The 72,089-nt window shown below is 32.8% G+C and overlaps 2 protein-coding genes and 1 pseudogene across 2 annotated transcripts; all 3 read left to right on the top strand.

The window, feature by feature from the left end:
* Positions 1-37,459: 37,459 nt before the first annotated feature.
* On the top strand, positions 37,460-40,029 carry LOC125826247 (uncharacterized). Its single transcript, XM_049505566.1, has 8 exons — positions 37,460-37,567; positions 37,670-37,762; positions 37,846-38,034; positions 38,131-38,286; positions 38,375-38,428; positions 38,510-38,644; positions 38,718-39,072; positions 39,740-40,029. Exons 1-8 carry the CDS (start codon positions 37,460-37,462, stop codon positions 40,027-40,029), a joined length of 1,380 nt encoding a protein of 459 aa, XP_049361523.1.
* A 106-nt stretch (positions 40,030-40,135) lies between these two features.
* LOC125826246 (FT-interacting protein 7-like) lies at positions 40,136-40,991 on the top strand (annotated as a pseudogene).
* A 7,145-nt stretch (positions 40,992-48,136) lies between these two features.
* On the top strand, positions 48,137-65,911 carry LOC125826245 (uncharacterized; the record flags this gene model as incomplete). The annotated part of the gene is given in 15 exon segments (XM_049505564.1): positions 48,137-48,194; positions 48,239-48,317; positions 48,788-49,103; positions 49,158-49,225; positions 49,313-50,277; positions 50,280-50,672; positions 50,757-51,520; positions 51,571-51,856; positions 51,859-51,974; positions 52,020-52,467; positions 52,470-53,137; positions 53,237-53,398; positions 54,018-54,071; positions 65,184-65,265; positions 65,325-65,911. Coding segments are annotated over 15 exon segments (5,046 nt in total), but the record flags the coding sequence as incomplete, so codon positions are not given.
* Between the last annotated feature and the right edge of the window lie 6,178 nt (positions 65,912-72,089).

Here is a 72,089-nt window from a genome sequence, read left to right as displayed (position 1 = left end):
TTAAAGAAGATAAATTACTCATTTCAAATTAACTTGAAAAGACAGATGAATATGCAAAAGTTTTAGTTTGATGAAGCATGGGGTCTACTGTCTACATGATATAATTTGTCTTGGAAATAGGAGTATAACATAAGCATAAACAATTAAAAGCACCATTTTACCCTCTTACAAAATTTTGAAAAGCAAATCATGAAAATACAGGTGATTCCTTAAAGTTATTATACATTAACTCCATAAAAAAAATTGCTCTAAACTGATGTCAAACGACAAAAACACCCTTAAACGACCCTAAGCAAAGAAAATGAACTAATAATTAGTAGTAATAATTTGCAAAACTACCCCATACTAGCCCACGCTCCTCAATGGAGTCTCTTATTTTTTGAAGAATTGGCCAATTTTTTTGTGGAAATAACCCAGAAAGCATTTTATTTTATTTTTAAAAAAGGAGAAGGTGTCAAATCTAAGCAAATTTGTATGTACTTTATCAAAAATTCACCTAATAATGTAGAAACAACATTTTCAGCTGAAGAAGAACAAAGAAAATGCGCAAGAACTTTTGGAATCTTAGAGCAACTTACTCGATTGAAAAGGAGTAGCACGCCTCACTTGTTGGAAAGACAACAAAAATCTAAAGAAAATAAATTAAATGAAACACTACAAATGCCCCTATTACCCCAAGCTGATCAATTTTTAGTTCAATGAAATAATTGATTGAAATACCAAAAATGGCCCTAATGTGAAAATAAATTCACAAGAGAAGACCGCAGTCAGGAACTACAAAGACAAACCTCGAACTAAACCCTTTTTCTAATAGTGTGTTTCATTTTTTTTGTCTTGTGTGTCTGGGTATGTGATTGTTTGGGTGTAGTAGTAGGAAGGAAAAAAATGTTTGAATGTTGTTGTGCGTATGGGGTATGAAGAAAACAAAAGCTTATGCAAAATGTGAGTTTTTTTAATTCTCCCTCTGTCCGTGTGTTATGTATTTGTGTGTGTGCTTTTTTTTTTCTTTTTTTTTTGCTATAGTCTTATTTTTAATTTTACTACAAAGGAAAATAGCAAATATCTTTAACAACCCAAGTAATGATATTTTTGTTACTGCTCTACACAATCTATTTAGTAATTGAGTCCTGCTCTTCTTTGAAAGAAAGATTGGTCACATTTGATGTTTTACAAATTCTCCTAACAAGTAAATTTGAGTCTAGAAATTTCATGACACCTAACTTCAAATGTACAAAAAAAAACATAGATAATACTAGTAAATCATTAGTAAATTAGATGATAGACATGATTTCAGTGAAATTCACACAAGCAATGGATTAAATATGTAAAAATTAGGCAAATCACATAGTATAAGAAGGAAATTACTTCCTATCCCTACTCTTTCATTAATTATCAAAAATCCCTTTTTTAGTGTCTTTCGGATACATAATATAGCAGCGCGGATACTTTAATTAATAAAGGGCGGATACTTAAATTATTAAGTTGTTGGCACGGATACTTTAATTAATAACGGGCGGATACTTAAATTAACGGGCGGATGCATAATATAGCAGTGCGGATACTTTAATTAATAACGGGCGGATACTTAAACTAATAAAGTATCCGGTTAAGTTGAATTGGGGGAAAATAAGGGATTTTTGTATTTTAGTAAAAGAGTAGGGAAATATTGAGAATAGGTAAAGTAATGTTGTGTACTTAAGTAATTTGTCCATTAAATATAGTGCAAATGGTCTCTAAGCCCACCCCGACATTCATTCCTTTCATGGTTGCCAGCTTCTGTAAATCAGTTTGGGCTTCCGGCCCACTTTCTTTGCTCGTTATAGGCCCACTCTTTTTCTAGTCGCTTTGTCTAATGAGGCCCAACACATGATGCATCGGATAAAAAGTGGTGTGCATTATTTGTAGAGAAAGTTTTATAAAAGGAATCCAAATGTTGTTGAAATTTCTGTTATGAGATTAATTAGGCATCCAAATGTTGAACTTTATGAAGTAACGGCTAGCAAAACAAAAAATTATTTTGCAATGAAATATGTTAGAGGTGGTGAATTATTCAATAAGGTTGCTAAACGGAATCAGCAGCACGAAAATACTTTCAATAATTAATCGCGACTGTTGATTTTTGTCATAGTCAAGGGGTATATTATAGAGATCTGAAAATCGAAAATATACTAATGGATGAAACCTGAAACCTTGGGTTGAGTGCTCTTTTCGATATGAAAACACAAGATGGCCTCCTCCACACGACGTGTAGAACTCCAGCATATGTCGCACCAAAGGTCATAAAGAAAAAGAGAATATGATAGCGAGAAGACGGATATTTTATCATGTGACGTGATTTTGTTTGTCTTGTTAGCTGGTTATCTTTCATTCCATGATACAAATTTAATGGAAATGTATAGGAAAATTAGTAAAGGGGTATTTGAATGTTCTGAATATTTCCCTTATGATATACCATTTAACACACATATACAAACGGATATATATATATATTTTTATTTTATTTTATTTTTTAATTATTTTTATTATACTTCAACTACAAATTACTTATGTAAACATCAATCATTTATATACATATAAAATTGTCATGTACAAATAACTATTCATTTACATACGGACCATTTTCGTATCATATTGAACTCATTAGAAATTGAAATAAAACACCAATTAACTAACAAACATGTCAAATACAAATGTATACAATTGTAGTCAGAAACATAGAAATTTCGTAATGAATAAAATGTATTGTTTATCTATAGTGTAATGTGGCCTTTTGTTTGATGAAAGAAAGTTATTTTATCTTTCTTTTGTGAAAGATTTGGAAGCCACAAACGTGGAAATTTGGTAGCCATATTTGTCAAAGATTTGGCAACTATATTTGTCAAAGATTTGGAAGCCACCATATTTGATATATTCACATTGAGATGTTGAATATTTTGCATCTTTCAAAGACATCATCCATCAACAAGCCTATTTTTTTCTTTATAAATAGGGAGCTTAGACATTAGTTGAAACACACCTTGAAGCATATGAAAATATTTCACTGTTTTCTTTCTTTGTCTTTCCATTAAGAGTAATTTTATAAGAGAGTTTGTGTTGGGAAACACTTGTGTGAACCCTTTGTTGGAGTGATCTTGTGAGGTTATTCTCTTTGGGTATTTGGGATTAATTAGAGTATTTACTCTAATTATATACTCTCTTTTGTACTCTTGTTGATATAGTGATATTGCTCCTCTCCGCTTGTGGACATAGGTCTATTGACCGAACCACGTTAAATTTGTGTCTTTTTTAATTGTTTTACTTTCTTTATTATCAACTTACTATTGTCTTTGTTATTGTCATTACAACATTGTTTGGCTAAATTCCGCACTACCCGAGTTCTCGATCCTAACAAATTGGTATCAGAGCCGGATCTAATCGGGTTAATTTCAGTAGCCAAAAATGACAGTAACAAAGACTTATGATGAAAAATTTAACCGAAGTGCAAACTTCGAGATGTGGCAATTAAAGATGGAGGCTATACTAATTCAAGATGGCCTAGATATGGCACTAGAAGGAAAGGAGAAGAAGCCAGAAAATATGACGGACATGGAGTTTGCCGTCATAGACAAAAAGGCAAAATCAGGTATCATTTTAAATCTCTCAAATGAGGTTTTACGTGAAGTATCTGCAGAATCCACAGCCAAAGGCATGTGGGAAAAACTAAAAACCTTGTATATGAAAGGACAGTGGAAAACCGACTATACCTAAAGCAAAAGCTTTACACATTTCGTATGGTTGAAGGTACTTCTATACTCTCACATCTTGATGCATTTGATTCAATTCTTATGGATTTGAGTAATATTGATGCTAAAGTTAATGATGAGGATCAAGCCGTCTTACTACTTATTTTCATACCCCAATCATTTAAGCATATTAGAGATACTATGCTTTATGGAAAGGATAATATCTCTTACAGGGAAATTAAATCTATCTTAAAATCAAAAGAACAGATAGATAGAGATATTACTGGAGAAAGTAGTGTAACCCATGGGGAAGGTTTATTTGTAAGAGGTAGATCTAATAAGAAAGAATCAAGTAGTGAGAGGTCTAAATCAAGGCCAAAGTCCAGATATAAAAATGTGGTGTGCAAATATTATCATAAGAAAGGTCATATTATTTCTGAATGCTATAAGTTGAAAAACAAAGAAAAGCATAAGGAAAACAAACATGAGCATCAAAATACTGACCCCACTGAAGCAAGTGTAGATGTTGATGAGTCTGATGGAACAATATTTTTAGCTACTAGTAATAATTTTAAATCTAACGATGAGTGGATTTTGGATTCGGGTTGTTCTTATCATATGTGTCCCAATAAGGATTTATTTGCCACATACGAATCTGTTGGAGGTGGAGTTGTCTTGATGGGTGTTAGGATCAAGAACTCGGGTAGTGCGGAATTTAGCCAAACAATGTTATAATGACAATAACAAAGACAATAGTAAGTTGATAATAACGAAAGTAAAAACAATTAAAGAAGACACAAATTTAACGTGGTTCGGTCAATAGACCTACGTCCACAAGCGGAGAGGAGCAATATCACTATATCAACAAGAGTACAAAAGAGAGTATAGAATTAGAGTAAATACTCTAATTAATCCCAAATACCCAAAGAGAATAACATCACAAGATCACTCCAACAAAGGGTTCACTCAAGTGTTTCCCAACACAAACTCTCTTATAAAATTACTCTTAATGGAAAGACAAAGAAAGAAAACAATGAAATATTTTCATATGCTTCAAGGTGTGTTTCAACTAATGTCTAAGCTCCCTATTTATAGAGAAAAAATAGGCTTGTGGATGTCATGGATGATGTCTTTGGAAGATGCAAAATATTCAACATCTCAATGTGAATATATCAAATATGGTGGCTTCTAAATCTTTGACAAATATAGTTGCCAAATCTTTGACAAATATGGCTACCAAATTTCCACATTTGTGGCTTCCAAATCTTTCACAAAAAAAAGATAAAATAACTTTCTTCCATCAAACAAAAGGCCACATTACAAATCTCCACATTGACCTGAGTTTGGTGAAAATAGTAAATTGGCTCCATTTTCTCCGCGGGATCCCATTTGGGCTAAATTATTCTTCATAAATGCCAATCAAGTTCAAATAAAGCTTGAACTTGCTGACTGGAAGAGACTTCGTGAACATGTCGGCAGGGTTGTCTCTTGTGTTAATCTTCCTAACAAAGACCTTTCCTTCGGCAATGGTTTCCCGAATGAAGTGGTACTTGATATCAATATGCTTCGTTCTCTCATGATACATTTGATCTTTAGTCAAGTGAATGGCATTTTGACTATCACAGAAAATGATAATACCACCTTGGTGTAAGCTAAGTTCAGCAAATAGACCCTTCAACCATAAGGCTTCTTTGATCGCCTCGGTCACTGCCATATATTCTGCTTCGGTAGTAGATAAAGCTACTACATGTTGTAATGTAGCTTTCCAGCTGATAGCACAACCACCAATGCAAAAAAACATAGCCTGTTAGTGATCTTTTTTTGTCAAGATCACCTGCATAATCAGAGTCTACAAAACCAACCAAAGTGTTAGGATTTCTCCCAAACTCCAAACATGTGTTTGAAGTGCCTCGCAAGTATCTGAGGATCCATTTCACAGCCTGCCAATGTACTTTACCAGGGCAAGCCATATACCGACTTACCACACTTACTACTTGTGAAATGTTTGGACGTGTACATACCATTGCATACATAATACTGCCAACAGCACTGGAATATGGTACCTGTGCCATATATCTCTCTTCTTCCTCTGTCTGCGGCGATTGGGCAGCTGATAACTTAAAATGAGCAGCAAGAAGAGTACTCACTGGTTTAGCATCTTTCATGCCAAACCTCTCCAAGACCTTCTCCAAGTACTTCTTCTGGGTCAGGAATAACCTTTTGGTTCCTCGATCTCTTTTGATCTCCATGCCAAGGATTTTCTTAGCTGCTCCTAAATCTTTCATTTCAAATTCACTTTTCAGCTGACTTTTCAAACTGTGAATTTCTGTCAAATCCTTAGCAGCAATGAGCATGTCATCAACATATAACAATAAGTAAAAAAAATGAACCATCATTTAACTTTCGGAAGTAAACACAACTATCATACATGCTCCTCGAATAACCATGACCCAACATAAAGGAATCAAACCTCTTATATCATTGTCTTGGAGATTGTTTTAATCCGTACAAGGATTTCTTCAACAAGCAAACATGATCTTCTTTTACTTCAATTTCGAATCCTTCAGGTTGATGCATGTATATTTGTTCCTCAAATTCGCCATGTAAGAAAGTTGTCTTAACATCAAGCTGTTCTAATTCCAAATTATACATGGCAATTAAGGCAAGCAAGACACGAATAGAGCTATGTTTAACTACAGGTGAGAAAATATCATTAAAATCAACTCCTTGTACCTGACTATAGCCCTTTGCAACTAATCGTGCTTTATACCTCGCATCTTCAACTCCTGGAATTCCATCTTTTTTCTTGAAGACCCATTTGCAACCAACAATTCTTTTACCTGATGGCGGCTTCACAAGAGACCAAGTACCATTCTTGTGGAGAGATTCAATTTCTTCATTCATTCCAACCAGCCACTTGGCCGAATCAACATTAGAAACAACTTCTGAATAATTGGATGGTTCTCCAATTTCTTCAGTTTCCTGTGCAACTGAAAAAGCAAATGCAACATAATCTCCATACCTTTCAGGTTTTTGAATTTGTCTCTTTGGTCGGTGTATGGCTATAGAATACTCATTTGGTATAACTTTAGAAGTCATAACTTCTGGAGCTTCAACTTCAGGAGTTTCAACTGTATTTTGCTCCAGGGTTGATGAGTTCGGCTTTGAAGGAATGTCAAGTTCAACCTCCACCTTCTCATGTATTTCCTGCTCCTTATTTGTATTACTATAACTAGAAGACTCTTTTCTTGGGTGTAACATAGAGGATTCATCAAAGGTTACATCTCTGCTAATTATGAATTTGGTGACTTATGATCAGGATACTAGAGTTTGTATCCTTTCACCCCAAATGTGTATCCAAGGAAAATGCACCTTTTTGCCCTTGGTTCTAATTACCATCATTCACATGCATGTACGCGAGACAACCAAAGATTTTTTAAATCAGAATAATAGCAGGAGTACCTGACCACATTTCCTCCGGAGTCTTAAAGTTCAAGGGTGCAGAAGGAGCACGGTTGACAATGTAACAAGTTGTAGAGATAGCTTCTACCCAAAAAACATTAGTCAACCCAGCATTTGAAATCATGCAACGAGCTCTTTCCAAAAGAGTTCTATTCATCCTTTCTGCAACACCGTTTTGTTGAGAGGTCATCCTCACAGTGCGATGTCGAGCAATTCCTTCATTTTTGCAAAATTCATTGAACTCATCATTACAAAATTCCAAGCCATTATCCGTTCTAAGCCGCTTGCCATGTTTTCCTGTTTGCTTCTCAATCAAAACTTTCCATTGTTTGAAAGTTAAGAAAACATCACTTTTAATTTCAAGAAATAAACCCAAACCTTTCTTGAATAATCATCAATGAAAGTTAATGTTTTATTAGGAAAATATATTTTTGACTGGTTTAGAGTCGCCACTTAATTTTAAAGCAAAATTAAGAAAACTTTTGTTTTCAAAAGACTAAAACGGTAAATCTATTGAAAACTATTAAGGGGGTTCGAGGTTCCTATTAATATTCTAGGAAGGTTTTTAAGGCACCTAGAATATCCGCTAATGCAGTTATCCGATAATTAATTATTTGGCTAATTGATTTTAAAATAAAGCACGCATACTTAAATTAATTAAGAAGTAAACAGTTTAATACTTTAAAAGATCTTAAAGGAGAAAATGGATATTAAAAATATTATTTAAGTACAACATTTTGCAATTTTTCTTGAAAAAAGTCTAGTAGAAAAATGTTTGCTTAATTTTAAATAGTTGATTCAAAATGGTTATCTTTTGGGGAGTTGAATTTTTAGAATCTTAAGATTAATAGCAGATAATAACGGGTAAGCAAACACAACAGAGAAATGAGGAAAAGAGATAGTTGGACCCAAATCTGGTTACTGTCCGCCTGGACCAGTATTCGGGCCCATTTTCAGTTTGGGCCTTTGGCCCATTTGATTCATCTGCACCTGTCCTAAACTAACATAAAAAAAAAAATATTATTTGGGCCTTAGGCCCAATTTTACCTGTCCTAAATTCTAGCAAGATAATTGATAATAAGACGACGAGGGCTTAAGCCCAAAATAACAAAATACAACTTCTTTAAAAATAAATGTGGGCCTTTGGCCCGATCTTTCAATTCTCCTCCGCTTTCGCATTCTACCAACTTCAAGACCTGTTCATCGATTCTATAGCTCAAAAATGGGGCTAACTCGATAGGAAACCAAGTCGGATATGTAGGAGTGGTGTACAAAATAGACTCGGGTAAATGTCACATGCATAAAGAAAGGGATGGTAAGAATTAGTCAAAGGCAAATGGCATGGAACAAATAATAAATTAATGAAAGAACTTTGTCAAAAATTCATATAATGAAAATAAAATAATCGATATGCCGAGGATAGCTAAGGAAAATAGAACAAATTCCAAGGTGAATGACTATTTTTAGCAAATTCTCACGGCGTATGACTATTTTAGCAAATTCGAACATAATTAAATAAAGCACTTTGATTCTTCTTCCAAAAGACTACGAGAATTGACTCCAAACAGGACAAGCTCTAATTGGTAGCTTGACTTATAATTGAAAGCTTGATTAATTTGGAAAGAAATATTCCTACAATTAATTCTCTTTGAAAGTGTTCATATTTGTTTGTAAGGGATGAATTAGTAAGATTATCTTTTTTATTCGTGATTTCTTAAGCACCGTGCAAAACGAAAAGTGATCAACTAATATAAGACTGAGGGAGTATTAGTTATGATATTATTTAATCTTTTATGTGATACACAACAAACTATAGCATTAGCAAGACAGAGGCAACTATCACGTGATAAACATAATTAAAGACAAAATTGTTATCAATGCACCCAATCAAATAATTTCAAACATAACTAACTTCAGTATTACCAATACACCTTATTTAGTATTATTCTTATACTCCACTAATGAATAGAACGACCAAAATATCTAAAATAATAATTAACAGAATAATTGTTAAGATCTAAATACACCTTATACAATAATATTATTAATATAGGCTCGGTAAATAATCTCAGAGATGAAAAATACTCCACTAATAAAATAGGACATACGAAACATTTAGCATCAGAATTCAAAAGAAATATACAAGATACTATTATTTTATTTTATTTTGAAAAAAAAATAAAAATAAAATAAAATAAAGCTTTATGCAGTGTGTTCAAACAGTTTTGGAAAATAAATTAAATATGTCAATTGTAAAAATATTAAACTTTATGCCTATTTAGGAAAAATACATACAAAATATCCAACAATTATAGATTATTTTAAACATTTGCAATATACAACAATAATAACATTCAATTATTCTTCTTAAATTAAAATGCGGATCATATATTTTGAAAGTATAACGACACATGTTGAAGTTTCTTATTAAATTGAAATATTTATCTACATTGACAATTTCATTATGCTATTATAATCAAGAAAAATCTTAGACATGAAAATAAAATAAAATACCCAAACACTAATCTACTCAAATTTTTTATTTTTATTTTTTTTTAAAGAAAAAGAAAATACACTTTCTTGAAGACAACCTTAAAAACCAATGATGTAAGTCAAACAAATGAGTAAAATGTGACATCAAGAGATTTCCAATAAGGCGAAATTAACTACATGAAAGCTATACAGACATACGACCTATAATCAGACCTCTAAGCGCTAAGGAAACAAGAGAAGTAGTCATATTTTGCACAAAAGAAAGAAGTCACCACAAAGAAAACAAAGAACGAGTTACATTCACCGGGCATGCAAAAGCTTTTCATATTGAACTCATTAGAAATTGAAATAAAACACCAATTAACTAACAAACATGTCAAATACAAATGTATACAATTGTAGTCAGAAACATAGAAATTTCGTAATGAATAAAATGTATTGTTTATCTATTGTGTAATGTGGCCTTTTGTTTGATGAAAGAAAGTTATTTTATCTTTCTTTTGTGAAAAATTTGGAAGCCACAAATGTGGAAATTTGGTAGCCATATTTGTCAAAGATTTGGAAGCCACCATATTTGATATATTCACATTGAGATGTTGAATATTTTGCATCTTTAAAGACATCATCCATGACATCAACAAGCCTATTTTTTTCTTTATAAATAGGGAGCTTAGACATTAGTTGAAACACACCTTGAAGCATATGAAAGTATTTCATTGTGTTCTTTCTTTGTCTTTCCATTAAGAGTAATTTTGTAAGAGAGTTTGTGTTGGGAAACACTTGTGTGAACCCTTTGTTGGAGTGATCTTGTGAGGTTATTCTCTTTGGGTATTTGGGATTAATTAGAGTATTTACTCTAATTCTATACTCTCTTTTGTACTCTTGTTGATATAGTGATATTGCTCCTCTCCGCTTGTGGACGTAGGTCTATTGACCGAACCACGTTAAATTTGCATCTTCTTTAATTGCTTTACTTTCGTTATTATCAACTTACTATTGTCTTTGTTATTGTCATTACAACATTGTTTGGCTAAATTCCGCACTACCCGAGTTCTCGATCCTAACATTTAGTTATATAAGAAAGAAATAAATCAATGAAATTATTTTTCTTAATTCGAAAGAATTTTCAATATCATGAATAGAATGAGTCTTCGCTTTTCGTCAAGTAGAAGAAGTCATATTAGGTAAGAAATTCTAATTGGATTTAAAAATATCATGATTTAAGGGATATTTTCCTTTTTTTAAAACTGAAATTGTTGCATCAATTAAAACAAATCAATAATTGATTTGATTAGTATAATCAGTAAAAAAAAAAAGTGAAATATACAAACGGGAACTCATCTAATCATTCAAACTATAGTTATACTATGTAAATAGACAAACACTAATTAAGGAGACCTATTATGTTTCTCATTTTAGCTATTTATGAAATTTTTGCAAGTACACTACAGCTAGCACGCTGTAATAGATTTGATAGTAACTTGTATGCATCGAAACTTTTGCACCTGAAATTACATATTAGAGCAAGGTGGTCAAAGATAATAATTTTGACTTTCATAATGTTGGGCTCATGTTGGCAACATTACTGCCTAGTTTGAATACAAATTCATAAACTCAAAGTTGAATTCAAAGAGAGTGGGAGCTTAGGCCTCCAGGCCCACCCAACATTCCATTCATTTTTGGGATTTGCCAGCTGTCAGCTTCTGTAAATCAGTTTGGGCTTCAGGCCCACTTCCCTTGCTCATAAACTTGTTGTATCTGATATGGTATTATAGGCCCACTCTTTTCAGGCCCAACACATAATGTATCGGATAAAAAAGAGTCCAGTAGACTCGGCGGTTGGCATTATTCGTAAAGAAAGTTCCATAAAAGGCTATAATATAGGTGTATATTATTTACATAATACTGCTATTTTTTTAAATCAAAATTGTGGAAAAATTATATGAAAGATACAATTCTGGGTGTTGTCATTAATTGTGTAATTTGTTAACTGATGCGAGTAATTAACGCGGCAAAGTACTAATTACATTGATTTGAGAAGTTTACTTATTAATTTTCTATAAAATTGTATAATTTCATAATGGTAATAATATATCCTAAACAAATTTTTTTATAAAAATTAAATGCTTGAATATGCTATCAACGTAATCTTCTTTTCTACAATCTAAGATGAAGATTATTACATAGAAAATTGACTATGATGTATCATGATACTTTTAAGATCCTATGATTTTATCAAGACGTAAGAAATTAAAGAAGGTAAAAACAAATATGATGTATCATGATACATTTAAGATCCTCTGTTTTTATCGATATGCAAGAAATTAAATAAGGAAAAAATAAATATGATGATCAAGATAATAAATCCAATAATTGTAATGTACAATCTATATCAGTTTGATATTTTTAAATGGCTTTTGGTTCTCATTGTTTGAGGAAGTAAAGTGTCTCATCAAACATGCAAATTAGCTTGAAGCTTCTTTTTGCTTATCATATCAAAGTGTTTTCTTGATATTTACTATATACAAAGTATAAAATAGAGTCACACAACTTCTTTCTATCATTTATCATGTTGTAAATAATGGCATGATTCGTTTTAGCTTTCATAAAAAAGCGAATTACTTTCACTTATTAAAGACTTGCAAAGACATATTACGCAAAAGATATTTTGGTGTATGTTAGTTTTGTTAAGAAATAGATTGATATAATAGTATATGCTTTTGTTTTATCAAAATTTGAAACTTCTGTTAAATACTTGTAATTTTATAAGCTATTCTCTTATAGAATTTTCAAATACATTTTTTTATTAAAAATTAATTATTCATTTTTAATTCCCTCTCTAAGAATTTTCTATTTTTTTCCTTTATTGATTTGAACTTGCAACCTTATTATTGGAGTTAGAAAGCTCAAATCTTCAAGTAAATATTTGTGTCTAATTTAATGTTATTATGAGCATTCGAACATAGAATATTTTAATGTTAATTAGGGTAACTTAAACAAGTTATAAGTTTTTGTTGAATGTTATAAAAAAAAATTATATTTTGTATCGATGCTTTGATGTGTAAAGTGATGCGGGAGAAGGGGTAGAAAAGCTAGGTTTTATGGAAGGAAAAATTACTCAGATGGATACCTTTTTATAAATAATTACTGATTTTAGCGATACTTTTTATGTATTACCATTTATAGCAAAAAAAATAACAATACTATGTTAAATTTGCAATATGTATTAAGAGTGAATTATGTATGAAATATATATGTATTATAATTATTTTTTAAAAATATATTATGCTTGTTTGATAAGAAATTAACCATTGTATTATAAGTGTATTAAAATGTGTGATAAATATATTATCCATCAATAAAATTTGTATTACACGTTAATAATAAATTGTTCTTTGTAATATGTATTAAAATTGTATTATAAATGTATTAAAAGTGATCAAGTGAAAAAAAAAATGGTTATTGTTATAGATGGAAAATATTTTTTTAATATAGTATATTTATGTAAATTTTGGGTTGTGGGTCGCCCATGTAGACCGATCCGACCCGACCCAACAAATTGTCTGATAAGAGATAAGTAGTTTTATCTCTTATTTGAAAAAGAAGGGGGGTGGGGGGGGGGGGGGGGGGGACAATTATGAAGACTAAAAACTTCTCAACCTCTCTTAATAAAAGGATTTATTCTTTTACAGTAAAAGGGGAGACAGACAATGTAGAAACAAAAACAACAAAAGATAACACAAATCAGAAGAAAAAAAAGAAACTTTTTCTGTCTGAAGATAATCATTTAGTTTGTGAATCAAACATTGCTTCCTAGTGATTCAAAACAGGATTTTGGAGCAATCGACTTCCGCTGCAAAATATAATGTACACAATTCGTTGATTTCTTTCTATAGATCCTACAAATGGTTTCAGAGCCAAGTTTAATAGTTCCCTGTTTGAATAATGATTGAAATTCTCTGGTTGAATGAAGTGAGAAATTTGAAATTTGATAATAATTATGTTTATTTTTGTCCATTAACGATCTGTTTTCTTTTGGTTACTCGATATTCCATTATGAGTAGGAAAAAGAGAAGATTTACTTACATGAGTATTTTTTTTCTTCTTCCTTGTGGTTCTTTCAAGGAATTTTGTACAGATATTTTTTTGTTGTTTCACGTATTTTTTCATGGAAGTAATGGGAGAAGATGAGTAAAATTGCTAAAGAGTTATATTATATGTTGAAAAGAAATAGACTTTAAGTTCGATAAGGACTTGAAAAGGTCAAGTTCTGTTTTTTTGTAAATAAAAATTGGAAGAGAGTTTAAGGGATAGAATCTTGTACAAGCCATATTTTTTTTGTTTGTTAAGGATTAAAAAGGAAAAATAAAATGGTCCCACAACTTTTTCCAATTGAAACGTGTGAATCTCAAATTACTCCATGTGGGAGTTCTCAAAGTCTAGCAAAGGGACAAGGTAGAAGAGCAAGTCATTGTAGACATGTTTCCGAGGGTGTGAAATCATACAAATAGGTGTCCCAAGGGCAACACAAAATCTGTCAAGGAACCAAAGGGTCATCTGAAGGGAAAAAGAGAAAAATTTAAAGAGTTTGAGTCATTGAAGATGTCCCCTAATATTTCAGCACATGATTTGATTCACCTTTTTGAAATAAAATGGGCTGAACTGGTTGATTATAAGGAAATTTCATATTGGAGAGCCTTAGCTTATTTAACAGACGCTCTCCGTGAACCTTGGGGTAGTAGATTGACTGATGTTTATCATGACATTTACCCAGTCAACCTTTTAGGGTTTACATTTGTTGCCTTGAAGACTTGTAGGAGGATTTTAGTCTTTGAATTACTTGTAAATTTTTATTGCTTATTTGTTTTTCAAGATATGAATTATGTAGTATGTTTTTTTCTCAAATTATGTTATTAGACTTAAAAATTCTTGTTATCAAAGTCTTCAATATATTAATTATACACATTAAGAAATTAGATATGATTTTTTATATTAAATATTTAGTTAGTAGATAATGATTGGATGCATACGTATCTTTTCGATTTTACATTAAATACGAAATCTTTATGAAAATTAATTTTCTTGAATATGTATGTCGCATGCATAATTGATTAAAATTCTTGCCTTATTATATGTCAATAACATATATGACATCAAAAAGTATCATTGTTGACTTAAACAAAGGTGAAAAACTTAATGGTGATAATTACGACATCTGGAGTCGTAAAATATGGTATGTACTGAAAGAGCAAAATGCTTTGGAAGGTATAAATCATGTTTTGAATCAATCAGGGTAATACTGCACAATACAGAAGAGATCATGAAGCTTACAAAGCTTGAAAAAAGGCTAACTCCACTACACGTGAAATAATCGTTAGTTCTGTAATTGATGACCTCATACATGAATGCGAGGAATTTCATACTGCTCATGCTATGTGGGCATATCTCCGAGGAACATATGGGGGTATGTCTGTAACCCGCCTCCGACATTTGACTATCAAATTTGACACTTACAAAAAGTGTCATGATCAGAATATTAAAAACACCTTAGGGTGATGTCAAACATGATAGCTCAACTCAAGAGCGCTGGCCATGTTCTTTCAGATGAGCAACAAGTTCAGACAATGATTCGGTCTCTTCCCAATACTTGGGAACATTTGAAGGTTAACTTGACCAACAATGATAGCATCAAAACTTTATCCAATGTTGCGCGCCATGTTGAACTTGAAGATAAGTGCATTGGTGTTGCTAAAGCTGCTTTTAATGCCTTTGTGGCAGATTCAAGTGGTACAAAATCTTCAGGCTTCAAGCACAAAAAAAAATGGAAAAGAAATGGGAAAAACAAAGAGACTGGAGAAGGACCCTCTAAGAAAAAAAAGAAGCCAAACTCCAAGAAAGGAAAATGATTTTTCAAGAAGAGAGACAAGTCGCGAGATTAGATCTCTCACACTAGCAATCACCTCTTATGTCGAGAAACATGAAGAAAGAGTAGGGTTAAACACTTGAAGGTGTACGATGTTGGATAACCGAAAGAATGAGACACATACACTAGTATAAGGTGAAAACATCGTAACACGTGTTTCATACCACGTGTGTCAAGCGATCAATGGGTCAATAAAAGAATATTCCCTGCTTTTTCATTTTGTGAGACCCAGAAAAGTTAAAATGGCTTTTCAATGAAATACCCTTTGACCTTTTGTTGTTTCTTGAAGTTTCAATCGATGTTGCTACTTTAGCATGTTACTAATAACTATGAATGATTCGGCAATGCAGTGCATGTCTAGGAAAACAGTTGAATAGGAGCAGATAGATTCGAGTAGAAAGGAAATACAATTAAATGAATAATAAATTTATATACACAAGCCGGCTATTGCACTAACCATATTGGTATTAAGTGTGATTATGTGTATAAAATTAAATATAAACTCGAGTTAATTTTCTTAAGAGGATGAGGGATCAAACAAGTAACTACTGAAGTAGTGAATGAAGTCTGGGGTATTGTGAGTAATAGTATTCCCATATAAGTAGTGAATTCCTTCCAAATGTAATTGAATTCCCATGTGGGGTTTGGAAAACCTTAAAGTTAAACTCTTGATGTTCACAGACCGCACGAACTATTTGTTGTATGAATTGTGTGTCTAGTTGATGTTGTATTAGTTTGGGTCTTGTCCACCATGTGCGAAGTGGGAGATGTAAGTTTTGGATCGTGGGTCGCTCATGTGGATCGATTCGACCCGATCCAAGAAATTATCTTATCTCTTATTTGAAAAAGAAGAGGGAACAATCATGAAAACTAAAAACTTCACATCCCCTCTTAATAAAAGGATTTATTCATTTACAATAAAAGGGGAGACAGACAATGTAGAAACAAAAACAACAAAAGATAACACAAACCAGAAGAAAAAAAAGAACTTTTTCTATCTGAAGATAGACATTTCGTTTGTGAATCAAACTTTGCTTCCTACTGATTCAAAGCATGACTTTGGAGCAATCGACTTCTGCTGCAAAATATAAGGTACACAATTCATCGATTTCTTTCTATAGATCCTACAATTTATGTAAGTTTCCCTTACTGGAACTTCACAATTTGGTGGGTTGGGTTTTAATACTTGGGTTAGGTAGAATATTAAATAGAGAATAGATTTTTAATAGTAATAAAAATATATACACGTATGTGTTTTGTATGTGCCATGTAGGATAATAAAAGTGGGGACATAATATTTAATTGTGTATGAACAAATATGTACCCAAAGTTGAATGATAAGGGCGAACATATCAAAAAATATAACTAAAAACAAATATATACCCAAAGTGAGGCCAGTCCCTTTTTCGTTTATCCAATTTCGTATAAAATGTTGCTTTATGGGACCTTGGCATTATGCCGATGAACATTTTTTCCTGTTCCGCTCAAAATTGATTAGTGCCTACGGTTAACTACTTACAAGTTACACCTAAGTTAGGGGAAAAGCCATTTTGAAGGTGTTTTAAAAAAAAACATTTTATTTAAAACAGAGTTGAACAAAAGTTCAAATAATTTTTTAGTGAAGGAATTAGATATCTTAAAAAATCCATGAATGTAGTTACCAGCAAAAAAAAAAATTTGGCTAATTTTGAATTTACATTTAAAATTATTTTGAACAATCTTGCTTTTAAATGAGTAGAGTTCTACTATCATCCAGTTATTCTTCTTATTTCAAAATGAAATAATTTGAACAGTCTTAATTTCAAATACACTCTAACTTATAATATTAACTCGAGTAAAGATTATGGATGGCAATGAAGTGGGGTGGGTGTGGAGCGGAGCGGGCTTAGGCCTATGTGGGGCGGGGTGGAGGGACATAATTGCGGGTGCGGGGCGGATACGAGGCGGGTTGAAATAGATTTTTTTCAATTCTTAGCGGGGCGGGGCAGGTGCGAGTTTACAGTGTAAGTGTTGATGTTCTAGCCTAATCACTCTAGCCTCTACTTTACTGTGTAACTGTTGGTTTTTCTTATTTTTTATTTTTATCTTTTTGTTAAATTGTAGCTAATGTTAAATTTTTAATTGTGTTTCATAATTAGAATTTATAAATTGAATATTCAAAAAAAAAAATTATAGTCGAATGTTAAATCTAATAACAAAGTGAAAAAAAATAACAAGAGAACTTATGCGGGGCAGGTTGATGCGGGGCGGGTTAATGTGGGGAGGGGTGGGGCGGATTAAAGTCTCCGCGAATTTATGCGGGTTTGCCCCTGCAACCGCCCCGCCTCACTCCATTGCCATCCCTAATAAAGATATTGAACTAAACAACTAGTCTAATTTCTAAAGGTGTAGTTAAATTAACTTTTATTTAATAACTCTAAATGCGTATAAGAGATCTTAAAGTTATTCACACAAAAGCTTAAACCATAGTAAAAGTTTTTTAATAACTATGAGAGAATATAAAGAATTCAAGTTATTCTCGAAAATTTTAGTTATTTAACTTTTAAATTGAATTTAATAAATAATAATTTGATAAGACATTAATGCTATTCATTCAAACAATTTAAACAAAATTAGCAAATAAATTTGATTATTAACGTAAATTCTTATGATGATTCATCTATGTTAAATATTTAAAAAAATAAAAATGAAACGGAATAATAACACAAAAAATCAAATTCAAATTTGCTTAAACCTAAGAAAAGTACACTATTTGGACCCAACTAATCTATTTGTTCGAAAGTTGGACCCGCTTTCTTTAATTTTGGGCCCATTTTTTTCTCTGTTTGGTTGATCCAGAAAATGGGCCTAACTACTGCTGGGCTTCACTTTATATGGTGCCTCGGCCCAAATATAGAGGCTGACTCAAAAGGAAGGCATGTAAGTTGGGTCTCAAGCTATCAATAAGTGCCTCAGCCCAGATATATTATTTTGGGATAATTAGGTAAAGGAAAAATCACACCATATACACATTTAAGAGATAATATTACGAGTTTTAAATCTACTCTTAAAAAATTCTTACTTATAAAAGTTTAATTACGGGTTATACATATCAATTAAATTTAACTTTATTTAAAAATCAATTAAAATTTACTTTATTAAATGATTAATCTTTTTATATTTTTATATTATTAATTATTTAATTATATTGATTGCAGTTCCTTTTATATAATTAATAGGTGAGAGAAATAATATTAATGAGAGAGAATCAATTTGTAATTATCTATTACACCTTTTAAGGGATTTTTTAACTTATTCAAATAACTTTTATTTATTAATGACTATTGGGGCCTTTAATTTTTTTTTAAAAAATAAATTTATTACCGTATATTTTAACATGTAATTTTCTCTCTCTTTAATCTTTTATTTTTTGCTTTTCTTGATTTTTTTTTATTTTAAATTTTGATATATTTTTTTTTAATCTGATTTTTTTAGAATTAAGAATTCTATATTTTGAAAATTTGATTTCGTTTTTTATTTTAATTAATCTAAAACTTGATTTCTTGAGAAAAAAAAACCGTTTTACGTAAATTTTGAACTTGTTTTTGGTGTGTTTTTCTATATCTAGAATATTGTTTTGTTGGTGAAATAAGTATATATAATTCTGAAATTTGTTGATATATATGGATAATATGAGATCATAAAATCTTTAGGATTTCTTAAGTTTAGCTTAAATATGATAAAAAAAAATCACACTTGAATACGGAATATAAATTGAAGAGAGAGGAAAATATAGAACTTGTATTAATTATTGCAGTTTAGACTTTTAATTACATGTTTTGATTTTTGGGTGATGTATATTTCTTTTGCTACAATTTCTGACAACAATTTATAATATGCATTGTTTTACAACCAGATTTATTCTTCCCGGATTTATACCCGTTGGATACTAATTTTATACATTTTTATATTTTGTCTTTGTTCTAAAATTTCAAGTTGGATACCAAGTGTATATAAATTGGATAAAATATTAACTTGTTTTAGATTGTCTAATTTGATTGAAATATCAGTTACATTTTGTTTTTTTCATTTTCAATTGGGATATTTGTTGGATACCAATTGAATACAACATTAACTTGTTTAGGTTATCTAATTTGATTGAAATCTCAACCACAAGTTGATTTTTCAATTTTCCAATGGGATATCAATTCAATACTAAATTTATACAAATTGGATACAATATTAACTAGTTTTACGTTGCCTATTTCAGTTGAAATCTCAATTACATGTTTTTTTTTTCAATTTTACCATTGGGACGTTAGTTGGATACCAAATGTATACCAATTTCATACTAAGATTTGACTTAATTTTTCCAGTCAATATCAATCGCATACAAACATTACCTATTTTTGAGTATACATTTGAGAAACACTGAATACACAAATGATTAACTAGCACACATAATAAATATTCTGAAATTATAATTCATTAACTTAAAAGACAAAATAAATCAAAACATGAGTTTTCCACCATAAAACAACCAAATAAAAAAAAATTATGTCTTTTTTTCAGAAGGGTAATTTGAACATGTCTTCCTATTGTGTTCCTCCCGACAACATGTACTGCTCGTAATCTTAAACCTCTTGAATTTCACATCAGCAAATCATTTACAAGTTGTGATCTCCGTATAGTTTTTTTTGAACCATGCGACAATAATTTCTGCTCCGACACTTTTTGAATTGTATATTTTTCTGTTTCATCATAAATTATTGTGTCAATATTATATCATACAAAAGTACAAATAACTTTTATACATATGTTATATCAATATACAAATTTCATACCATTTTTATGCTTACAAAATTCATACAAAACTTAAAATACATATGTTATTTTAAAACAATTTCATGTGTTATTACAGAATACAAAAGTAAAAACACATATGTTATATCAGTATACAAATTTCATACAATTCTTATTCACACATTTCTTACATATTTCATGCCAAAAGTTATCAATTATTCATATCAGGATCATGCCACTAGAATACCAAAATAATTCCAACTTAGAAATATTAATTTTCATTTCTTTAATAAACAGTATACCAAATTCATTACATTATTATTCTCAATATTCATTACAATATAATGCCAAAAAAAAATCCAATCAAACCAAAAATCGTACGAAAACATTATCGATTGTCATACATGCTTGGTAGTATAAGTATACAAATTCCAAAGAAAAAATTATCTATTTTTTTAACCAGAAAAAAAATGCGTCAAACAAATAATGAACAAATTCAATGTTCATACCAAAATATAACATTATACATTTTTTTAAAAAGGCCATAATTCAAATTATTATACACAACAAAAAATCTGAAATCAGTATACAAATTTCATATAATTATTATGCACATTTTTCATACCTATTTCATGCCAAAACTATACCTATTTCATTACATAAGTCATCACTTTTTCACAGCAGAATCATACCACTATAATACCAAAATAATACCACTTTTAACTATTAATTGTCATTTATTAGACAAATAGTATACGAAATTCATTCAAATATAATTCTAAAATCGTACCAACATGGTATAACCAATATACCAAATTCAAATAAATTTTATGTAATTTTTTAACCAGAAACATACAAAAAAATGAATGTTCAAACAAAAATCTATACCAATTTCAAACAAATTTTATGTAATTTCAAAAGTGAATATTCATACAAAAAATGCCATAATTAAAACTATTATTCACAAACAAAATCTGAATATTTTTTTTTCCAGAATCACTGTTCATAATTTTTTTGAACGTTTGATTTGTATTACAATACAAATAAAAAATCGCAAAGAACACTAACCTAAAGGATCCCATCTACCACTATGTTTTATTAATACTAATAAGATGCCGTTCAGAAAATAAAGATTATTGAATAAAAACGACTATGAATTAGATGAGAGTGACAAGATTTCTAGAAAAAAATCGAAGAGAGAGAAACGTGAAAGAAAATGGATGAAATCAGAATTTTTAATTAATTTTAACAAATTAGAGTGAAATAAGGAAACTAAATATTCTTAATTAGTTTGAATTTCCTTAATTTATGCTAATTAGTAATTATCTTCAATCAATTCAAATTTAATTAACACATTTATTTTCGTTTTTTTACCTTTTTTTTCAGAAACGGATTATTTTATTTTTTTCAAATTTTTTATTTTACAATTATTTTAAAAAAGCTTTTTTTTAAGAAACTGTTACAACCTGAAATATTTTATTGTTACAACTTGAAAGTTTAATTCTACTGTTATAACTTGAAAATATTAGTCTAATATATGTCATATATGAAATTTTCACTTAGGTAAAATGGCCATTTTATTTACAAGAAAATTGGTTGAACTGGCCATACCGTTTCTTCTTGCTTTTATCTTTATTGTTTTGCAGGTTTCCTTCTTCTTCTTGTATAATCAATCAACCATTAAAGTTTTAAAATTTGATTGAAAAATTTAATGTACTGCAAACACGAATCTTTTTGGACGAATAATATATCAAAATATTTTAATAATAATATTAATAAAAGACAAAAGTATGTATATCTAGGTCATGTATTTTGATTAATTTCATTTTATTACTCTTAAAAGAATAAATTCATTAATTTGATACATATATTATCAATATATGATGTATCCAACAAATTAAACACTTAGATACATGAGTATCATACAAGTATATTCATATGTATTATAGTAGTATCTAGTATTAGTTTCGTGTATTTGTTATATGTTTCTAGTATTAATTTCATGCATCTTTTTTATGTATCTAGTATTAATTTGATGTATAAAATATCAATTTCATACATTATATTCAAAACTTGTATCTCGAATACACAATAAGCTTATACATATAATTATGTGTATCTAAATATGGAATGTAACTCAAACGCACGAATTTAGAAACAAATCACGACGGCAGATCAAATAAATATCTTAACTCAGATAAGAACTCTTAACTAGATACATGTACAACTGATGTGTATCCAATATTGTTGCGCCTGATTTTGATTTAAATAATGACTTATTTAAATCAATTCACCAAAATAATATGTTTTTAAATTTTTTACAAAACTAGGATAAACGTATTTGACAGTAACGTATTAAGTATTATTTTATTCAAAAATATTCAATGACAAAAGGACATATCACTGACGGAGACGTTATAGCAGTGGCGGAGGGAGGATTTTCATCAAGGGGGTTAAAAAAAAAAATTAATCACATAAATAATATCCACAAATAAATTAAACGGGTCGAATCGGATATAAACGGGTCGGATTAAACTGTCGAATCAAGAAGAAAAGGGTTTTTTAATATTTGACTTTATAATTAGGGATTAAACTAATAAATCCTAAATTCCCAATTAGCGTTTTAATTTTTTGGAACTAAACATCATTTTCTGATTGCATTATTATATTTTTAAATAAATTAAAACGCCTAAAATATAAGCTGATAAAAGAAATGCCTCTGCCCGGATTCGAACACGCGACCTCGCGTGCAGTAGAGTGAATTCCTGAACCCCCAACGCCACTGAGCTACGCCTTTGGTGTATGTTCAGGGGGTTCAGTACTATATATATACACATATATTAAAAATTTAATCTAATATATATAGTGTAATTTTTCGACGAAGGGGGTTCGGATGAACCCCCTTCGTCCTACGTAAATCCGCCCCTGCGTTATAGTGGGTAACGTTTTAAGCTCAAAACGTTACCTACAGTAACGTTTAAATGTCAATAACTTTTTAAGCTTAAAACTTAATCTCTTTATGTCAACCTCTGTTATTTCAATCCTTTATGTTAAGAAATTGAACCCATTTTATGTCAAAATTTATCTTCGTATTAGAACATCAAGATGAGCCTAAAGATATATGCAGAGAAAAAGCAAGAATTGTTGTCAGTACTACACTCTAGCACCATAGCTTTATTGCATGTACTATATACGTATTCGTGTATTTGCATTATCTTTGATATTGGATAGTAGGAGTAAGTGATATAACATTAATATCTTGATATTCAATAATATGGTGCTAAATAACTCATTGGAATATCACTCTTGTTGTTTGTGTGTAGTTGGAAATTTTTTTTTGCCTCATTTTATAATTTACTCATTTAGTACTCATAGATAAAGACTATCAATAAGAAACAAAAAAACAGATTAGTACTATAGTAGTGAAGAAAGATACAAGTGAAACTAATTAGTTGAATATGACATTAACATGTTACGTAGAAAGCTGGAGAGTTTGTCTCCTTATAAGTTATATGGACTAAAATTAAGGAGAGAACATATTAAATGGAATTTTTCCGACTCCTACAGTAGCATAACAATGTTGGTTTTACGTGAGGAAGAACTTGCTTCATCCACAAGATGAAAAATAGAGGAATAGCAACTGAAGCTACATGGAAGGCAAACATAGTTTCGAGATGGTGGCAATTTGACCAAAATATAAATACGACATGAACAAGAGTACCACAGCGTAACAGATCAAATGATCGACAAGGCCAAGATATTATATGGTGCTGGACAACTTATAACGACAAGCTTACTTGGCTGGTCTGTTTTTCCTTAGCACTTCATCCAGAAACGCAAATATAAGCCAGGATTTACAGCTTAAAACATTTACAACTTCCGATAATTGCAAGACTAAGAAGAGTAAGCAACACTCTCATAATTAAGTTGCCAGAGATATTTGGATCAGTTTTCGTAGCTTTAAACATTTACAATAAACATAATATTTACATAATCTATTTAATAACCAAATTAATACATATACTCGGTAGCACCGTAGCAGTTCTTTCTTCTCCAAAATTTCAAAATATAGCTTCATGTCACTGTCGAGTTCTAAATTACCTCCCGCGGAAGGACTTCGCCTCATAATTTACCCTTGAGTTTTTTCTTCTTGTCGTGCTGGTAAAGATAAATACTTCCTGGCAAGTAAGGATAAATTTTTAATTATTCAACTAAAAAGGAGCAGTTATGTTTAGAAACAATGTAAAGATATTAAAGTATCAATTAAATTTATAGAATATAGTATTACTATAACTATGAGTTAAATATGATTAAGTTACAAGCACATACCAACTGAACTAGTATTAGAGGACTTGCTGATTCATGATAAACCATGACAAGTAAAACAGAAGCTCCAACTTTCAAGTGAAAATTTTATTGTTTTATATTTAGTGAGCCTGATTTTTCACTGTACCTATATTAAAGTATTCAAATTGTTTCCTTCACTGTTCAAAGGGTGCCAAAAATGCACCTCAGAAAATATATATATCTTATGACTATTAATTAATTGGACCAAAAGAAATATGAATCATTTACTATATATTGTTTCATATGTTATTGTTGTTTGCCATATAACCTTTCCATCACTCAGGAAGCGGAGTAAGATTACCAATAGCAAGACGTGTAATGAGATGTTCCTTTACGAGGTCTCAAAATTTTTCATTACCACTCCTCATATTTAGAATCATATTAACACTTTTGTCACATATATCTCGTGAGATGAGTTGTTTAGTCAATACAAATGGTTCAAGTGGGTGGATCGAGATCTAGTTGATATGCATTATTACCATCCATAAAGAATACATATGAAATGAAAAACACATATAAAAGTGAACCTCAATTGTTAGTTCGAAAAGATTACAAGCAAATCAAAATAAAATTATTAAAATAGACAGAATCCTATAACATTAGGTAAGCAGGATCAAACATCCTCTAAATCTTTTAACCTAGTACTACCACGCCACGACAACTAACCCTCAAACATACTGGCTATTTTAGAGGCAAAATTGATAGTACTTCTTTCATATAAATTGGAGCAGCTGATAGTGGGAAGAAATTTTGAACTTACTAGGCTAACAATGAGAATATAGGTGAGTTACTTAACAATAAGAAATTAAAGTTAGATAGACATACCTCTTTAACAATGACGATGAGACATTAAAAAATGTCCCCTAATCCTTTTTTAAATTTAGGTTTCAACTAATCAAATCTAGATAGACAGAATCATGAAATGTATGTAGTCTAAATTATGGGAATATTGAAATGTAATCCAAGCATTCCTTCTACTATGTAAAGAAAAAACATACCTCAAACATTAAAGAATACTTCGTTCCAAACTTGTCAAAAGATTTAATGCAGTAAAGTTATCCTGAATCTCGTTTCCCAAGAATACTGACGGCGAATTGAGAACACCTCACCCCTTGCTTCGCAACCGTCGTCTTTTAGCTAATTGATGTGTCAAACGTGTCACGCCCAGAGTTGAAAGGGTTGGAACTTCATGAATCTAATAGGGAGGCGGCATAAGGGTTTTGAAACGCAGTGATGCAAATGACATCGCTTGTTTTAGTTTGCGGGTAAGTTTTTTCCCCTTTTAAGGTTAAAACGTTACCGAAAGTAATATTTTTAGTCTGTTTACTCCGTCAATCATCTGTTCTTTTGTTATTGAATATTTTTGAATAAAATTTTACCTAATACATTACTATCAAATACATTTATCCTAGATTTGTAAAAAAAATTAAAAAAAAAACATATTATTTTGGTGAAGTGATTTAAATAATGACTTATTTCAGTTAAAATTTTGTATTTTTTCTATTAATTAAAGTTTGACGTGATTCTTCCATCTTGATTTGAGTCATTTCTATATATTTAGATCTATTCTCGAATTGAATGTTAGCGGATGAAGAGTCAGTCACTGCAATAAAAAATTCATGAGAGAAAATAAATAAAATAAAAGTTATTTGATTTAGTACAATATTGTTAATGTTAATTTAACAAGAATCATCCGATTTTAGGAATGGCCAGCCATTAAAGTGTTCGACAAAAAACAAAATAAAAAAAATATAAAACCTAATTTTGAAAAACTTTTTAAAATTGAACTTCAAAATATTATGAACTTCAACTCAGATACAAAATCAAAATACATGATAATAATAAAACAATAGAAACAAATATATATAATGTTGATTTTAACATGCAAACATGTAATGAGAGAATGAAGGAAGAAAAGAGTTGGTGGACATGGGGTGGGGGGAGAAACCGCAGATGTAGTAGAAATTTTTTTGACTTATTAATGAACCATTAATTAAGGAGTTTAAATTTAAGATAATTATTTAATATCATATTTAAGAGATTTGTGTATGTGTTAAATCTTTTAAAATATATGATATAAATATTAAGAGTGATGGTATGTGTAATTATTTTAAACTAGAGGTAAAAATAATATATATGATAGTATTGTATGTGTAGTTAGTTTTAAAATATATGATATAATTATTAAAAGTAATAGAATTTGTAATTATTTTAAACTAAATGTAATATAATATATATAATAGTAATGTATGTGTCGTTAGATAGTTTTTTTTGGCTTAAGTCATCTGCGGCCCCTTAAAGTTGTCCGCATAATTCACTTAGTCACCTCAACTAGAACTAGTACCTATTGAACATCTCTACCCTCTCGAATTTGAACCATTTAGACACTTTGTGCAGATGTGGCACAAAAAATGTAGTTCACATCTTGGTGAGCGCGTGAAATCAATATTTTAGCATTTTTCCTTTTCCTTTTCAATTTTTTCTTTATATTTCTCATTATTTTTTCTAAAATAAGAATCTTTTTCTTCTTCCTCGCTTTCAAAACCACACACCTACTGCAACCACTTCTTCAACACAATCCATCACCATTTTCCCCCACAAATTTCCTTCTTTTTTTTAAAAAAAATAATCATCTTATCATTGCCTACTTCCAGCTTCTTCTTTTTTCAGAAAAAAGATGGAGATCACCAGTTCTTTGTCGGATAAAATGGAGGTTATTATGTACGTCTTCTTTGCCGGAAAAAATGAAAACCATATATATCTTCTTTGCCGGAGAAAATGGAGATCATTATTCAAATATTTACTCTTCACCTCTTCCCACACACCCCTTCTTCCTCACAAATCGAACAAAAAAAAAATTGAAATCAAAATAAGAAAAACGGATCTTTTAAGAAAACACCATCAATTTAAATGAAAATAAGGAAGAAGGCATAAAGAGAAATAAAAATGATAAATTCATTCATAATATATGTTAAAACCTCTAATTTTTCAAAATGGAGGTTAACAATGGTGGACAAGGCAAATGTTAGGGGAAAAAAAAAAGAAGAAATGGAGAGGTTTGAGGTGGGTGGGGTTAGGGGGTGTATACTATTTTTAGTTTAAATATTTTCTTTTAGGATTTTTTTCTATTCAAAATTTATTTTTATAATTATTTTTAATTTAAATGCCACATGTCTTCATTTGATTCGTTATTTTTGCCACATCATATGCATGTGTATTACACGCACATTCTCTTTAGACTATGTGTCAGAAAAATATTCAATAGGTACTTATTTTTTAAGATTGGAGTATCTAATAGGAAACAAGGTTTGTTAAGGTGTCTAAGAATTATATAGACAACTTTAAGGGGCCACGGATGAGTTAAATCTTTTTTTTTCTCAAATGGTTGAACCAAAACATGGGCTGACTGAGGTGGGTTGAGTATTGTGGAACCCACTTCTTTACATAAGTCTAATCGAAGAAGTGAGCTCAAAATTTAAATTTTGGGTTGGGCTTTTTGAGTTTAATAGAAGAAGTGAGATCAAAATGCAAATGGAGTTTTTGAGTCCATATGGACAATTAACAAAGTCACTACTTAAGCACCTCATATTTATTCTCCCTCAGTTTCATATTAGATGGGTACTCGCTATTTACAGGGTGATTAAAAAAATATTAGACTGATCATCTTTACTAGATTTCCCTTTGTCAAATCAATACAGATAAAGCAAGTTAGAAAAAATAATATACATAAAATATAAGAAAAAAGTTTGTTTTCCTTAATAAGGAAAAGAGTGAGGTGAGTACAAATAAATTTTTTTTAAAAAAGGTAAATTCAGATTAATGAATCAATTAAGCTTTTTGGTTTTAATAGGTTATTTTAATATGGGCTTATTAAAATACAAAAAGGTTATTTAGAGTCACCCAATTAAAGGTAAATACATGTGTTTTTCTTTTTATTATATAAAAGCCACAATATTGAGTAGCTTGTGGTCAACATATATGCTTAACAAGGGTATTATTATAATTGTGTGAAAATTGAGTAATACTATTGGCATAAGGGGAATCATACAATTATATATATATATATATATATATATATATATATATATATATATATATATAGCCTAAAAATAATTTAGTATCTCCTTGTCACTCTCTAAAGATAAAGAAATAGTAATCTATCTATATATAATATGAGAAGAAAATGTGTCGGCACCACAAAATTTTCAATTTTAAAATTTTAATTTTTAAATAATTTCAATTTGTGTGTGTTAGTTATTTTCAATTTAAAAATACTAAATATAATAAGTAAATTTAAAAATTGATTTTAAAAAACAGAAGTTAAAATTGTTCGTAGGGAAATGGGTAGTTACTTTTTCCTTTTTTTAATTTATTAAATTATATCCATACAACTACCCCATTTAATAAAAGATTCATCTAATAATTAAAAAATTGATAAATTTAAAAATGATTTTAAAAAAAGAAGAAGTTAAAAACAGTGGATTTTCGTAAGAAAACAGAATTTATTGATTAGTAAGATTAATCTAAAATCTAAAAATAAAAATAAAATAAAGAACTGATAAAATACTAAATATAATAAGTAAATTTAAAAAACTAATTTAAAAAAACAGAAGTTAAAATTGTTCATAGGGAAATGGGTAGTTACTTTTTCCTTTTTTTTTTTTAATTTATTAAATTCTATCCATACAACATGCCCTATTTAATAAAATACAGAATAAATAAATAATCTAATAATAAATAAATAGATAAATTTAAAAATGATTTTTAAAAAAGAAGAAGTTAAAAACAGTGGATTTTCGTAAGAAAACAGAATTTATTGATTAGTAAAATTAATCTAAAATCTAAAAAATAAAAAAAATAAAAAGAACTGAAAAAATACTAAATATAATAAGTAAATTTAAAAATTTATTAAAAAAATAGAAGTTAAAAACTGTTCGTAGGGAAATGGGGTAGTTACTTTTTCCTTTTTTTTTTTCTTTTTAATTTATTAAGTTCTATCCATACAACTAGGGGTGTTCACGGGTCGGTTTGGATCGGTTATTGGTCAAAATCAAAACCAAACCAACATAATCGGTTTTAAAATTATCAAAACCAAACCAAACCAAATATAATATATATTTATCGGTTTGGTGGTTATCGGTTTCAGTTTGGTTTGGTTCGGTTATTCGGTTATTAACCATACACAAAAAATAAAAGAAACAATTCATTCAAAATGTGAAAAGGTGACATCAATCCATTCGAAACAAAAAAATAGTTAGAATGACTTAAATTACTGAACTTTTGATCACTAAATTTACCATCAATAATCTCTAAAATTCACTATATTGGTCTAGAAGGAAGAGACAATAACATTTTCAGTCCCACAAAGAATTTTCATAGACATTCATATACATGAAATCAATAAGATAAATATTTTCATCTTGGACATTTTTGCTTTCAATAAGTAAATTACAAAAAAAAATTAATGAAAATATATATAAGATCTTTAAAGTTGTTTATAAAAACAATATATTAAGTATGTATATTAATAATATTAATAAAATATATGTATATAATTCATCGGTTCGGTTCAATTATTTCTTCGGTTTTTCGAATAAAATCATAACCAAACCAAATACTATTGGTTTTCAAAAATCGAAAATCAAACCAAATCAAATCCAAATAAAATGGATTTTATTTTATTGATTTGGTTCGGTTTTTCAATTTGAATCGATTTTTATCCAAACCATAAACACCCCTACATACAACATGCCTTATTGCCTTATTTAATAAAAGAAAGGAAAAAATTCAATTAAAATAAAATCATCTAATAATGAATAAAGAAATTTTAAAAATGATTTTAAAAAAAAGAAGAGGATAGTCTTTTTTTTCCTTTTTTTTTTTTTTAATTTATTAAATTCTATCCATACAACATGCCTTATTTTAATAAAAGAAATAAACAATTTTCAGTTAAAAAAAAAGTAAAAGCACGTCCTTTAGAAAATTAATCTCAAAATTGGCCACCACAAAATACCTAAATAATTAATTTAAAATTTAAATTTCAAATAATAACTAACTTTATCTCTAATAAGCCAACTCTTCAAAATACAAATTCAAATTCAAATGTTTGTAAAACAAAAATTATATTCAAGTAAAAAATTTAGATCTGATTACACTCATAAGAAAATTGAGGTGACATATAGCAGTGTATTGTGTGTTTTTATATGCCCTATTTCTTAATTGTTTGATGTGTGATGTGTAATTGTTTTGTTATGATTGGAGGAGAATGGTCACTATACTCTCCAATGCAACAAGGAAAAAGTAGAAGAAGAAACTGACAATAGAGAAATGGAGGAATTCTGAAAAATTTCATGGCAATGGACCATATATGTCATCTTTCAATATTTTTAGTTCATAAATTACTACTATAATAATTCTTTCATCGATTTAGTGATTTTACATTTACTGTGATTACTTTGAGTTTTTCATTTGTTCGTTTTGATTTTTGATAAAAAAAAAAAATGAATACATTCGACTACGTAAAAAAAATAAAATTGTAATAATCGAGTTGATGTTTTCAAATTGCTAATTTTTGCTGTCCTTTATAAACAAACTATTATCATATTGAAACGATTCTTCTCTCTTTATTCATTAGGTTATGTTTATCTGATTCTTCAAATTCTTCATTTTTTTAGAATTTTTGATTTATTTTTTTATATTTTTATATGCATATTATGATGATCGTAGTATAACCGATTATGTCACAATTTGGTTTTCTTTCGTTACTATGACAATGTGAACTCGAACAAGGAGTGAACAAGTAGTATATTTTTTGATTTTGTTGGTTTGATGCTTAATTTTTAATTAGTCAAGTAATTAGTATGTTGATTTTGTTTCTGTGATACTTTCTAATTAGTTGAGTTGATGCTTTCAAGTGCTAATTTCTATTACGATTTAAATTATTATATTTAAAATAATGCTCAAACAGTTATGATTTTTTGATTTATTTAATGTACTTTCAATTATTCTCTAATTATATTGATGATTTGCTTACTTAAGGTGATTTCTTTGTAGTTATTTATATCTGTTGTCCTTACCACTGCTTAAATTTTGCAAAAGCCTATATATATAGAAGGTTTACTTTTATTATTTTTAAACTTAATAGACTAGAAAATGTTAATAATTATCGATATTTGTTTTAATATTGGATAGTCGTATACATACATCAATTGAAAATTTCATGATAAAGCATTTCAAAGTTTAAACTATTAAATCTACTTTTTTTGGGATGAAGAATTTTTTGAATTTTAAAAGAGCAATATTATACAAAATAAAAACGATAAATTCTTACCGCGTCACTATTTGATCACAAAATAAATTAAAGAATGTCACGATACAAAATAAATAAAAATAAAACAATTAACGCAAAAACAAGAAAAAGAAAACAACAATAAAGGAATAGTTAAACAATAAAATTTAAATTTGTGGTGTAGTTTTTATTTCTTTAGCAACCTAACATATTGAGAAAATTTCCATAAAATGAATAATGACTTGCAAAGTTCTATTTCACATTTTCATATCAAAAACTTTATTTTTATCATTGATATTATTGCATTATCATATAGAAGAAGAGACTTATAGTAAATCAAAGTAATAGAAGATGATTCGTTTTTTTCATCTTTCAATTTTTGTTTTGCTCTGCAAATAATTCATTTTTATGTGGTATATATAATTTGATAATTTAATTTTATGTGGTACATATTAATTTGATTATATTATCCTTTTTTATTGATCATTGAAATTCATTATTTTGTACATCCTAATTTTATGAAATTATATTTGAGTAAATGAAAAACATCTTAATTTAATTTGCAGGATAAAACGAAATAAGAGTGTGCTAAAGTGGTTGCAACATGCTTTGTAAATTATATTTAGATTTTAGCTAAAGTAGAGTTAATATTTTTAATACTAAGTTTGAGATTGATCTATGAACTTAAAATTTAATTAATTAGCACAAATATATCAATTCAACACACGCCACATATGCTATTAATCTTCATCATACTAGAAGAAGGAGAAGTTGTTAGAATAATGTTTAGAGTCCTTGATGAACATACCCTTATTACACATAAATTAGGATAAAATTTTGTTAACATTATTTGTATATGTAAAACTAAAGCATTATATATGATCATACATGCACTTTTGAATAATTCGTATTTAGTTATTCATAAATTTAAAAATTATTATATTTTAAAATATCCACACAATGTGAGGGTACGTATACTAGTTTTTTTTTTTTTTTTTTTTTTAAAAAAGCAACTCATGTACACAAGCCCCAGCTTTCCCTTTTTCCTTATGTGAATAAATTAATATTATTATTTCGGAGTGGAAGACGGGAAGAGTAGGTGTTAAAGTGCTTCCCCTAATACTATTCAGGGAAGAATAGGTGTAAAAAATGAGCGAAACTATAGCTAATTCGTTCAATCCGTTCATAATTTTAAGGGTTGGGCTCATGATAATTGAATTGGGTTGAATCTCAACTCATTCAGACCTTAACCCATTTTAAGAGAATCCTCAATTGAACCCAATTTAATCTTCAATTTCAATATGTTTTAAAACTTTTTATTTGCATTGATGTAATGTATGTTTCTATGTTGAATGTGTGAATTACTATCTATTTTATATTTTTTAGGATTAACTATCCACTAGTGTACTTGTCCGCGCTTGGCACGGAATTAAATATATATTTTTAAATAATTGATGTCGTTAATTGACTATAATAAGTGTATAAAAAACAATACAAATCAAGTTACGGTCTTGAAGTTGTCTATTCAAAAAATTGCTAGAAAGATATTTTCAAACTTTAATTTCCGCTTAACATTGCCGATAAAGAAAAAAGAAAAACATAAAAAGTATCTTAAAAAAAGAAATTAAGTTGATTTTATAACATTACATCGGAGATTATACTTTGCAATACAAAATAAAAGAATTGAAACACATCATATAAAACAAAATGTATATTTATAAGAAATCATGATGTCATTAGTAATTTGATGTGTTTCTTATCTACTCAAATTTTTTAGAGTACATGAAGTCTCAGGTTGAAGAAAAGTATACCAAGAGCTAGATTAATGTTTGTCCTCAACACATGTAGAGGAGTGGAAGAGTTTTATAACATTAATCTAATTATTATTGTAGTCATCACTAAAAAAATTAATATATGATAATAACTATTCAAAAACAACTCCTTCTTTAATGTGAAAAATCAAGATAGATAATTTTTGCTTTAAATAATTACAAGTGAAATACATATTAATCACAAATACACATTTATTATAGCATAATTTTAAATAACTTTTTATTATATATATGTGCACATTAATGAGAATTTTTTCTTCATCCTTTTCATCAAATAATTTATTTATTAATTTAAAATTTTGAAAATACTAAAAAGATGATTTATTTATTTTGTGATTGATTTCTAATATGATAGACCATATCATATATTTTTATGGGCAACAATATCTAATAGCTATGAGAAATGTACCATAGGTAATATTATACCTTTCAACAATGACAAAAAAATTAGAATATTAATTAGAAATTTACAAACAGATACACACAAAAATAAAAATGTGATATTTTTCATCTTCATTCATTCACATACATAATAGTAATAATAATAAGAAGAAGAACAAAGTTAATTAACAAAAAAATGCTAATTGAACTTTCTAATTTGTAGATTAGTAGAGTTTCGTAATTTAATCTTTGTTGAATAAAAGGAAATTTACATATCTGATCAAAATAAAATAAAATAATATTAATTAAAATCAAAACAATACATTAATGAATCTTCAAAATATTTGGAAATCATTTGAACTTTTTTACTAATATGACCATCTCTTTTGATAAATCTTCCAAGATAATTAAAGTTTCCTCCTTCATTTTGATAAACTTGTGCCCAAACTAATGTGAACATCTCTATGATGAATCTTTGAAGAATATATCTATGATCTTTATCAAAGTGAAGACCATATCATGACATTATTAAGTACATGAAAGATGAAAGAAAAAAAATTGAAAAGGAAGAAAAAACTATACTAATTAAAAAGAAAGAATGAAAAAATGGAAATGAACATTGAACATCTTTATAGATTAGATTAGTTAGAAAGAAGTTGAAGAGGCATATTATTTAAGTAGAGAAGATAAATAGATGGAGATTTTTTTGTAACTTATTAGACATAATTAGAATAGTAAATATGATTGAATTTTTAAATTAATAAACAAATTATTTATTGAGAAAAATGAAGAAAAAATTCAAAAAAAAAGAAGAAAAAAGATAAATAGGAATGGAGGTCATAGAGAAGTGTCACATCACCTTCTCTATGTTTCTCTTTTATATAAATATATAGATTTGTAACTTCTTCTTTTTTAAATCTTCTTAAGTTGAAATTCAGGTTATAAACTTAAATAATAATATAGTAAATTATTGAGATTAAGCAAGTTGAATTGGGTAGGTCAAGACCCTACTCGTTTTTAAGCCCAATTTCCATTTAAGCCCAAAATAAACTTGGGCGGGTCAAGACCCAACCCAATTTCTATTTCAACCCATTCTAATATCTCAAATTTCAACTCAACCTGTCCATTTGACACCTCTAGGGAAAAGGGCCTGATATACCCTCAACTTTGTATTTAGAGCTGATATATTCTCGTTATGAAAATGACTCACATATATCCTTACCGTTATACAAATGACTCACATACATCTCTACCGTAACAAAAGGAGCTCATTCATCTAGCGGTAGAGAAAAAATAATTTTAAATTTATTTTTTGACTTTAAATTTATAACACAGAGATCAAAAGGGAATTCATAGGTGGGATAGGTAGATTTCGGGAATCAAAAAAACTGTATAATGTAAGAGTTTTATTCAAATTTTAATTGGTTACTACCTGTGAGGAGAAGTGACTAGACTTGGAACTTTGTGTTCTTAGGTAATTAAAGTTGTAATTCTCGTTTGTTATGAATGGTAATGTTCACCATTGTTACCAAAAACTATGACTTATAATGATGAACTGCGTGAAGATCTTACGCTTGGAGTCAAAGTGCATTTCAATCAAATTTGGGCTTGTAATAATATAATTGGAACTGCATCAGCTAATGCAAAGAAGAGAAAATACTTTCATTTGAATTATTTTTCTATTTTTGGACATAGAATTTGAGGTGATTTGCTTTGCAGTTAGTTATTCAATTCTCGTATCTATGAGCATTTAAAGTGGACAGGTTTTTATTTGGTTGGGTAATTTTTCATTAAAGATTAATAACTTATTTGAATTTTTACATTTTGTTTATGATTACATTGTTACTTTGTAATTTTCATTTGAAATCCGGTAGTTCCAAAAATTTATCCAAATATAATATTTATTTATATCTTTTGAATATTTTACTTTTATCATATAATACTTTATTTTATTAAATGAGGTTTTTTCCCAAATATATTGATATTATGGCTAATTATTTTTGAATTTTATTTATTACATAAAAAAAACTACAAATAAACTATACTCAGAAATCGAAAGCAAACAATTTTAATCATTCATTTTTTTATAAAAAATAAATCTTAATATCTAAATATATATTTAAACCAAACATTTTGATCTTTTATATTTGAATTCAGACATCTCAGTCTTGATAAAAATAAATGAGATCTTAAGTCATGGAAAACAATATGAATTTTAGTTTTCTATTCTAAAAATTATTCTGAAAGTAATTACCTTATACAAATATACCATCATATTTATTCTGTTTATGTTTTTCTTTCCTTTATTTTTGCGGTTAGAGTATAATTTGAAAGATTCAATGAAACGGTGTACCACATATAATGATCTTATTAATTATTCAAACATTGTTCTTAGCCCAAAATGGCATAAAATAAACTTAATAAAATCTTGTAGCTTCATTTTATTTGTTTCTTATCAAGTGATGAATATATATATTTATATATGATTTTGGAATGATTTTTCCATTACATATTTTGTACCATTATACAATAAAACTAGTTTTTAGCGGCAATAAAATATACACATTAACAAGGAATGCTAAAATCTTTATCGACATTTGTCATTGGGTCCAAATATCGCTATAGGATTTAGGGACATTTACATTGTATTTTTAGTGACAATTAAGCTATTATCATTAATTAAATATCAATAAAGATCTTTTTTTTTTTATGTAGTGTACGTTAATATATATACCTCAATTAGAGATTGAATTCATTTTATGGTACGATATAAGCTCTCATTTATTAATACAGATTTTCTCTTTCCACTAGCTAATTTTTTGCAGGAAATAGATAAGTTTCCATATATAAGTAAGAACAATGAGGAAATCCCATATGATGAATTAATTTACGGATAGAATAATTAGAAGAATCAATATAATTTATTAAGGAAAATCAATGAGAAGAATAAAATTAAACTACGGTTACCAAATCAATCAAAATTACGGTTACAAAATCAATCAAAATTATGGTTACAAAATCAATGAAAAGAATCAATCAATTTAATTATTAATTAAGGAAAATCAATCACCGTTATGAAATGCCTTTGTGATTCTTATATAAAGGTTCTTCTCCTCTTCTTTCTTTGTATTATAAGTTAAATAATTAATTTATTTGTATAATTCTTAATTTTGATAGGATGAAGATCACACGGATGCATCTAAAAGTTGTATCATATCTTATTGCAATTATGTTTTTTCTTAATTATGATAAAGTTGAGGGCTTAACCAAGCAAGAAGACGAAGCATTGGAGAGGAGATTACAGCTTTTAAATAAGCCAGCAGTTAAAACTATTAAGGTTAGTACCTAATTTTTTCTTTTTTCAATTATATTTTTTTTGTACAGACAAAGATTGGAATAAATTAATTAATAACAAACACTATATATAATCATTTTGTAGACCGAATATGGAGATATCTATGATTGCGTAGATTTCTATCAACAGCCGGCATTTGATCATCCATTGCTAAAACATCATACTTATCATCCTCAGGTATGTGTACTACATCTATTTAAACGAACTTCATTATTGTTGAATTATGAAAGTAAAAATGACTCCTTCAAATTTTTATGCAGATGAAACCAACTTTTTCTCTAACAAAAAGAGACGAAGAACCCTCAACATTGAGAAACACTGCCAAGATATTAAAAGATGGAGGTTGTCCCAAGGGAACCGTTCCTATAAGAAGAACTACTAAAGAAGATCTCATTAGAGAACAAAATGCGGATCGATTTAATGCTAGTTATGCTAAAGGCATCTTTCACGTAATTTACCCCGATCCTTATATTAATTGCTTTGATTAATTATCCTAGTCACATATAAAATTGTTATCGATCAATGTATGTGTTATCTTATTTCAGTTTGCTCTAGAAGAAACATCAGATGACCAAAATAATAAGTTTACGGGAGCTGGTGCGTGGATGAGCATTTACGCTCCAAAGGTTCAAAATAACCAATGGAGTGCATCTGTCGTGAAGTTACAAAATGGTCGTGACCAAATACAAGCTGGTTGGCGTGTAAGTTTATTTAACTTTGCTTGTTCCAAATCATTTTCAATTTCCATAGAGAGTATCAAGAATTGACAATGAATATTAATTGATGTAGGTGGATCCAATTCTTTATGGTGATACTCGTGCACGATTTTTCGTATTATTCAAAGTAAGGTTCATTCTATTAATTATAATATTATCTTTACTCATATATAGTTGGTTAACTAATCGCCAGTGTTAAATCAAACAGTCTGGCACAACTCAATGCTTCAACACACGTTGCAAAGGATTCATAATAGTGAATGGACAAATACCCCTGGACCATATATTCCCACATGTTTCCAAAGATGGAAATATATTTGAGGAGAGGTTTTATATTCAAAAGGTACATACATACATACATAATGAATATTAGTATTAGTATTATTATAATTTATGAATTTTGGATCAATTTTCAGGATTTGATAAATGGAAATTGGTGGCTACGTTATGGTTCTGATTCTACACAGCTTGGTTATTGGCCAGCAGAACTGTTTGGAGGGGGATTAAAGAATTTTGCATCAAAGGCGGCATGGGGTGGAGAGGCATTTAGTTTAGGACCTACTTTCCCTCCAATGGGTACAGGACAATTCCCTCAACGTGACACCTCCGTCGATGCATATTGTAGAAAGATTTCCGTTATCAATTCTGCTGGGAAAACTACAAATACTGGTCCTGTGTCAAAGTTTGAAGATGCCAGTGCGCTCTACCGAGTGAGTGATAAACAAACTGGCGACAATGAATTTGGTCATTTGGTCTTTTTGGGTGGACCAGGTTCTAACAAATGACTTCTTTTCTAGTTGAGCATAGTAAATAAATCAATGTTGTCTCTCTCAATTATAAATAAACAAGCTCCTTCTTCTCAACAATTTCATTTTGCTATTATTCTTCTTTACAAGCAGGCCAACCACTTGAGTTATTCATCGTAAGCCCAATTGTTGACTTGTTATCCCACTTTATACAACTAAATCTTTTCCATTTTATTTATTGGATCTACCAAGTTAGAACTTTAAAAAGGGTAACAAAATAAGCATATTTAATATATTAGTAATTTATTTATCAAAAACTAAGCAGGGAATAAATACTAAATAATTATAGTACAAACTTAGTAGGTATAAGCTATTCAAATTTACAGCATCCTGCCCCCCACACACAAACTAAATGAAATTTTCTACTTCCCAAGGGTCAAATTCAAGCATATCTATTTCCTGCACTGATACAATTTAATATAATAATATAACTGATTTTTACTTTTTTGACTGGATATTATGATAACAAGATTACTTTCACCAGCCCATGTTTAAGGATAATTTTCGGTGTCATTTTTTTTCATTAATTCATTCGATCAATCTGAGGCTCTGAGCAAATGCGTGGAGCAATATTTATGTTGTTTTGTCGTTGATGCTCTCACCAAATGGGTTGCGATATTTACCTTGGGCAGAATACTGGTATAACACTGCATATCAGTCCTCCGCTGGGATGACTCCATTTCGAGTGTCGTATGGTAGAGACCCACCTACCGTGGCTCGGTACATTCTCCCTAAGGCTAACTTAGCTCGTGCACAGAATCGAATGAAAAGTCTTGCTGACAGGTGGGAGAATGGGTCTATGTCAAACTTAAATCTTATCGCCAGAACACTGTTTGCCTTCACCAGCATCCTAAATTGGGAAGACGTTATTTTGGGCCTTTCAAAATCCTCAAACCCATTGGAGATGTTGCGTTCAAAATAGAACTATCTGACGATGCTCGCATACATCTAGTATTTCACATATCCATGCTCAAACGTTGTATAGGTAAACCTGTTCAACAAGTTACTCCTTTGAACCTGACCGATACATGGCCAATATTATTCCCGAGACTTCTATGAACCTTGAGGACAAGGTTCCTTTTCAGGAAGGGAGTATTGTTGTGACCCCACAAGCTGACTTGGAGGACACATCAGCAGCCACCGTGAACACACACTCAGCAGGAGAGTGGGGTTTTGAAAAGAAGGAACCCCATCAACAAGGCTAACTGATTTCGTTGTGGGAATTGGGTGACGAGAACGTGGACAAGGGGAAGAAAGTGCAGTTCGTGAAGTGCTAGATTTGATAAATAGCAAAAGTAGGCATCTAAATTAGGCAATTGTAATTTAAGTTTGGATATCTCATCCCTCTGTTTCTCTGTTTTCTCGAGGTGGCAGAACATTCGGCACATGTGACCTCGGTGAGCCTATGCAATTCCTGTTTGTAAGAGTCGTGAAAGCACAATGTTTTCCTTCCAAAGATATCACAGGAAGTCTTGACCCTTATGTTGAAGTAAGAGTTGGGAACTACAAAGGAGACACAACACTTCGAAAAAAATCAAAAGTCCAGAATGGAATACAGTACTATTTGCTTTTGTTAAAGAAAGAATGCAGTCTTCTGTTTTGGATGTTGTGGTCAAGGATAAGGATATATTGAAAGATGACTTTATTGGGATTGTTTGAGTTAATAAAAAAGAAAGGGGAGGGAAAAAAAAGGGGGAACTGATGCTTGTTGTGTGGATTGGTACACAAGCTGACGAAGCATTTCCTTAAGCTTTCCATACAGATGTAGCTAGTCCAATAGATATGTCAGTGCAGTCCAGCCAAATCCGCAAAAAAGTGTACCATTCTCCTAGGCTATGGTATGTTCGTGTCAATGTTATTGAAGCACAAGACTTAGTTGTGTAGAGAAAAATCGTCTTCCTAATGTCTGTGTGAAAGGCTCAGATTGGTAACCAGTTGCTGAGGACCAAGACATGAACTCAAATATGCAAAGAAAGTAAAAGTTCCAACCATGAAGACTAACACTAACTTATTATATGATATGAAACATATAAAACATTCAATATCTTTGTGAGAATAACCAAGGAGCCATTCAAAGGCCGATTGGAAGAAACCAACGGTAAGTATTAACATCTAAATTTTTCATAGCAAGTACTCACTCAAAATATCAAATGCTAATGAAGGCCTTAACATTATACAATGAACATAAACTCATGATCAGATGAAAAAGAAGAAGTACCTTTAGTTTAATTCTTCCTGGAGAAGCCTCAGTGGCGGCAACACAACATCCACTAATATTGAAAGAGCAGCAGCACCAAACTTATCTGAAACCTCATTTATATCATCATTTCAATAAATAACAGAACACTTCTTTGACTGCTGGATACAAAGCGAGCATGTAGGAAAAAAGGATGATGAAGAACTATAAGAGTTTATTGGCGTGCAGCATAGATAACTATTGAAATAACAAAAACGGCACAAAATCTTATATCCATGCAGAAATATTTACTTTACACCAAAGGATACTGTTAATTCTGTAGAATTGAATGAATTGTAAATCAATCTAAACAATTTATCTAAGACACTGAAAGAGAATTCTCATTTCCATAGAATGAACAAGTTGTAATCTACAGCTCAATGTTAATGTGACTTCTGTACATTTTGTGACTCTTAACTTCTGTATTTATAGAATCAGATTAGTTGGCTAACTAACTAACTAATGCTAACAAGTTGTTGTTGTTAATTTAACCAACTCTTCAACACTTTAATTGGCAGTTGTACACCTTATTAACTGTTCAACATCCTCCCTCAAGCTAGGTGTATGAAAAATATTTTTCATTCCTAGCTTGGTAAGCAAGTATGCATGTTGTATGCAAGTAAGCCCTTTGGTAAACAAGTCTGCTGGCTGCTCTGTAGTTTTCAAGTATGTAGGTTGAACCATTCCCAGTTGAACCTTCTTCCTAATGAAATGACAATCAATGTCTATGTGCTTGGTTCGTTCATGGAAGACCGGATTGGCTGCAATCTGTATGGCAGATTTACTGTCATTGTACACAGGCACATGCAACTTCATCTTTACTCCTAGCTCTTTGAAGAGGCCAACCAGCCACACTATCTCTGCCACTGTTGAAGCTAAACTTCTGTACTCAGCTTCAGCTGAACTCCTTGAGATTGTGTCTTGTTTCTTGGATTTCCATGAGATCAAAGAACTCCCATAAGTGATCATGTAACCTGTTATAGATTTTCTGTTGTTTGGACATGATGCCCAGTCTGCATCACAATATGCAGTCAACTGATTATCAACATTAGCATTCATCAGTATCCCCAATCCAGGTGCATTCTTTACATATCTCACCACCCTCATGGCTGCATGCATGTGAGATGTTTTGGGGCTATGCATAAATTGGCTTAGAAGTTGTGTTGCAAAAGCAATATCAGGTCTTGTTATTGTCAAGTAGAGTAACCTTCCTACCAGTTTCTGATACATACCAGGATCACTCAGCAGTTTGTCATTTTCATCAGCTGGAGGAAAGTGCAAGTCAAATTCTGCACTTGTAAGCTTCTGATTCAATTCAATAGGTGCTCCAACAGGCTTGGAGCTGGAAAGTCCCATATCTGAAATCAATTTAAGTGAATACTTTCTTTGATGCATAAGGTTTCCAGTGTCACTTCTGGCAAATTCAATCCCCAAGAAGTATCTCAAATCACCTAAGTTTTTGATCTTAAAATTATCTTGAAGAGTTTTCTTTGTTTCTACTATCATCTTGTGATCATTTCCTGTGATCAGTAGATCATCAACATATACTAATACCATCACCAAATTTTGTCCTTGATGCTTTGTGAACATGGAGTAATCATAGTGGCTTTGCTGAAACCCAGAGTCGACTAAAGCTGTGGTTAATTTGATATTCCATTGCCTGCTAGCCTGCTTGAGTCCATAAAGTGACTTAGTGAGTTTACACACTGTCCCCCTCTCACTTTGATGAATAAATCCCAGAGGTAAGTCCATATACACTTCTTCATTTAAATCCCCTTGAAGAAAAGCATTGAAAACATCCATCTGGTGGATTTGCCATTTATGTGCAGCAGCTAAAGCCAGAACAGCCCTGATTGTCCCCATTTTTACAACTGGCGAGAATGTTTCCTGATAATCCAATCCCTCTCTTTGGTTGTAACCCTTGGCTACCAAACTGGCCTTGAATCTATCAACCTCTCCATCAGCTTTGTATTTTATTTTATAAACTCATTTACATCCAATGGCTTTCTTATCTGCAGGTAACTGAGTAAGCTTCCAAGTATGATTATCCTCCAAAGCAAGAATTTCATTCTGCATAGCTTCAACCCATCTGGGATCCTGTATGGCTTCATGATAAATTGAAAGCTCCTTTTCCAGGGAAAATTTTGTAACAAAACTTTTGTATGTTGGTGTGATGCTCTGGTAATCTACTGCATCACCAATAGAATATAGACAAGCACTAGCTGATTTATTCTGCTTGGACAAAACATAATTTGTATGCCAAAATGGTGGCTTTACATGCCTGTTGGACTTTCTAATAACATCAGGGAGCTGTGGTGATACTACAAATGAAATAACCTCAACCTCAGTGTCTGAAGGAACAGTCTCAGTATCTAAAACAAGATATGAAGGATCAGGAACAATGTCTGGCTGCTCTGTAGCAGAAATAACACATGGTGTAAGTGTACATTCTTCCACATGTGATAGTACAGGAAATATTGAGTCAGTGGTGTCCTCAAGACTTGCTTCTTGAAATGGAAAAACCTTCTCATGAAAAATGACATCTCTACTGATAAAGATGACCTTTGTCTCAAGATCTAGCAATTTATAACCTTTCTGACTAACAACATACCCAAGTAACACAGTTTTTTAGCTTTTGGTGCAAACTTATCACCCTTCTTCAAATTTGTAGCAAATGCAAGGCATCATATAACTCTGAGATATGCCAATGAGGGCTTCTTGTAATATACTAACTCATAGGGGGACATGTTTCTTAGAACTGTTAAAGGCATCCTGTTTATTATATAAGTAGCAGCTTCTACACATTCTCCCCAAAAACCATTTGGAAGACAACCCTGAAACTTCACTGCTCTTGCAGTCTCCAACAAGTGCTTGTGCTTCCTTTCCACAACTCCATTATGTTGTGGAGAGTGAGGACAAGACTTCTGATGAATAATACCATGCAGCATAAACAAATCATGACAATTAGAATTTACAAATACTCCACCATTATCTGATCTGAATATCTTTACACACTTTCCAAACTGATTTTTAACCATTGCTAGAAATTGTTTAAGAACAACAATTACATCAGACTTCAAAACAATCAAGAAAGTCCATGTCTATCTAGACTTGTCATCAACCAAGGTAAGAAAATACCGCATTCCTGTGTGAGTAGCTATTCTATATGGACCCCAGACATCCATATGCACTAGATCCAAAAAATCATTAACTGTAGTACTACTTACAGGAAAAGAAACTCTAGTTTGCCTAGCTTGAGGACAAACAGTACACTGGTCATTAGTAAAACTAGCATGAACATGTAATTCCTTTATTTTCCTAAGTACTCCCATAGGCACATGGCCTAGCCTTTGATGCCAAAGTATTGAATCTCCGTCTTCTTTCCTAACTGTTGTCAGTGTTTTGATGTTGTTTCTTTGCCCATTTGATGTCTAGTGCAACACATATAGACCATCCTCAACTTCACCAATCACCTTGACCTTCCCAGACAAGAGATCCTGAAAAACACAATGTGTAGGGAAGAATGAAACACAACAGTTTAACTTTTTTGTCAATTTATTCACAGACAAAATGTTAAACTTGAATGCTGGTATAAATAAGACTTCGCTGATCACATCATTTTCACTAAGCTGAAGGCTCCCAACATGTGAGACTGTAGCTAAGTCACCTGTAGGAAGTTGCACATTTCCTACGCCACCTACTTTAGTCTTGACATGTAAATAATTTGGGTTGTTTATCATGTGATTTGTGGCCCCTGTGTCTATTATCCATTTCAAGGAATGAGAAGTACCTGCCATGTTGACATTGCTTGGAGTATCCACAACATTCGTGTTTCTCTTTATCGTGTCAATCATCTGATGAAGCTGCTCTGGTGAAGAATCATGCATGAGCTGCAATAGCTGCTCTTGAGTAGTCGACTTATGTTCTCCTATAGCAGTGTGTGTCTTTCTCTGCATCATAGAACTTCCTTCTAGCACTGCATGATCCTATGAACTCTGCTGCTGAAAATGATGATCTCCTCCACCCAACATTGCATTAGCCCTTCTCTTTCCTTTAAAATTTTCTGGGTTACCAATCAGTAAGAAACAATTCTCCTTTATATGTCCAGTGACATGACAATGGTCACATTTTTACAACTTGTTGCAGTCTGCTCGAACATGGCCTCTCATGCTACAGAAATCGCAAAACAAATTTTGATAATTCTTCCTAGGCTTAGGATGGAACTGCTGAGGTGTGTTAGATCTAGCAGCATACAATGCTAATGAATCCATTCCTTCTCCTATATCCCCTGCAATTCCTTTCTGACTCTAATCCTGAATCACTAAGGCATAGACTTGGTTTATATTTGGCAAATTATGCATCATAAGAATTTGCCCCTTATCCTGTGAATAACTATCATTTAAGACCATGAGAAACTGCAATAACCTTTGATAGTACATCTGTTCCACAAACTCTTTAGCCTTAGAACAATCACAGCTAGGTGTGGGAAGAATTGAATCATATTCATCCCACAAATTCTTCAATTTTGTAAAATAAGCAGAGACAGTCGAAACTCCCTAGGTAAGAGTGAATATGTTCCTGTGCAATTGGTAAAGTCGAGATCCATTTATCTTATCAAAACACTCCTTAATTGTAACATCCGACAATTTGAAGTGGCTTTGTAGAAGCTTGAAATTGGAAAGTAGTCATTTTTTTTTTTGAAAAATTTAGAATCTGGAAATTTGGTTAAGTATGGGAAGAAGTGAGTTTTTAGCCAACTTTGAGTAGTCGTAACTCCTAGCTCAGGATGATTTAGGAGTAGTTCCAGTTATGGTTGCGAAGCTCGTGGAATGAACTTTTCAACGCCACTGAGTTTGCTCGATTCCGAGTTCGTATGAGGGAGTTACGCCCTTTAGAAGATGGGCAGTTGGAAAGGAAATCCGTCCGGAAATTTAAGGGCATTTTGGTCTTTTCCCAAATTCTTTCTCTTGAGGTTACATGGTGTGTTAGGCTGATTTTGGATCATTTCATTTATCCCATTTTAAAGAGAAAGAGTTAGGGTTCTTGAGAGGAGAAGAAGAGAAGAAGAAGAGAAGAAGAGGAGAAAGAGGAGATCGACGAGATCATTGTGGATTTTCGTCGGGGGTGATCCCTATCAAGGTATGTGAGTTTTTTCGTGTGGGTTGATCCTTTCCCTCACACACACCAAGTTTATTCTATGATTTGAGAAAAGATTGGGAATTGTTGTTGAAGTGTTGAAGTTGTTAGTTGTTGTTGATATTGTTGTTAAAGTCATTGTTCATTGTGAGACATGATTGAGTTATGCATTTAAGTTGAAACCTATTGTATGTTGAGGGAATTATGATTCTAAGAGTTATGAACCTTTTGAAGTTGATTTACCATCGATTCGCAGAAATTTCTGGGTTGACGATCCCTATCTACGGGAGTGACCTACGGACCGTAGACCGATTGACGGTCCGTACTGGTCAACCGTCAATCGGAACAGAAGTTGGGTTTTTGGGGCATCGATCTACGGTCACGACCTACGGTCCGTGACCTGACCTACGGACCGTAGGTCAATACTTAGTCATTTTCCTTAAATGAATTCCGGGGGAGTTTCTGACGCGGTCTACGGACCTGCAGGACGGACCGTAAGTCCATCTACGGTCCGTCGATGGCGTCCGTAAGTCCCACCTGTGTCACCAGAAATCTGAAGCCTCAGCCAAGTTTCCCCCATTCTTTCTCACTCTCTCATGCATATTCCAAAGTATTATACCTATGATTTATAGTTGTTTCCGACACTCCAAAGTACGTCCAAGCATTCAAGAATCCCTCCATAACATGTGATCGAACATCTTGAATTCATAATTCTGTTTTCAAAGAAAGATAGTTCCCAAGTCAAGTGAAGTCAAGCTTAGAAGCAAGCAAGTCCTTAAGGTTTTCTAAGAGCCTTCATTGAGCGTTTTAACTTCATTTTAAGGCTCAAGTTCAAAGATAAGTATTGAGTTTCAAGTCAAGTCATAAATAAAGAGTTTAAAGTTGAGTTCTTTTCTCAAAGGTATTAGGGAACTATGTATTCCCAAGGAAGTTTTAAAGAAATGTTTTTACATTTAAACAAGGTTGGAAACTGAGATTTCCAAAAGAGCCTTCGGGCTAGTTTTTGAGTAATTATCTCATATCAGTAGAAAGAAATGTTTTTTAAAAACATAAGAGCCAGTACATTTTTGGGAGTAGTATCGACCACCGAATTGGGGGAGCGTTCAAAGAACCCACAGCCCCCATAGAACCATGTTAGCCACCATGGGTAGAAAAGGATCATACCTTTTAGATGAATCATTTTCAGATTAGACTAGTGGATCCATTAGGCAGTTCAGGTCTTATACCTTTGGCCGGGTATAAGATGCTCTGGCAGCGTGAGGTCGATCGCTGTATCATCACTATAGCTCTTATGTGATGGTTGTCGGTTAGAGAAACTCCCACAGCAGTTATTGTATTTTATACATAGAAATTATTGTATTTTTATATACATCAGTTCATTGCATTTCTATATACATTTAAGGCTTATTGTATCCTTGTATACACACAGAGTTTATAGCATGTTTTAAACAGTTTTTCTTTATATCGCACTTGTTTTAAATTGCCTTATATTGAAAGAAGTCAGTCAGGTTGAGTTGAGTTGAGCCAGGTAAGCTATTCAGTTTTCTTCTAGATTTCATTCTAGCCTTTGTTGCTTAGTTTTCCAGCTCGCATACTCGTACATTCCATGTACTGATGCCATTTGGCCTGCATCGTTTGATGATGCAGATTCAGGTATCCCGGATCAGCATCCTGCACGTCGTTGATCCAGCTGAGCACTCCAGAGTCAGTGGTGAGCCTCCTTGCATTCCGGAGGGACTCGATTATTTTGTGTTCTTAGTCTTCTTTTGTTTTATTAGGATGTTGTGGGGTCTGTCCCAACATCCATCTCAGTATTTTAGAGGCTTCATAGACAGACAGTCAGTCAGCTAGTTTCGAGTCTCTTACCTATGTATATATGTTAATACTCTATTTTGAGACCGAGGTGTCTTATGGCCAGATTTGTATCAGTTAAGTTGTCTTATGATTTTTGCTTTGCATGAAGTTTTTGTTGAGTTAGGTTTCCGCTGAGTTAAGAAAGCCAGGCCAAAGGTTCGCTTGGGGCCAGCAATGGTCTCCGAGTGCCGGTCCCGCCCAGAGTGTAGGCTCGGGGCGTGACAAACTTGGTATCAGAGCACAGAGTTCAAGAGTCCTAGGGAGTCTATGAAGTCGTGTCTGTAGAGTCCTAGTTATCGATGTGAAGCGCGCCACATCTATAATTGGGAGGCTACAACATTTAGGAAGATTTCTCACTTCTTTCACACTCATTTCGTGCGTTAGAGTTGATCTCTAAAAAGTTTCTTTCTAATTCGTGCTTGCGCGTGTTTCAGATAGTCATGCCTCCACGAAGAGTTGGTAGAGGGCGTCTTCCTAGACGCTATGTTGATGAGCAAGAGTTACCTGATGCACCGGGAGTGCAAGATCAAGGGGAAGTTTCTAATGCCGAGTTCAGAGAGGCAATTAGAATTCTGAGTCAAGCTGTAACTAATCAGATTGGTCAGCAGAGAGGAGCACGACATGAAGGAGCTGACACTTCAAGGATTCGTGAGTTCTTGGGGATGAATCCTCCGAGTTTCATGGGTTCGAGCACTACTGAGGATCCAGAGGATTTCATTGAGGAGCTGAAGAGGATTTTTGATGTAATGCATGTGGCAGATATTGAGCGGGTTGAACTAGCTGCTTATCAATTGAAGGATGTTGCTAGAACTTGGTTCGACCAGTGGAAAGGGGGCATAGCTGAGAATGCACCACCTGCAAGTTGGGCCGGTTTTGAGGAAACTTTCTTGGGGCATTTCTTTCCTCGAGAATTGAGAGAGGCTAAGGTACGTGAGTTCCTCACAGTTAAGCAGGAGTCCTTGAGTGTTCATGAGTACAGTTTGAAGTTCACACAATTATCCCGCTATGCTCCGGAGATGGTTGCGGACATGAGGAATAGAATGAGCTTGTTTGTTGCTGGGTTATCTCGGTTGTCGAGCAAGAAAGGTAGGGCGGCAATGCTTATCGGGGACATGGACATATCAAGGTTGATGGTTTATGTGCAGCAAGTTGAGGAAGAGAAGCTGAGGGACAGAGAAGAGTTCAGAAATAAGAGAGCTAAGATCGGGAATGAGTCCGGGCAGCAGAGAGGTAATTCAAATCGTTCCTCCTTTCAGCAAAGGCAAAAGGGACCTGCTCCATCATTTGCTAGAGCACCTGCACCCAGATACAGAGGTGAATTTAATGTTCAGAATTCGAAGGACTTCAGGGCTAGACCAGCACAATCTTCGGGTAGTGTGGCGCAAGGGAGTAGTAAGCCTCCTGTCTGCGCCAAATGTGGTAGGAACCACTCAGGTATTTGTCGAGAGGGCTCCAATGGTTGTTTCAGGCGTGGTCAGAATGGACATTTCATGCGAGAGTGTCCAAAGAATAGGCAGGGCAATGGAGGCAGTAAAGCACAGTCTTCTTCAGTTGTTCCACCAGACAGGACGGCACCTAGAGAAGCTACTTCTAGTGTAGGTGGAGGAGCAAACCGCCTTTATGCTATCACCAGTCGCCATGAGCAAGAGAATTCTCCGAATGTTGTCACTGGTATGATCAAAGTCTTTGCTTTTGATGTGTATGCTTTGCTAGACCCAGGAGCGAGTTTATCTTTTGTAACTCCTTATGTTGCAAATCAGTTTGAGGTTCTTCCTGAAAGACTTTGTGAACCCTTTTGTGTTTCTACGCCTATTGGGGAGTCTATTCTAGCTGAAAGAGTTTATCGTGATTGTCCTGTTTCTATCAATCACAAGAGTACCAAGGCTGACTTGGTTGAGTTAGACATGGTAGATTTTGATGTCATTCTAGGTATGGATTGGCTTCATGCTGTAATGCATCATTAGACTGTAGAACTCGAGCAGTCAAGTTTCAGTTTCCGAATGAGCCAGTCATAGAGTGGAGTAGCAGTTCATCAGTGCCTAAGGGTCGTTTCATTTCGTACCTTAAGGCAAGAAAGCTAGTTTCGAAGGGTTGTATCTGTCACTTAGTCCGAGTTCATGACTCTAGTGTTGAGATACCTCATTTCCAGTCAGTTCCTATAGTAAGAGAATTTCCAGAAGTTTTTCCTGATGATCTACCCGGAATTCCTCCTGAGAGAGAAATAGATTTCGGCATAGATCTTATTCCAGATACTCGTCCTATCTCGATTCCGCCTTATAGAATGGCACCAGCAGAGTTGAAGGAGTTGAAAGAGCAGTTGAAAGATCTCCTAGATAAGGGTTTCATTCGACCAAGTGCCTCACCTTGGGGCGCTCCGGTCTTGTTTGTGAGGAAGAAAGATGGTTCCCTTAGAATGTGTATAGACTACCGCCAGTTGAATAAGGTTACCATCAAGAACAAGTACCCTCTTCCGAGGATTGATGACCTTTTTGATCAGCTTCAGGGTGCCACTTGTTTTTCAAAGATTGACCTCCGATCAGGCTATCATCAGTTAAGGGTAAGGGAATGTGATATACCAAGAACAGCTTTCAGAACCAGGTATGGTCATTATGAGTTTTTGGTCATGTCCTTTGGTTTGACTAATGCACCGGCAACTTTCATGGATTTGATTAATAGAGTCTTCAAACCTTATTTAGATATGTTTGTTATTGTCTTTATTGATGACATACTAATCTACTCAAAGAGTGAAGAAGATCATGCTAGTCATCTCAGAACAGTTCTTCAGACTTTGAAGGACAAGGAGTTGTATGCCAAGTTCTCTAAGTGTGAGTTTTGGCTTAAGTCTGTGGCGTTCCTAGGCCACATTGTGTCCGGTGATGGAATTAAAGTTGATACTCGGAAAATTGAGGCAGTGCAGAATTGGCCTAGACCCACATCTCCAACTGAAATTAGGAGTTTCTTGGGTTTGGCTGGCTATTATAGAAGGTTTGTTGAAGGGTTCTCGACTATCGCATCTCCTTTGACCAAGTTGACTCAGAACACAGTGAAATTTCAATGGTCTGAAGCTTGTGAGAAAAGTTTTCAGGAATTGAAAAAGAGATTGATTACGGCTCCAGTTTTGACACTACCAGAAGGTACTCAAGGTTTTGTGGTGTATTGTGATGCATCTAGAGTTGGTTTGGGTTGTGTCTTAATGCAGAATGGCAAAGTTATAGCTTATGCCTCAGACATTTGAAGGTTCATGAGAGGAACTACCCAACCCATGACTTAGAGCTAGCTGCTGTAGTATTTGCTTTGAAGTTATGGCGTCATTACTTGTATGGTGTGCATGTCGACATATTCACTGATCACAAGAGCCTTCAATATGTGCTTACTCAGAAAGAACTTAATCTCAGACAGAGGAGGTGGTTAGAGTTACTCAAGGATTATGACCTGAGTATTCTTTACCACCCAAGTAAGGCTAATGTTGTTGCTGATTCTTTGAGCAGGTTGTCTATGGGTAGCACCGCCCATATTGAAGGGGAAGGAGAGAGTTAGCAAAAGATATGCACAGACTGGCATGCCTGGGAGTCAGATTTACAGATTCCGGAGAAGGAGGAATAGCGGTGACGAGCAGGGCCGAGTCATCATTAATGTCAGAAGTGAAAGAAAAGCAAGATCAAGATCCCATTTTGCTTGAGTTGAAGGCAAATGTTCAGAAGCAAAGAGTATTAGCTTTTGAACAAGGGGGAGATGGTGTATTGAGATATCAAGGTAAATTGTGTGTACCTATGGTAGATGGACTCCAAGAGAAGATTATGGAGGAAGCTCATAGCTCCAGATATTCCGTTCATCCAGGTTCCACCAAGATGTATCGTGATTTGCGTGAAATTTATTGGTGGAATGGCATGAAGAAGAGCATTGCTGAGTTTGTTGCTAAGTGTCCAAATTGCCAACAAGTTAAAGTTGAACACCAAAGGCCCGGTGGTTTAGCTCAGAGGATAGAACTTCCAGAGTGGAAGTGGGAGATGATCAATATGGATTTCATCATAGGGTTACCAAGGTCTCGCAGACAACATGATTCTATTTGGGTGATTGTCGACAGACTGACAAAGTCAGCTCATTTTCTACCGGTAAAGACTACCAATACAGCAGAAATTATGCCAAGTTGTATGTTCAAGAGATAGTGAGACTTCATGGAGTCCCAATCTCCATTATTTCAGATAGAGGTGCACAGTTTACTGCACAGTTCTGGAAATCTTTTCAGAAAGGCTTGGGTTCGAAAGTGAACTTAAGTACTGCCTTTCATCCTCAGACTGATGGGCAAGCAGAACGCACTATTCAGATTTTAGAGGATATGTTGAGAGCTTGTGTAATCGATTTCAAAGGGAGTTGGGATGATCACCTACCTCTCATTGAGTTTGCCTACAACAACAGTTATCACTCTAGCATCCAGATGGCTCCATATGAAGCTCTTTATGGGAGAAGATGTAGATCTCCTATTGGATGGTTTGAAGTTGGTGAAACACAGTTGATAGGACCAGATTTAGTTCACCAAGCTATGGAGAAAGTGAAAGTGATTCAAGAGAGGTTGAAAATGGCACAGAGTCGTCAGAAATCCTACACCGATGTTAGGAGAAGGGCGTTAGAATTCGAAATAGACGATTGGGTATATGTGAAGGTTTCACCCATGAAAGGTGTTATGAGGTTTGGTAAGAAAGGGAAACTTAGTCCCCGGTATATTGGACCTTACCGCATAGCCAAGAGGATTGGCAATGTTGCTTATGAGTTGGAGTTACCACAGGATCTAGCAGCGGTTCATCCGGTTTTTCACATCTCCATGTTGAAGAAGTGCATAGGCGATCCTTCATTGATCCTACCGACTGAAAGTATTAAGATCAATGATAACTTATCTTATGAGGAGGTTCCAGTTCAAATCTTGGATCGTCAAGTTCGTAGGTTGAGAACGAAAGATATAGCCTCAGTTAAGGTCCTATGGAGGAACCAAGTTGTTGAGGAAGTAACATGGGAAGCCGAAGAAGACATGAAGAAGAGATATCCATATCTCTTTGAATCCGAAGAAAATGCAGATTAAGGTATTAATTTCCTTCTTAGTGCCCTTTTATTTTTATAATGAGCTTATCGTTATTGTTGTTGCGTTTGCATGGTTGTTGTTGGGTGCTGAGTTGATGTTACACCCTCAGCTTTGTAAGAGCAACCTCATTCGAGGACGAATGTTCCCAAGGGGGAGATATTGTAACATCCGACAATTTGAAGTGGCTTTGTAGAAGCTTGAAATTGGAAAGTAGTCATTTTTTTTTTGAAAAATTAGAATCTGGAAATTTGGTTAAGTATGGGAAGAAGTGAGTTTTTAGCCAACTTTGAGTATTCGTAACTCCTAGCTCAGGATGATTTAGGAGTAGTTCTAGTTATGGTTGCGAAGCTCGTGGAATGAACTTTTCAACGCCACTGAGTTTGCTCGATTCCGAGTTCGTATGAGGGAGTTACGCCCTTTAGAAGATGGGCAGTTGGAAGGGAAATCCGTCCGGAAATTTAAGGGCATTTTGGTCTTTTCCCAAATTCTTTCTCTTGAGGTTACATGGTGTGTTAGGCTGATTTTGGATCATTTCATTTATCCCATTTTAAAGAGAAAGAGTTAGGGTTCTTGAGAGGAGAAGAAGAGAAGAAGAAGAGAAGAAGAGAAGAAGAGGAGAAAGAGGAGATCGACGAGATCATTGTGGATTTTCGTCGGGGGTGATCCCTATCAAGGTATGTGAGTTTTTTCGTGTGGGTTGATCCTTTCCCTCACACACACCAAGTTTATTCTATGATTTGAGAAAAGATTGGGAATTGTTGTTGAAGTGTTGAAGTTGTTAGTTGTTGTTGATATTGTTGTTAAAGTCATTGTTCATTGTGAGACATGATTGAGTTATGCATTTAAGTTGAAACCTATTGTATGTTGAGGGAATTATGATTCTAAGAGTTATGAACCTTTTGAAGTTGATTTACCATCGATTCGCAGAAATTTCTGGGTTGACGATCCCCATCTACGGGAGTGACCTACGGACCGTAGATCGATTGACGGTCCGTACTGGTCAACCGTCAATCGGAACAGAAGTTGGGTTTTTGGGGCATCGACTACGGTCACGACCTACGGTCCGTGACCTGACCTACGGACCGTAGGTCAATACTTAGTCATTTTCCTTAAATGAATTCCGGGGGAGTTTCTGACGCGGTCTACGGACCTGCAGGACGGACCGTAAGTCCATCTACGGTCCGTCGATGGCGTCCGTAAGTCCCACCTGTGTCACCAGAAATCTGAAGCCTCAGCCAAGTTTCCCCCATTCTTTCTCACTCTCTCATGCATATTCCAAAGTATTATACCTATGATTTATAGTTGTTTCCGACACTCCAAAGTACGTCCAAGCATTCAAGAATCCCTCCATAACATGTGATCGAACATCTTGAATTCATAATTCTGTTTTCAAAGAAAGATAGTTCCCAAGTCAAGTGAAGTCAAGCTTAGAAGCAAGCAAGTCCTTAAGGTTTTCCAAGAGCCTTCATTGAGCGTTTTAACTTCATTTTAAGGCTCAAGTTCAAAGATAAGTATTGAGTTTCAAGTCAAGTCATAAATAAAGAGTTTAAAGTTGAGTTCTTTTCTCAAAGGTATTAGGGAACTATGTATTCCCAAGGAAGTTTTAAAGAAATGTTTTTACATTTAAACAAGGTTGGAAACTGAGATTTCCAAAAGAGCCTTCGGGCTAGTTTTTGAGTAATTATCTCATATCAGCAGGAAGAAATGTGTTTTAAAAACATAAGAGCCAGTACATTTTTGGGAGTAGTATCGACCACCGAATTGGGGGAGCGTTCAAAGAACCCACAGCCCCCATAGAACCATGTTAGCCACCATGGGTAGAAAAGGATCATACCTTTTAGATGAATCCTTTTCAGATTAGACTAGTGGATCCATTAGGCAGTTCAGGTCTTATACCTTTGGCCGGGTATAAGATGCTCTGGCAGCGTGAGGTCGATCGCTGTATCATCACTATAGCTCTTATGTGATGGTTGTCGGTTAGAGAAACTCCCACAGCAGTTATTGTATTTTATACATAGAAATTATTGTATTTTTATATACATCAATTCATTGCATTTCTATATACATTTAAGGCTTATTGTATCCTTGTATACACACAGAGTTTATAGCATGTTTTAAACAGTTTTTCTTTATATCGCACTTGTTTTAAATTGCCTTATATTGAAAGAAGTCAGTCAGGTTGAGTTGAGTTGAGCCAGGTAAGTTATTCAGTTTTCTTCCAGATTTCATTCTAGCCTTTGTTGCTTAGTTTTCCAGCTCGTATACTCGTACATTCCATGTATTGATGCCATTTGGCCTGCATCGTTTGATGATGCAGATTCAGGTATCCCGGATCAGCATCCTGCACGTCGTTGATCCAGCTGAGCACTCCAGAGTCAGTGGTGAGCCTCCTTGCATTCCGGAGGGACTCGATTATTTTGTGTTCTTAGGCTTCTTTTGTTTTATTAGGATGTTGTGGGGTCTGTCCCAACATCCATCTCAGTATTTTAGAGGCTTCATAGACAGACAGTCAGTCAGCTAGTTTCGAGTCTCTTACCTATGTATATATGTTAATACTCTATTTTGAGACCGAGGTGCCTTTATGGCCAGATTTGTATCAGTTAAGTTGTCTTATGATTTTTGCTTTGCATGAAGTTTTTGTTGAGTTAGGTTCCGCTGAGTTATGAAAGCCAGGCCAAGGGTTCGCTTGGGGCCAACAATGGTCTCCGAGTGCCGGTCCCGCCCAGGGTGTAGGCTCGGGGCGTGACAAAATAAATAATTGTTTTGAAAAAATAGAAATATAAGTCAGAGAAATCAATTTCTTTGAAGAAAAACTTACATTTATATTGAAAGCAAAGAAAGACCCACCTTAAATCTCAACGTTCATGTCTCCTTTTATTTTTTAAGTGAACTCTGTTGACACCCAATTTTGACCCTCCACAATATAAATTAATCATTTCGAGTTTCTTCAATTTTAAACGATTTAAAATAATTAGTTTTATAAAATTTCAAAAAAATAAATGATAACAATAATAATAGTAATAATAATTATTATTTTGCAAGTTATTTTAAATAGTTTTGTCACTTTTTTATAATTTTTAGATGATATATATGTTTTACATAACTATGCATATAATTAGTATATTTTATGATTATTCGAAAATCGTCTCAAAAAGATTTTGTTTTAATTAAATATTTGTTTAATTAGTTTAGTCATATAACAGTTTATATTTTAAATTGATTATTTTATTTCGTTAAGATTAGGAAGCTCATAAATTAATTTCAAAGGTTTGTCTTATTCAGCTTTTGGCCGAGTTTGCCAATTAATTTTTTCAATTTTGGCTAAGTTTTAATCTCAATTGGTTATATTTTCAATTGTTAATGTAGTCATTTATTAGCTTGAGTTCCATTTCTTGTAAGACCCAAATTTGGGCTATTTTGTTGGGCCAATTTGCTTTACAGCAGCACCAAATTAGCCCATTTCCCTTTTTGTTCCTCAAACCCATTTCTCCACAATATTCCCAGCCCACCCATACATGCGACAATACAATAATACACTCCCAAACAGCTACATACATACATAACAATACAAAAAACCTCTTCCAACCGCCTCAACCCACTTCAAAACAGTACCCGGCCCCTGTTACTCTTCTTTTTCACGCGAACACCAAAATTCAGCGAGCAAATTGCGCTGCAAATTTGGAAATCTCGCTCAACTACCCTGCAGCGCCCATACTCACCCTGTCCCCTCATCCTCTTTTGTAGAAGGCCCCATCCTTTCTACTGTTTCCTGAAAAAAAGGGATTTGAAATTTAAATTTTTAATCCATTTCCCCTTTAATCGAATTCATTTTCTCCTATATAAAATCCATCTTTGTTTTCGGTTTAGGGGGGAGTTTGGGGAGAGACACGGAAGAAGAAGAGAATAGAATTTTGAAGGTTGGAGAATGGTATTCCACGAAATCGAACCCACGAAGGTTTGAGCCTCAGATTTTTTGATTTTCTTTCAAGTTCTTTTACTCATCTGCTGGTGGGTCGAAGGTCGAATCATTCAAGCTCGTCGTCCTAGTCTCGCTGCCCAGAAGGAGGTAAAATACTTCTAACTTTACTTTGTGTAATTCCTGTTAGTTTTAAGTATACCTTTCTTGATCAGTGTATTGGTTATTATGTGTTAAGATTGAGTAGTTTAGTAACAAAAATCTGTTTTTGTCTTGTGGGAAGTTTAGTTTGTATGAAAGAACTCCTAATTCTTGGCTTGAGTGTTAATTGATCAGCTTTCCTCTATTTCGTTTCCAATGTCTATATTCACCTGCTTGCATCTCGTATTTAAGTTATATGACTAATCATCTCATTGAATGTCACTGCCCGACCTTCAGAACGAGCTTATATTTTGAGGTTGGTTGATTAATGTTTGGTATTACCTTGATTAAGCATTTTGTTGGAAAGTCGCGTTGATCGAGTACGCTATAGTTCTTATTTGTGCTATTGCCTATTGGAGTTATATAAAACTAATTGTTTGTTGTAAGTTTTGGCAGAGTTGAGTTCACTTTCTTATCGTTTGTCAGATTGAGATTCACATCCTTATCGTAGCTGCATTTTGATATCATTAAGATCTCGTTAAGTTCGAAAAAGGCACGAGGCTACCTCTCCCTTAAAGTCATATTTGTTAATCAGCACCGTAGGTTGCCATTTTGTTTTCACTATTTTTCGTTCTTAGCATATCTGAGTTCATGGTTATTCGAAATTCTATATTATTCATCTAAGTTGTGGTTTGGTTGCCTGTCGGTTCTATTTCGATTTATCTTAAATGTTGTCTTGTTCTATATTCAGCATGGTAGATTCAACTTAAAATCTAATTCCAGCTTCTGTATAGCTGATTAGGTTCTTTGTTTAGACCAAGCGTAAAAATCATAATCTGGTTGTTCCAACATGTTTGCTACCTATTGTTTAGCTTTAGTCCTTGCAGACTACTGTTTAGTATAAATGTGATTACTTTGAATAATTTTAGCTAGTACATGCGGAGAATTAGTTGAGTCTTAATTTGAATTAATGCTTCTAATTGTTTAATTTGTCTTCAGCGTTTAGTTGTGATTTAATTTTGAGTTTAAATGGGTGATATAACATTCAATTATCAATGTCTACGATGTTCTACAATACATTGCTCCTGCTGTGCTATTTCTTCCTTCCTTAGGCAGTAATAAAAAATGTTAAATAATTTAGTAGTTGCATAACTTGTTCTTTGCGGTGGTTCAAATTTTAGTGTTTTTATTCATGAAGTTATCTCTTGTAATTTCTTTTCAACAATGGCTGTGAACTATTTCAAGTTAAATAAATTATCATTCTAATTCTTGTCATTTTTTATGCATGAACTCCCTCGGTTTGAGTCCGTAGGACTCCCCTTTTCCTCTTGCATCTCAAGTTGGTTGAAACCCAAGATTCCTCCTTCTTCGAGTCAACTTTGCCATTGTTTCCAAGTTTTGGAAGCTGATACAAATACTAGGTTTCGAAAGGCTGAAACATAGCTTGTATACACTGATATACGGTGATATACGCCGACATATATGGTAAAAAACGCAGCAGCCACAGGTTGAGGTCGGGAATAAAAAATGCAAGTGTCCGGAAGCAAGAAATACATGAAAAAAGGGCTGATATACATGCCGATATACACTAATATACAGCCAGTGTATACAAAAAGGGGATTGGTTTAAAGGCCAAAGTTTGCAGCGAAATTGGCCCAATTTCATTATCTCTTTTACTCTCCTAATTGTTTTGATTACGTCTAACAATTTTATTTAACTCTAACTTTAGAATTGTTAACTAACTTAATCGAATTCCCCAAAAGACAAACTATTTCTCTGTGTTGTTTTATTTCTAACAAATTTCATTTTATCAACTCTCGCAGTTTCATTTATAATCTTTAGTCAAATAAAAATTTTATTTAGTTTTAAATAGTTTTTTTTTTTCATAAACCAAAAATGACTCAAATAAAAACCAATTAATTTAGTTTTGTTAAAATTCTAATTACTGGTCTCTAATTCAAAATGTTTCAATTAAGGTCCCATTTTTCTTAAAAAATAAAATCGCTCTTTGATTAACTATTTTCTCAAAGTTAATCTGATAATGTAAAAATATTATTATAAATACTTACTTAGTCATTTTCTCAAAAGGTTTAGTCAATTAATAAGAAATGATTTTCATGTTTTAATTTATTAAATTGGTTTAAAAATGAATCAAATAAATTCTAATTAATCTAGTTTTATATTAATATTTTAATCACTTGTAATTTAATTCAAATATTTCATTTTGGATCTTATTCTCTAAAAAAAGTAAAAAATGAAATATAAAATGTTCGTTATTTAACTAGTCTTCAGAGTTAACTGAATATTGTAAATTATCACATTTTCTTTTATGTTAAACCATTTTCCTAAAAAACAGTCAAAATATATTTTAGTCAAGTCGCAGGTCAACCGCATTTTAGCGGACACTTCGAATGCTTAAACCCTTCTCGAAGTGTAAATTGAACCCCGAACCCTCTTTGGTATTTTCAAATGATTTTTTCTGTTTAAATCTTTGAAAATTATAAATTTTCTTAATTTCTTTAAAAAATTAAGTGGCGACTCTTTTCTAAGTATTTTTCTCAAATTGTTTTATACTTAGAACATTTCAAAAAGTGATTTTTCTAAAGATAGGAAAATTACGGCACAACAAACTCTTCGTCTTTTCAAGAGTTAGTTTAAGGACATATTTTCATATATTGACCCGTATGCTTCCAAACTTCTCTTATATATTTGAACATAATAAATAAATATTCTAAATAATACAAACTAAATTGCTATACTGATTTTATAAGTAGCAGTGTTCAAGACTCCATAAACTACAACCTCTTAGATGTGAAACAGAAAGGCATCCAACAACCCATCTACAATGACTGGGATCTGTGACGTAGAAGATTCAATTAAATTTATCAGTATCTTACCTCCAAAAAAATAGTTCAACCAAGAGTCCCGACTTCTTTATCACAACAAGATATCCGCCTTAAAAGAAGTTCAAAGGAAGAGTCTTAGCAATCTAATTAGCAAAGAAAGCTTCCCTATTCAGAGAAAGAAGTGTATTTCACATTAAAATTCGAAGACGTGACTAATCTACAATAGAAATCTATATATAACTTCTTTTGAAACGCCCTTGAAAAAAATAAAGATTCAGCTAGAAAACTTATAGGTCAGTTGAGTGACTTTTTATTTTTCAATCAATCTGATTTCCAACAGCCTATATAGTGCACCAACACTTCAGTAGAAATATCCCTATATAGAATACTCCCTCCATTCCATATTAACTTTAGCTTTGAGGTGTTTCACACCCTTTAAGAAAAGTAGGTTAGGACATAAATTGAACATAATTTTCCATTTTTACCCTTATTAATTATTGTCAAAAATAACTAAACATTCTAATTATAATAACTAATTCCAATACTAACTTAAAGGGTAAAATTGGAAGAATATTTTAAAAATAGTCTTGAAGATTGAAAACTTAAGTTAATTTGAAAAATGAAAAAGGGCTCAAAGCTTAAGTTAATATGGAATGGAGGGAGTAATGACTAAAATTTGAAGAGAACTTAAAAAACAAAAAAGAAGATGAAAGGGAAAAGAAACAGAATAGTTAAAGTTAAAGAGGAGCATACCTGGAATTGTAAATTTATTGAAAGGATGAAGAACAATAAGTATTTTTCTGCAAGCCAGGAGAAAACTAAAAGAAACGGTTAGTCTTTGTCAATCCTCAAGGAGTGGGGAGACAGTACAATAACGATATCATCCATGAAGTTTAGTTGTGAAATAGAACTGAAAAGGAATCTGAGCAAAAAAAATTAAATGGCCTGTGACGCACAAAAGTAATTTTAGCGTTTAGCACCATATGCCAAGAATATCTTGTGTACCCTTTGGTCATACTTACAAACTTCAGTACATAAATCAAAAAGTTTTATGGTCTAATGCAATTGAGATGAAGTGCCACCAAATTGCAGTCCATGGTACATCGAAAGAAATGTGCTAGTGTTGGGGCAAATCCATATATATCCCATGTCTTTTCAAAATTATCAAGAACAACTTCTTATAAGGTTATAGTCAATTAGCTGTGATATTCCTAGAAATAGAGTAGCAAGAATATTATGTTTTCTCCTTAGCAATGAAAAATAAGACTGCTCATAGTATTTCTTCCTTGTAAATATCTGAAATTTCTCTTTCTGACCAAAGCCATAATACACAAAAGTAGACAGAGTTGTTTACGATCAGGTGCTATACACAAAAGCAGACAGAGTTGTTTGCTTTTCGAGAGTCAAACAGTTTAAGTTTGATTAAGAATTTGCTCATGAAATCTTCAATTTTTTAAAAATGAAATTTATATATTTGTAAACTACATAAAAAGTACTATAAGTCTCAATAATTGATAATTCAAAATAATTAAAAGATATATGAAAAAATTACGGTCAAAGATAGACTTGTTTGAATCTCGAAATTCGAAATGTGTCACATAAATTGGGACAGAGGGAGTAATAACAAACGAAATATTTAAAATATAAAATATAACCCTGGAAAAAGTCGACTATAAAAATATATAATTCAAACGCCTCACTAATAAATGATTCCATTTCCCTTCTATATGTTGCACTCAGAACTCCAGTCATTGTCCCTCCAACATTTTTGTCATAATCTAGATCTATGAATGAGTATTTTACATTATCAAGAAATTTAAATGTCAATGATCCGATCCTATAGCATTATGATCAAACAGAATTACTTATACTTTGTGGAAACAGAAAATGTCAAAGCTTTATTTATATTTGAAAATAAATAAATGGAATTGTAAGCAAGCATAAATACCTAGTGAGCTTCGAGCAATAAGCAAAATAAGATGCATTCAAAAAAAGAAACAACATTTTTTACTTGCTAAGATCAAGGCGGGCCCAAGTAATCTCCGAACAGTAAGTTTTGTCCGTCTAGGATAAAGTATAAAGGATGGCAAACGCATGTCAGGCCACCCAGCTATGCCAATACTGATGAATCCTATAGAAGAAAAAGAAATCTTGAAGTCAATTTATGAGCATTGCATATTCATAAATGGTAATATTGTCAACATAACTGGATCTTTGAGAAAAGAGTATTGACTCCCAACAAAGAGAATATATAGCTCTCATAGACTGTACAGAACTTATTTTAGTGGGAAAATGGCTACAAAGCAGAAAGCAAATTGGTTGAAAGGAAGAAAATAGAGAAACTTAATAGCAAGAGGCAGACACAAAGAGAATTGTCGCAAAAGCAACCAAAATCATGTATGGAAAAGCATAATTAAGCGGACTTGTAGCTTTTACAAAAGATTACTAAATTTAAAATTAAAATTGTACATTGCAGGATGAAAGTTTTAAGTGTGGTACCTTTCAGAACACATGAAAATCCCACTATTACATTTTGGTAGATGTTTATTAATATACAAATCAACATTTAACTCTGAAATATACTCAACATGTGGTTACCTTAGGCATATTGACACCGCAGTAGTCAAGGAAACTCCATTCTACTTGCATTGTGAAATTGACAATTTCACTTTTGATGTAGTCAATAAAAGCTACGATTTGTCTGGCTTTACTTTCTAATTCAGGATGCTCAAAAGTGGAAGCTTAAAATAACCTCAGAGTGCCAGAACTACAAATTTGAATTTCATTTATATCTGCGGTACTGCAGCACTTCAATTAGTATCATACTAGAATCAGTGCCACACCACTTCAATGATATCATCCAAGAATAAGTTATCGTAACTCAACTCCATTTTACCTATGTATCTTCAAGGATGTATGAGCAAATGACGATTTGCATGCATACAGGATGATCGGAAATCCACAAGATACAACTCAAAAGAATAGACAAATTAATGGATACCAAAAAGAGGAACTAACATATAAGTACATCGCAAAAGGGGCAGTAAGTGAGTACAATAATCAGTAAAAGATTGTCAAAAAATCTCACCAAAACAAAGAGCTCCCACCTTAAAGATGACCACTACAAAGATTACCTCATGAACAATAATGAAAATCTTATGTCAGTGAGGTAGTCTGAAGTAGAGGAACGAAGAACTTTAATTACCATTAATCCACTGATGGAATCTAAGATAAGAGGTGGGTTCAACGAGAAACAGAATAATTGGGCCATGCAAGATATGAATTTTGATTGACGAAATTCACATTAGCACCAATATAAGAGGCACTATCCCACCACAATACATATATGCCAATAGAACGCAAAGGAGGAAAATATTCACACTGAACTTAGATTACATAAAGTATCATATAAACTCAGTGTCACACTACACAAGTACTTATACTTAGCAAACCATTTAAGTAACTATCAAACAAACACAATGATTCAGACTTTTGAAAAAATTAAAAATGGTGGTTCTAAATGACCTGATGAGTTGAAAAATTCCTTTTCGAGAGTTTTTGCTCTAAAAAAGAATCAATTTAGATAAAGCTAAGAAATTCTGGACTTCACATTATGTATTCCTATAACCTAATAAAGGTGATAAAGAGGCATGATAAAGGTGATAACAAGATGTGCTGGGAAGAAGGATGTACACAAAAACCTATTTAAAAAAGGTCAACAATTAGAAACTCTAAACCTCTCGGACTTTAGAGTCCATGGATCCAAGAACCTCAAATTCTCTGAGCAATGGACAGAAGACATATTTTTAACAGATATGTTGTGGACTATTAGGAGCTTCCAACTGGACCCACTATGTTATGCCCTTTAGTATGAAGTTCTCTTTTCAGAAAACCTTCGGATAACAATAGCTTGCAACAATCTAACTATCTAAGCAAGGTGTTTATAGTAAAAATAATCGGTCCATTAAAGAATATTTTAGGGAGAAAATTAAAGTCAATAAGACACATCTTTAATGCTAGTGTATCTGAAAAATGCTCAAAATAATCACACTTAAACCATGAAGTCCAATTAATCGATTAAAGCTTGATCCCTTGCCCTCTTCTTTGTCTTTGACAAAGTTCGTGGATGTCGAGAATCATCCAGGTGAGAAATATTTACTCAACTGCTAATGATTTAAGAATTTAGCAGACCCTTCAAGACATAACCATAATTTCACAAGGGTGAGTTCAGCGCTAAAAATCTTAGTACAGGACCTATCAAGCTTAAATGCTACATCCGCCTCCATTTATATAGATATCACACAAATCAACTTATTCCCACCATATTTGCACACTATTGTGGCATTAGTTGAAGCAGACATGTCTTAAAGAAGAGAAATAATAAGATTTTACCAATCTCTTTGTCATTTTCTATAGCGATAACAGAGAGATCAACCTTGGATTTGGTCTTACTCTCCTTCTTCTCAAGTTTCAAACTTTTTGACAACTGATTAACCCAGATATTGTTGTTTAAACTCCCTCTGAGCTTTGTTGAGCAATTAATAAGGTGTACAACTGTCAATTAAAGTGCTGAAGAGTTAGTTAAATTAACAGCAACAACTTGTTAGCATTAGTTAGTTAGTTAGACAACTAATCTGATTCTATAAATACAGAAGTTAGAGTCACAAAATCTACATAAGTCACATTAACATTGAGCTGTAGATTACAGCTTGTTCATTCTATGGTAATGAGAATTCTCTTTCAGTGCCTTAGATAAATTATTCAGATTGATTTACAATTCATTCAATTCTACAGAATTAACATGGTATCAGAGCAAGGACGACGGATCTAGGAATTTATTTCAGAAGAATTGATTTGTTTCGAAGCATTTCAGTTACGGGATTCTGTTTCGAAGCATTCTCACATGGCGATTGAGGAGGAACTAGGAGGATCGGAGGTCAGGCTTCAAGGAGAAGGTACCAATAGCAACACAATGGCGATTGATCATAATCATCCGCTATATTGAGCTCTTCAGATGTACCAGGAGCACTGTCCATAGGAATCCAATTAACAGGAATGGAGAACTATACTCTATGGAGTCAAGCTATAGAGATCGCTTTACTAGGAAGGAATACGATAGGATTCATTGACGGATTTGTTCTGCGAATGGATTTTGAAAGAAATTCGAGGAAGATTTGGGATCGATGTAACACAATTGTCATCTCTTGGCTCACATGCAATGTCAGCAAGAAATTATTTTCTGGAATCTTGTATTCAACTAGTGCTCATCAGGTATGGCTCGATCTTAAGAAAAGTTTTGATAAGATAAATGGATCTCGACTTTACCAATTGCACATGAACATATTCACTCTTACCCAGGGAGTTTCGACTGTCTCTGCTTATTTTGCAAAATTGAAGAATTTGTGGGATGAATATGGTTCAATTCTTCCCACACCTAGCTGTGATTGTTCTAAGGCTAAGGAGTTTGTGGAACAGATGTACTATCAAAGGTTATTGCAGTTTCTCATGGGCTTAAATGATAGTTATTCACAGGCTAGGGGGAAAATTCTTATGATGCATAATTTGCCAAATGTAAACCAAGCATATGCCTTAGTGATTTAGGATGAGAGTCAGAAAGGAATTGCAGGGGATATAGGAGAAGGAATGGATTCATTAGCATTGTATACTGTTAGATCTAACACACCTCAGCAGTTCCATCCTAAGCCTAGGAAGAATTATCAAAATCTGTTTTGCGATTTCTGTAGCATGAGAGGCCATGTTCGAGTAGACTGCAACAAGTTGAAAAAATGTGACCATTGTCATATCACTGGACATATAAAGGAGAATTGTTTCTTACTGATTAGTTACCCAGAAAATTTTAAAGGAAAGAGAAGGGCTAATGCAGTGTTGGGTGGAAGAGATCAACATTTTCAACAGCAAAGTTCACAGGATCATGCAATGCTAGAAGGAAGTTCTATGATACAGAGAAAGGCACACACTGCTATAGGAGAACATAAGTCGACTACTCAAGAGCAGCTATTGCAGCTCATGTATGATTCTTCACCAAAGCAGCTTCATCAGATGATTGACACGATAAAGAGAAACACGAATAATGTGGATACTCCAAGCAATGTCAACATGGCATGTACTTGTCACTCCTTGAAATGGATAATAGACACAGTGGCCACAGATCACATGATAAACAACCCAAATTATTTACATGTCAAGACTAAAGTAGGTGGCGTAGGAAATGTGCAACTTCCTACAGGTGACTTAGCTACAGTCTCACATGTTGGGAGCCTTCAGCTTAGTGAAAAGGATGTGATAAACGAAGTCTTATGTATACCAGCATTCAAGTTTAACCTTTTGTCTGTGAATAAATTGACAAAAGAGTTGAATTGTTGTGTTTCATTATTTCCTACACATTGTGTTTTTCAGGATCTCTTGTCTGGGAAGGTCAAGGTGATTGGTGAAGTTGAGGATGGTCTATATGTGTTGCACTAGACATCATATGGGCAAAAAAACAACATCAAAACACTGACAGCAGTTAGGAAAGAAGACAGAGATTCAATACTTTGGCATCAAAGGCTAGGCCATGTGACTATGAGAGTACTTAGGAAAATAAAGGAATTACATGTTCATGCTAGTTTTACTAATGACCAGTGTACTGTTTGTCCTCAAGCTAGGAAAACTAGAGTTTATTTTCCTGTAAGTAGTACTACAGTTAATGATTTTTTGGATCTAGTGCATATGGATGTCTGGGGTCCATATAGAATAGCTACTCACACAGGAATGCGATATTTTCTTACCTTGGTTGATGACAAGTCTAGATGGACATGGACTTTCTTGATTGTTTTGAAGTCTGATGTAATTGTTGTTCTTAAACAATTTCTAGCAATGGTTAAAAATCAGTTTGGGAAGTGTGTAATGATATTTAGATCAGATAATGGTGGAGAATTTGTAAATTCTAATTGTCATGATTTGTTTATGCTGCATGGTATTATTCATCAGAAGTCTTGTCCTCACTCTCCACAACAAAATGGAGTTGTGGAAAGGAAGCACAGACACTTGTTGGAGACTGCAAGAGCAGTGAAGTTTCAGGGTTGTCTTCAAAATGGTTTTTGGGGAGAATGTGTAGAAGTTGCTACTTATATAATAAACAAGATGCCTTTAACAGTTCTAGGAAACAAGTCCCCCTATGAGTTAGTATATAACAAGAGGCCCTCATTGGCACATTTCAGAGTTATAAGATGCCTTGCATTTGCTACAAATTTGAAGAAGGGTGATAAGTTTGCACCAAAAGCTAAAAATAACTGTGTTACTTCGGTATGTTGTAAGTCAGAAAGGTTATAAATTGCTAGATCTTGAGACAAAGGTCATCTTTATTAGTAGAGATGTCATTTTTCATGAAAAGGTTTTATCATTTCAAAAAGCAAGTCTTGAGGACACCACTGACTCAATATTTCTTATACTATCACATGTGGAAGATTGTGCACTTACACCATGAGTTATTTCTGCTACAGAGCAACCAGACATTGTTCCTGATCCTTCATATTTTGTTTTAGATACTAAAATTGTTCCTTCAGACACTGAGGTTGAGGTTATTTCATCTGTAGTACCACCACAGCTCTCTGATGTTATTAGAAAGTCCAACAGGCATGTAAAGCCACCACTTTGGCATACATATTATGTTCTGTCCAAGCAGAATAAATCAGCTAGTGCTTGTCTATATTCTATTGCTGATGCAGTAGGTTACCAGAGCATCACACTAACATACAGAAGTTTTGTTACAAAATTTTCCTTGGAAAATGAGCCTTTAACTTATCATGAAGCCATACAGGATCCAAGATGGGTTGAAGCTATGCAGAATGAAATTCTTGCTTTGGAGGATAATCATACTTGGAAGCTTACTCAGTTACCTGCAGATAAGAAAGCCATTGGATGTAAATAGGTCTATAAAATAAAATGCAAACCTGATGGAGAGGTTGATAGATTCAAGGCCAGGTTGGTAGCCAAGGGTTACAACCAAAGAAAGGGATTGGATTATCAGGAAACATTCTCGCCAGTTGTAAAAATGGGGACAGTCAGGGTTGTTCTTGCTTTAGCTGCTGCACATAAATGGCAAATCCACCAGATGGATGTTTTCAATGCTTTTCTTCAAGGGGATTTAAATGAAGAAGTGTATATGGACTTACCTCTGGGGTTTATCCATCAAAGTGAGAGGGGGACAGTGTGTAAACTCACTAAGTCACTTTATGGACTCAAGCAGGCTAACAGGCAATGGAATATCAAATTAACCACAGCTTTAGTCGACTCTGGGTTTCAACAAAGCCACTATGATTACTCCATGTTCACAAAGCATCAAGGACAAAATTTGGTGATGGTATTAGTAGTATATGTTGATGATCTACTGATCACAGGAAATGATCACAAGATGATAGTAGAAACAAAGAAAACTCTTCAAGATAATTTTAAGATCAAAGACTTAGGTGATTTGAGATACTTCTTGGGGATTGAATTTGCCAGAAGTGACACTAGAATCCTTATGCATCAAAGAAAGTATTCACTTGAATTGATTTCAGATATGGGACTTTCCAGCTCCAAGCGTGTTGGAGCACCTATTGAATTGAATCAGAAGCTTACAAGTGCAGAATTTGACTTGCACTTTCCTCCAGCTGATGAAAATGACAAACTGCTGAGTGATCCCAGTATGTATCAGAAACTAGTAGGAAGGTTACTCTACTTGACAATAACAAGACCTGATATTGCTTTTGCAACACAACTTCTAAGCCAATTTATGCATAGCCCCAAAACATCTCACATGGATGCAGCCATGAGGGTGGTGAGATATGTAAAGAATGCACCTGGATTGGGGATACTGATGAGTGCTAATGTTGATAATCAATTGACTGCATATTGTGATGCAGACTGGCATCATGTCCAAACAACAGAAAATCTATAACATGTTACATGATCACTTATGGGAGTTCTTTGATCTCATGGAAATCCAAGAAACAAGACACAATCTCAATGAGTTCAGCTGAAGCTGAGTACAGAAGTTTAGCTTCAACAGTGGCAGAGATAGTGTGGCTGGTTGGCCTCTTCAAAGAGCTAGGAGTAAAGATGGTATGTGCCTGTGTACAGTGACAGTAAATCTGCCATATAGATTGCAGCCAATTCGGTCTTCCATGAACGAACCAAGCACATAGACATTGATTGTCATTTCATTAGAGAGAAGGTTCAACTGGGAATGGTTCAACCTACATACTTGAAAACTACAGAGGAGCTAGCAAACTTGCTTACCAAAGGGCTTACTTGCATACAACATGCATACTTGCTTACCAAGCTAGAATGAAAAATATTTTTCATACACCTAGCTTGAGGAAGGATGTTGAGCAGTTAATAAGGTGTAAAACTGTCAACTAAAGTGCTGAAGAGTTAGTTAAATTAACAGCAACAACTTGTTAGCATTAGTTAATTAGTTAGAGTCACAAAATGTACAGAATTAAATGCTACATCCGCCTCCATTTATATAGATATCACACAAATCAACTTATTCCCACCATATTTGCACACTATTGTGGCATTAGTTGAAGCAGACATGTCTTAAAGAAGAGAAATAATAAGATTTTACAAATCTCTTTGTCATTTTCTATAGCGATAACAGAGAGAGCAACCCTGGATTTGGTCTTGCTCTCATTCTTCTCAAGTTTCAAACTTTTTGACAATTGATTAACCCAAATATTGTTGTTTAAACTCCTTCTGAGCTTTGTTGAGCAGTTAATAAGGTGTACAATTGTCAATTAAAGTGCTGAAGAGTTAGTTAAATTAACAACAACAACTTGTTAGCATTAGTTAGTTAGTTAACCAACTAATCTGATTCTATAAATACAGAAGTCACAAAATGTACAGAAAGTCACAAAATGTACAGAAGTCACATTAACATTGAGCTGTAGATTACATCTTGTTCATTCTATGGAAATGAGAATTCGGTTTCAGTGTCGTAGATAAATTGTTCAGATTGATTTACAATTCATTCAATTCTACAGAATTAACAAGCTTCTCCCCAAAAACCTCCTTCTCTCCATTGTTTAAGATGTCAACACTCGCCCTCCTCATATATACACTTCTGCAGACAATCCAAAAATCATCAAGCCCTCAAGATTGAGACTTATCAATGGGTCCAAATCAAGTAAATGTACTCTAATCCCCAAAAAAAATGGAAAACTACAACTATTCTCTAAGCAACCAAGAAAAGTATAGAATACAAAAAGAAAATAACTTTAAAATATGTTCAGTGACCACATTCAAGTAGCATGTTTGAAAACATAGCACGGAATTTCTATCACTGAACTATCTACCTTGTGTTTTATTTGTTCCATTATAAGATTATGAACTAACATGTGTGTGCTCTAAAATATACCAAGCCAATCTCGATTGCAACTACAAACATGAACATATGCTTTCTCATTAGACTATTTTAACCGATTGTATATGTCGATCTACACTACTATTCTTCTTATCTTCTGAATAACATCCTCTTTGTGTTATAGTTTAGCGGGATGTATACACAAAATGACTAAAAGATGAAGAGATGTCTATCTTGTTACCTATGAACCTCTCTCAAAGCATGCAATGAAAGTTTCCATAGAAGTTCAACAAACCTGCAGTAAACATGTGAAATATATAATGGCTATAATGTTTACTCTTGACACATCAGCATGCAAACTTCACCTTTAAGGGTATGAATTAAACTTAGATGAGTATGTTAACGGAAAACGAAGCACGTACTATCTATTATCTAGCTCAACCACTCAGAAGAGGAATTATTTCGTGCTCCAAAAAATTTTCACTTCGATGATCTGTATATTAACTTCCTTTCCTTTTATATAAGCTTCTCTTGCCCCGTATATACTAACACATTGGCCGTCAAAAAATAAATGGATTTTGGCTCATTTATCTCCAAAACCTGCTGCTGAAATTTTTGGGGATTTTGATCCATTTTTTATTGTTGTATTCAATGTATACGACTACTATATATCATGTATATTTTATTGTATATCATGTTTACAACCTATTTTTTCACTTCGAAGATCTGTATATTAGCTTCCTTGCCCTGTATATAAACTTCTCTTCCCCTGTATATACTAACAAAATGGTTGCCAAAAATTAAATGGGATTTGGCCCATTTATCTCCAAAATCTGCTGCTGCAATTTTTGGGGGGTTTTGGCCAATTTTCTGTTGTTGCATACATGTATATGACTACTATATATCATGTATATTCTACTATATATCATGTATATTCTACTGTATATCATGTAGACATCCTATTTTTCACTACTAACAAAATGACTACCAAATAATAGATGGGCTTTGGCCCATTTATCTCCAAAATCTGCTGCTGAAATTTTTGGAGCTTTTGACCTATTTTCTGCTATTGTATACAATGTATACGACTGCTATATAACATGTATATTCTTCTCTATATCATGTATGCAACCTATTTTTTTTCACTCCGAAGACCTGTATATTCGCTTCTCTTGCCTTGTATATAAGCTTCCCTTGCCCTGTATATACTAACAAAATGGCTGTCAAAAAATAGATGGATTTGGGTACATTTATCTCCAAAATCAACTGCTGAAATTTTTGGGGTTTTTGACCTATTTTCTGTTGTTGTATACAATGTATACGACTGCTATATAACATGTATATTCTACTCTATATCATGTATATAATCTATTTTTTTACTCTGAAGATCTGTATATTAGCTTCTCTTGCCTTGTATGTAAGCTTTTCTTG

Source organism: Solanum verrucosum, unplaced genomic scaffold (assembly GCF_900185275.1).
Source record: "Solanum verrucosum unplaced genomic scaffold, falcon-dt-bn FXZP01000060.1, whole genome shotgun sequence".
NCBI classification, from domain to species: Eukaryota; Viridiplantae; Streptophyta; class Magnoliopsida; order Solanales; family Solanaceae; genus Solanum; species Solanum verrucosum.
The sequence above is the reverse complement of the archived record's forward strand: the minus strand, read 5'-3'. Positions and strand labels throughout refer to the sequence as shown.

Excerpts from the sequence above, each read along its gene's own strand:
- LOC125826247 (XM_049505566.1), top strand. The coding sequence starts at position 37,460 with ATGTTTTTTCTTAATTATGATAAAGTTGAGGGCTTAACCAAGCAAGAA. Across the intron at positions 37,568-37,669 it reads CAGCAGTTAAAACTATTAAG|ACCGAATATGGAGATATCTA; the intron begins GTTAGTACCTAA and ends ATCATTTTGTAG. Across the intron at positions 38,035-38,130 it reads ATGCTAAAGGCATCTTTCAC|TTTGCTCTAGAAGAAACATC; the intron begins GTAATTTACCCC and ends ATCTTATTTCAG.